A 56,736-nucleotide genomic window follows, 5' to 3' on the forward strand; every position below is an offset into this window, starting at 1 on the left:
GTTGTAGTTTTATATATTATATATGTTTTTTTTTTTGGCAAGAAATATATTATAAATGTTTGAAGTGCTATAACTTAGGGTGTATATAATCATTTTTTATCCAAAAGTTGGGGTGTGCTTCCGTGCCTGTACTCGATCGAGGAGAAATAAATATTAGCTGCAAAGTTGGATAAAAGAAAACCTATGGGTTGACACATAATTGGCAACGGGATACTTTGACTTGGCACTAATGGTGGGTTCATATCTTTTTGAAGGTTTACCACGATTGACTCGATTAGGCAAAGTGTATTTGGTAGGTTCAGACTCTTCATCATGATTAACAATATTAAGAGGGTTAGACACATGTTCAGGATTTACCTCAGAATGATCTTCAAAACCTTGGGAACCTTGGTCGGAGTGGGGTGATGGAGGAAGGGGAGTTGTTGTAGAAACTTCATTCAATTGATTGAAAGGAACGAAAGGAACGCTAGCTCGTTCTTCAGGAACGACAGGAACGCTCGACCGTTCTTCAGGATGTACAGGAATGACTTCAAGAACGAGGGGAACGCAGGAACGACCGACCGTTCTTCATCTTTTTCATCATCTTGGCTTCCACTGACCATCTCTTCAAAATAGCTAAACTTCTCCCCATGAAGAGAAGTGTCAGTGGGAGAAAAATAGCAGGCATCCTCGAAGAAAGTAACATCCATAGTAACATAAAACTTTTTTGTGGGAGGATGAAAACACTTATACCCTTTCTGATGAGTCCCATACCCGACAAAGACACATTTTAAGGCACGAGCCTCCAACTTAGAGCGTTGGTTCTTGGGAACATGAACAAATGCTACACACCCAAAGACTCTAGCAGGTAGGTTATGAAAAGAAGGAATGGAGACATGTGTGGAGAGCACCTCAAATGGGATTTGGCCCTGAAGGACACTAGAAGGCATACGATTGATAAGATGAGAAGCAGTGAGAATAGCTTCTCCCCACAAGTACTTGGGCATATGTGCTAAAGAGGATGGAGCAGGCAACATCCAGGAGATGGCGGTTTTTACGCTCAGACACACCATTTTGCTCAGGTGTTTGTGGGCAAGTCGTTTGGTGGACAATGCCTTGTGCCTGGAGATAATCCTGAAACTCATGACTCATGTACTCCCCCCCCTCCCCCCCCCCCCCCCCCTCCTCATTATCTGAACGAAAGACCTTAATTTGACCATTGTATTGAGTTTGAATCATGGCTTGAAAGGCTTGGAAAGCTGAGAAGACAGCAGATTTAGACTTAAGTAAAACCACCCAGGAAACTCTAGTACAATCATCAATAAATAAAACAAACCAACACATGCCAGTAGGAGTAGGATTATGGGAAGGTCCCCAAACATCTGAATGAATCAACTCAAAAGGGGTAGTACTTTTATTAGAAATACTTAAAGGATAACTGACACGATGGCTCTTGGCCAAGACACAAGTTTCACATCTAAGAGAATAATCATTAATGCCCAAAAACCAAGAAGGCATAGACTTTTTCATGTTACTAAATGAAGGATATCCTAAGCAACGATGCCATAACCACAGCTCACTCAACTGCTCATAACTCGAAATCAAAGCGACTGGGGCCATCTTCTCTGGTTTCTCCCCTGCATACATCTGGTCCAGATGGAACAACCTCCCCCTCAGATCTCCCCGACCAATAGTCTCCCTGGTAAGAAGATCCTGAAACACAACATACATAGGGAAAAAGGTCACAGAGCACTTAGGTTCAGCATTTAATTGTGGTACAGATATCAAGTGGTGAGATAAAGCAGGAACATATAAGACATTATGGAGTTCTAATGTAGGTGTAAGTCTAACTGAACCGGTTCCTAACACAGGGAAGGCTTCACCATTTGCATTGGTAACTTTAGACACAGGTGGTGGTGACAAGTGGGTAAAATATGATTTATCATAAGTCATATGGTCTGATGCCCCAAAATCAATGATCCATGTATCTTCCCCAACAAAATCAGAAATATGTAAAGCAACACCAATCTTACCACGTCCAACCATGGATACGGAAGGATTACCAGCAGCAGTTGTGTGATCTCGCCCCTCTACACCATAGTAATCAGGATTTTGGACTAAATGAGCTGTAGCACGTCCTTGTTAATTAGGTGCTGGTTTTCCCCAAGATGCAGGATATCCATTTAGCTTGTGACATTTAGCTTTAATGTGCCCTAGCTGTTTACAGTAGTTGCAGAAAGGACGATTGCCAGTAGGTGATGTAAAGCTAGATTGAGGACGCAACTGTTGAGTATGTGGTGGCACATATTTAGGTGGTGTAAGAGTAGATTGAACTGTGAGACTAGACAATTCAGAGTGAATTGCCTTAGCACTCTCTAGTTGAGCCTCATCCTTGCGAATATAGGCAAAGGCTCCATCAAGGGAAGGAGGAGTACTAGCAAGCCTCAACAACTCACCTTTTGCACTAGCATGCTTGGAATCAAGTCCATTCAGAAATATGTGCACCCGCAACAAATCTTTCTCCTCATTGTGCAGCTTGATATCATCAGCATTCTTCATCTTATTAGGGCGCCTCTGATCAATCTCCAACCAGATGTTCTTCAAAGCAGCAAAATAAAGGGACACACGTTGTCCATTCTTAGTCATCTTGAATGCCTTGGTGTGGAGTTCATGAATCTGAGCAAAGTCAGAATCATTGAGATACAACTCTTTCAAAGTCTTCCATATCTCAGCAGCTGTCTCGCATCCAATGATTAGTTGAACTACCTCATCGGTCATTGATTTGTAGAGGATGGACATCACAGACCCATTTGAGTTCTCCCACTTTCCGAACCCTAGGTCCGTCTCATCTGGTGCTTCAATTGTGCCATTCACATATCCCATCTTGTCAAGCCCACACAGATGGGCAGTCATCATCTTTCGCCAAGTACGGTAATTGGTGCCATTCAACTTAGCACCACCAAAACCTCCAGAGGAGTCTTGATTCAAAGATACCTCCACCTTTTGAACAGCGACATCATCATCCTTGCCTGACCCTTGTCCTCCCATTGCAGTAATAGAGCACAGCTGAATAAAAAGATGAAATTGAGTAGGCTGAAAGAAAACGAACAGTAGAGGCTGGAAGAAAAAAAAAACCTAAAACCCAAATTCTAGGTTTAAAGGTGTGAATACTCTCAATCACAAGCTAGAACACAGACAAACAAATCCCAATTACTGGGTAGAAGAAAATTTAAGAGAAATTAAATTGAGAGAATTGAGAGCAATGAGAGAACAAGGAGACAAAGTCCAATACGGATCTTTGCTCTGATACCAACTTGAGAATAAGAACGTATTTGAGAGAATAATGAGATGATTTTATTCTTCTCACAAGGAGGTATTTATACACCAAGGTTACATATACTAACTAGGTAAGTGCTAATTACAATTAAAGAGATAATTACATTCCTAATTGCATATAATAAGTACATTCCTAATATAATAAGAATATTCTAAATAGGATACGTTGACTCACGCTAACATTTCTCTTGTACAAGAAGGCTTGGTTTTTCCTACGACCAATTGGATTATAATTGGAGTGCCTATATATAGAGAGTATGGGTAGTAAACCAAGGTATGGTTGATACGATCATTGGAAAGAGACTGTATATCTCTTGGTAAGGGAGCAGAAATGTCAAGAGTGAGTATAGATCTTGGGTGAGGGATTGAGTTCTTAGGAAATTCTATGAGTGAGGGTGTACAAGGGTTTACGAGTTTGGTTATGGTGATTTAGCTCAATTGCATCTTGTATTGTAATTGTTCTCATAATGTGACGCAGTCGGAATGATAAACTAGGTTTACAAGCGATAAACCTAAACAAAGGGTTCTGGAGTCCACCAGAGATAAAAGAGAAAATTCTCTATTTGATTGATAATAAGATGAAAGATAGGTTCTGCAGCCGCTTAAGGCTGCTTATATATAAAAAAGAAACCCTAGGGCGACTAACAATGAAACCCTAAAGCCCATGGGTAAAAACGAAAACAATCCAAAATAAACTAGAAAACCAAAACTATGGAAAAATAGAAAAACACAGTTTTGAGGCCCTAAACGACCCCGAAAGCCCGAAAAAGCCCACACGTCGTGGCATAACGATGAGTTTTGTTCCTGGTGCGATTCCCTTTCCGGAAAGCTATCGCACGTTCCAATCAGACACCGAGCTATGGCGTGGCTACTAGTAACTTTTCGTTTTCCTCCTTTTGCACGATCAAACTGCTCTTCGAATTGGACTGTCATCCGTTCTGCATCATAATGAAGAACATGTATCTCTCGGGATGACGTAGACATGGATTATGTTGAATCTCATTAAATCTCGATGTTTCCTTGTTACTTGTCTTGTGCATGATTTGTTTACTTTTCTATCGGTATACTATGTGAGCCTTGACAAATGACAGGAGGGATCGTAATTCCCCAGGAGGGATTGCATTCCCTAACATCAAGAACTTGGCATATTGATCGCTTACAACCAAATGTTCATCTAGTAATATTTGGTCTTTCTATTTTTAATCCCTTACAACCAAATGTTCATCTAGTAATATTTGGTCTTTCTATTCTTAACCAGCAAGAATCGTCTGCCACTTTTTTCTTTTCAGGTCTACAGAAAGTGATTAAGGTCAGAACTAAAACATTTAGCTGACGAAGATTCACTAAAGTGCACACCCCAGCTAGCTGTCGCCAGTGTGTCCTGGTCTGCGTGACAGTAAAATTTTAGTATAAATTGATAGCCGCCGCACAAACACAAGGCATAAGTACAGTTAAAAGGGTCCAGGTCATATTGCTATACAAATTAGAGCATGTCTTACTATTTCAATAACCAAAGGCACCTAGAAAAATAAATCAAAGCATCTATGGAATTCGGAAACATTATCATTTCAAAATTCATAGTTTCTGCCTCATGCCTAATGGTATCAAAATGTAGGAAGACAGATAACGCAATTCAAAGAGAATGAAGTTTAGGAGTTATGAGATGAAATGCAGTCGAGAACATTGAAGAAGCAAATAGTGCAACCAACATTTCTGATCATATTTCAATTCAAAAGGCATTTAGACTTGCAAACTACTAGCTTTCCATCATTCTTCTGCTCCTCGTTGCCAACTTTATTGCTAGCTGATGCCCCTCTGATGATATCCCAACCTCCAAATATACGAAAGATAAACGTCTGCAATAATAATGTACAGTGAAAATTTCCTAGAACTATCATAACAGGAAGTGATTAACTTCTTTCAGGGTAAGCAGCTTAGCAGTGAGTAAACTCAACAGCTTAACTAGCACTCGATAAATGCACTAACAAATATCAAATAACATATACTTCCATGTAATCGACATGGAGGTTGTTACATTTCACACAAGAAAATGCATGGTAGGGACAATTTTCTTGATGTTATAGTAAATCCATGTAAGCAACTGCTTTAGAAACTGCCTTACAATCTCCAAGGAAATATGAAAAACAATCTTTGTCTCAACTACAATACGTACTGGAGATAGTCCACTCTAGAGCGTTCGGTATATATTAATGAAACCATGTCCATTTGTGACTATATTTTGCTCAACGATAAGTTGTTTGAGAATCTGGTTCAACTAATGAAAACACAAACTAGATCAGCTTACACTACAATCACCAGACATGTCTAACATGTTCTTGCAAAAACCAGGAACATTTCATTCTCAAAATACTGGATGTTTGAGAAATGCTAATACCATGACTCGCATCTAAAATTTGTGGATGAACTTAGTGTTAATAAACATAAAACTGACGAGCTCAGGAATGAGATGACAAAGAATGCTAGATCAATGTAATTTTGTTTCTAGAACTTTTCACTGATAAAATGCAAGAAAATGTAATAAAGAGTTAAGAGAAGCAGATAACTTCAAATGTAGAAACAAATTGAACTGCACTAAAATGATTTCTTGAGGTTTATTAGACTAAAGCCCTTAGCAAGATTATTGATGAACAGCTGAGCTCCAAAAATCGCATCACAATTCTTATTTAACTCACTATAGATCAGGCCCTGCAGCAATATGCCAATCCAATGGGACACCAAGTGTAGGCTCAACAGTTTAAGAGTACCAGTTTTCAATGACAAGTAATTATGTGTATATATTGAGAACCAATCAAGGGAAGTAAAGTTGGTTGAAACTTGAAACAATCCACATTTTATATGACATAAAGAAGAAATGAAGTACACAGTTCTGAAGTTGAAATCCTTGAATTTAGTATACCTAGATACCTAATAGGAGACAACAAATTAACGCTGTCATTAATTAAACAGAGCTATAGGGTTCACTTGCACGTAATAAAACAATATAACCTGCAAATAGGTTGTTTATAGAAAGAGTTTCTGAATCCTAGCACAGAACAGGCTTAAGATGATGCATGGCTCAAGGCGGAGGCTTCTTATGAACCTTGAGATTAATTATTTTCGGAATGCAATTTTGCTGGAAGATGTTGATTACTAAGTGTTTCAATTAGGTTGATTGTTGTTCAAGCCAATTAAGGATGAAACATTTGTGGATCTTAGTCTTAATTTGGTTATGTTCCCTAGTTTAATGTTCTTACCTAGTTTGGCTCATTACGTCTTCTCTATGCATACCAAGGAAGAGAGTAGAGATCTGAAGTGAGATTACTTTTTCCCTTACATACTGTATTTTGTAAAGTATGAAACGATAGTTCCTAGAATTAGGTTATTTTTTGGGATTTAGGCAAACCTTCTTTCTCATGGGAGCAGAACTACGATGTTCCGAACTAGAATGGAATTTTTATTTTTTCAAGTAGTCTAATTTTTTCACATGCACATAATTCCCTTCCACTTAATTTTGCTTAGTCTTTGTCCTGTGAGATCGGGAAGAATATACTATTCTGGACAAGAATATTGTGAACTATGCTTTCGTTGTTCTATATATATATATATATATATATATATATATATATATATATATTTTTTTTTTTTTTTTTTTTTTTTTTGAGGAAATAGATACTTTCATTAATATATCCTTGGCCAGAAGGCACGTACTTCAGATGCTGTCTCATACCAAAATCATAAATGATATGAGCTAACTAACAAAAGACAGGTACCCTCATTAGAAACACATTCGCTCACTTATTGAGCCTAAAAACAAGAAACAAAACCCTCTCTACCAACCTCTCAGGAAGCAGTAATCTAGTCGCCTAGAGACCTCAATTGGTGTACAACTAGAAAACAAAGATGAAAGTAGTAGAAGACCCCATTTCTAGCATTAGGCAAAAAGAAAAACCATGAGATCAAAGTTTTCCTTTGCCCTTAACTCTAGGGCTGGAAGCAGATCCAGTAGGTGGAGGATAGGTGAGCTTCAGAAGACTACCCTTAGTCTTCTGACTAGTGCGCTGAATCGTATTCTTGCTGCCAAGAGGCCTACCAGTCTTCTTCTTCAAAGTTTGCAAAGCAACATCACTGTCATCTTCAATCAATCCCAATGCATCAGCCTGTAGGGTTGGAACTTTTCCACCCAAAATAGTTTTGAATTTCTTGGGGGAAGGGTTACCCACACTGGTTCGATTTCGTTTCTTAGAAGACAAACCAGCTTCTTGAACCATCTGCATACCTGCAGAACCATCCAAATCACAAGTCTCAATGGGAGGTTCTAACGTGGGACTCGGATCCTTCTCCAACTTGTGTTTCAAAGGAGCATCAGTCACAGTAACATCCCCTGCAAGGACCGAAGGAGAAGTAGGGGAAATTGGCCGCTCCAATCGACGAATAACGGGTTTCCTGTTCAAAGGGATGGAAGAAGAGGCAGTGAAAAGATCAGTCTTGTCCTTTGCCGAGAAAGAGAACGAACCTCCAGATGCCTATGGTCCAGGAAAATGCAAAACCCTAGGAGTAGGGTTTGCCTTACACGGTTCCGCACAAGCAATTTCGGCATGAGTGACAAGTCCACACTGAGAGCATCTCCCTTGCAGATGTTCAAATTGAAACTGAAGAATCGGTTCGACACCAACATCCAAATAGACTTTGCGTTCAAGCAAGATCGGCTTGGACACATCATGAGAGAATAAAATCCTATTCGATCCTTTCTTAAACTCCTTCTTACCATAATCCAAAAAACCCCCAAGGAGGTTCCCAATCAGTGTGAGATTCTCAGACTCTTCATAAAGAGGTGGTATTCCAGAAACCCTAGCCCAAACTCGGAGATGCTTGAATTGGACTTCATGCAATGGTTTGACTCCGTAATACTCTGCAAAACACACGGGGGCGTGATCATAACACCAGACTCCTCCCCGTAATACTTTGTTACGATCTCGAACAGATTCGAAAGAGAAGAGGAACAGATCCCCCGCCCTCTACTGGATCCTGAATTCCTTGTCCACCATCCAAGTTCGGTGGAAGTGAGATTTGAAAGCCTTCGGATCAACCTGCTTTCGGGTCAATGGTTTGCCAGGAAGAAAAGATTGGGATGACCTACGCACAGGACCACCACCAATTTTTCCCAGATCAGGGGCGCTACCGCCCTCAACAAGAGCAAGGGAGGCAGCAAAGCTCGCTGTGACTGCATCAATGGAAGCCATGGATTGAGAAAATTTGGAGAGAATGGTAGAAAAGTTGACGATGGAGGCAAGGAGGCCGTAGACTAGCTAGGGTTGAGAGAATGTCTCGCTAGGGTGTTTGTAATACCCGAAAAATTCAAGTTAATTTCCGATGACGTTTTGGAAATGATTTCGTGGTCGTGGACACGAGTACGAAGCTTAGAGGAGTGTGGAATTAGTTCGAACGATTTTATTTTGAAAACTGAACGTTTTAGGGGGGTCAAAGGAGTTGACTTTTTATACATTGGGAAATTGGGAAAACTTCCTTCATGAAAGTTGTAGAGCGCGTCGATACGAGTTCGTGGACATATGGAACGTAATATTCGGAGTTCGTATGAATAAGTTACGAATATTTGAAAATTGGGATTTTCTATAAATATGAAAAAAAATCCGAATATTGCAAATGAGGACAGAATTTCTGGAACTCCAGAAATTTCTCCCCATTTCTCTCCCGAGCCCAGCCGCGACCCCCTCCCTTCGTCACCTTCGTTCTTCCTCATCCGGCCACCGATTGATGTGAAACAAAGTGGGTTTTTCTGGTCTCGACCCCCTTTACGAGTTTGTAGAAGAAATCGAAGTGAAATACGAGCTGTATGAGGCTCTACAAGGTCGAGAAGAGAGCCTCGTCGGAGACGAAATCGCTCTTCCCCACTTTTTCTGGGCTCTACTTTGTCTGGCCATATCTTCCTCTACAGGCCTCCGATCGACCTGATTCCAAAAGCAATTTTTCTCACCGTGAAGTTTTCTACAACTTTCCAGAAGACATCGACTTGAGATAACCATCGTGGTGGCCGCTAGAAGACCGAGAAGCCGCACAGCCGAGCTGGAAATCGTCTTCCTTCGCCACCTTGGTTCTCCCAGCTCCGGCCACTATAGCTCGAGTTCTTTGAGGGCTTTTCTAGCCCAGAGGAAGTAGAAGCTATCCCCAAGAAGGCTTGCAGCGATTTGATCCGGGGTGATCGAATTTTGAAGATTGGGAAACTAGGGTTCTTCGGGTTTCAAAACTTGCGAGGTAAAATTCTACTTTTTGGCTTATAATCTGACTTTGGTGTAGTTATGAAAAGTGAAATTGGAGTTGAGTTGAAGGACTTTGATGTTGGGAGTTTTGTCTAATTTTGACTTTGGATGGGTGGCGGTGCCGCCACTGTGATGGTGGTTTCCGGCGACCTCCGGACACCCCAAGGACAGTTTCTGTCCATTTTTGTGTTCTACGTGTCGATACGATCGTTTGCATATATAATTCATAATTTTTGGATATCGTATGATGAAGTTATGAATTTTTAAGTTTCGATCGATTTCGATCGTTAGATTTGTGATATGTGAAGTTAGGACCGTCAGATGGACTTGTAGTTTTGATACGATGATCTTATGACTGTCCCAGTGGCTTTGTGTGGTCATGGGCGAAGATCCGACCGTTGGATCTTCGTATAAATGCAAAACGGTGATTAGGGAGGCGATTCGTGAGAATCCGTCCGTCGGATTTTTGTATAAATTTGTGAAGATGTTAGTAAGGACGATTCAGGAAGATCTGACCGTTGGATCTTCGTGATGATTTTTGGGGGGTGATCCTAAAGGCGATCCGTGAGGATCCGACCGTTGGATCATCATTTAATTTCGATCCGACCGTTGGATTGTCGTTTGAGTATGTTTTTGAGCTATTGGCTAAGTTAAGGTCATGTGTGATTAGGTGATTGACGGTCTCCCTTGGGTGAACGATTTCGGTGTGTATTGTGTTGAATTGAAGACGCAGCGGGAATATCGAGGTGAGTAAATCGCACATGGTTCATTCACGAACCGAAATTCGGTGATTTTATTTAATTGAGAAATTGTGGAAATTGTTTTACTAAAATAAATATTTGTTTTAAATTATATGGACTTGATCGACTACGGTCCATAGGTAAGTAAAATGTATTTAAACTATAAAAATGAATTTCTAGATTTTATTGCATGTGAACTATAGTTGGTATTAGTGGTCACTCTTGTGTGGGTGACTACGTATATATATATTTACGTGGAATATATATTGGATGGTGTGATTTACTGAGTTATATTTTGAGCATTACCCTTGGAATATGTGATTTATCTTAGATGTTGTGTTGTCTATGATAATGGGTAATTGAGTAAAGTGCGATAGTTGAGTCGTTGTGATGAATTAAATGAAGAGTCGAGTGAATTGAGAAAAGCAGTCATTCGTAAGGTGAACCTTGGCCCAGGTGACACTTTACGATACAGTTAGAGCTCTAGTCTGTCTGCCGTCATACTGCTTGGGGGATAAACGAGTTATCATATGCCCTTGGGTATGACATGACATACTGAATGGGGTGATTAATATAATTAATCATAAGCCTGTAAGTATGATATACTGAATGGGGTGATTAATATAATTAATCATAAGCCTGTAAGTATAATATACTGCATGGGATGATTTATATAAATAAATCATAAGCCTGTGAGTATATATTGAGTAAGAAGTTGTTTATTATTGAGTAGTCATGATGAGATGTGAGTTGATTGATGCTTGAAGTGATGTTGTACACTTCAATTCTTATGCAAAACAAAATTAAAATGTGCTTGAGTTGATTGTGTTACTTTAAATCGTGCAATCCTTTCATTTACTCATACGAGCTTTGCAAAAAGCTTACCGGGTTTGTATTGTTGCAATCCCGGTACACTATTCAAACGGTGTAGCGGGTAATCCTGCAGGTCAGGAGAATCAGGACGGTGATCGTGCGGGTTAGAGAATTTGTTTTAGTTTTACAGCAATTGTAATTGTGAGGTGAGTTATGCTCATTTGAGCCTTACAATATAATTTGGTGAGAGTGTGCTGTAATAAACAAATTTGAGATTTGGTTTATGTAATATCGAGCGATGTGAGGTGTGGTTGTTTTGAGAAAAAAATTCAGGTTGTATTTATGTGAGTTGTATTAATTCATGTTTCGGATTTTTAATTGTATTTAAAATTCGGGGCGTGACAGTTTGGTATCAGAGCGTAAGGTACATATTTGGTGATAATCAGTACTCCCCGAGTGATGGCCCGTCTGCAGCGGATCCCCATCGTATACTCTTCGGTACTGGTATAATCATTGGGTATGTCTTAGTATGGGGTCTAGACAGCGTGTATGTCAGTAGGACGGTAGAGTTGTCTTCTAAGTTCGTATTAGAATAAGTTTAGTTTCCGCAGGTTGTAATCTTTGAGGAATGGAAACCTCCGGATTTAACTCTGATGAGTCAGTGAGGATTGTTTATGGAAATGAGTTTCCTTTTGTATGTAGAAGTGTTTGGTTGAAGGCATGGTGTGGACCTATGCTCGTATCTGATGTGGATACGAGTATTAATTGATAGTAATTTTGCCTTCTTAAGTTGGACATACAGATGCATCTGAATAGATTCTAGACTCATGTGGAGTTGTGAGTAGTGTTGCGGTTAGGGAAGAAATTATTGTGGTTAATTCTTCCATGTGCTTGTAAGTTGTTGAGCAGAGTTTGAGGTGCGAGAACGGAGTTTGATCTCGTGTTTGAGTGATTGAGACGAACGACTATATATTTGAGTTCTCTCCGAGTACCTAAAATCTTAAGGGCTATTTGAAGTGGGACTAGTGGTAGTTTTAGTATTTCTAAATTTAAATCGAGATCCGAGGAACATGTTTTGTATACGTGGTTGATGTTGCGAGCATCATTTTGATTGATATTTTGCGTTTCACAAAGACAACTGGATTGGAAATTCTCCGTTTGGACACCTTGGTCTGTTGACCTGACTATGACTTGTGGACATAGTTTTATTTAAGTGAAGGAAATTGATTTTGTGAACTAGTTTTCTTAAGTTTTGGATCGTAGTATGGAGTTGGACTGAAGTGAATTTGAGGTTGTTTGTGTTTTAAGTTTAAGTAGGCGGGACACTTAAAGTTTTGAAATGGAGTTTGATCTTGGTCGGTAAATAATGGGGAGATTTAGAGTCAACTCTCTGTAAATGTTATTAGATGAGGGTGTGTTTCTGTGGTGATGGATTTTAGGAGAAATGGTTAAGTGCAATTTTGGGTATTGATTGTAGTGACATTGTTGGGTATCCATAGTGGTTCAAGTGAATTACTATGCGATATGGAGTTTGATTCGGTTTCTAAATCGTAAATTCATAGGGTATGAATTGTGGTAAGTTTAATGGAGCAATTAATAGAGGAAATGGTTGAGATTTTATAAGATTTGTAAGAGTAACTCTAAAGACGTGGGTTTTTCCTAGCTAACTCAGGATGTGTTTAGCTTTATAAATCCCTAATCCTATCGATGAAATTGTTTGTGTTTGGTTTGACTCAGAGGATACTAGCTAGACCTCGATGCGACTTAATTGATTGTTGGATTCTTTTTGAGTGATTGTTTTTATTGCATCATTATGAAAGATGTGTGCAGTAGAGTTGTTTATGGTTTTGAAAATAGTATTGGGTGACCAAGGTTCGATCCTTGGTGTTGTTGTTGGTTAAACAAAAAGAAAAGAGAACATGCACACCATCTTATTGATTTAATATTACAAAAAGGAAATTGGAACTACGCTATACTAAGCCTAATCAGTAGCTCCGGATGGGTTGAGGCTGAGCTCAAGAGAAACTGGAGATCCACGGTTGTAACCGCCTGCGCCACCGAAATAGTAATCATATGCGCTACCTTCCTCGGAAGTAGTCTTCGGGTTACCATAGACGTCCTCGCCGTGCACGGGGAACAGAGGAAGAGTTTCAAACTCCTGGCGAACTCCTCCTCGTTGTTCCATGGAAGATTGTCCTCCTGTTGTGCCAAAAGAGTTGTACTGGTATTAGTATTGAAGGGTGAGGAAGATTATGAAACAAAATTTAAGTAAATAAATCCTTCATTACCAGTAGAAGCAGTGGAACCAAAATTGAGATCAATGGATCCACCAGCACCAGTAGAACTAGTGGACCCAAAATTGATGTCAATGGATCCACCAGCTGGCCCAAAATTGATGTCGATGGATCCACCAGCACCAGTAGAACCAGTGGACCCAAAATTGAGATCAATGGATCCACCAGTACCAGGAGAACTAGTTCCCATGGGCACTTGAGCAGCCTGATTGCACCTCTTCATCTGCTTCTCTCGAGCCCTGACATTCTGGAACCAAAAATAAATGTTCTTGCCCTCAACCTGTCCATACTGTTGCAGCTGGAGACAGATCTCGTGAATCTGCTCTGTAGTTGGGGTCTTAACTCCCTTGTCGTAGTAAAGATCCCTGAGGATCCTTATTTGATCTGGAGTAGGAACCCACCTGGCACGGCTTCGCCAGAAATCTGTGTTGGCACTACTCCCGGCTGCTTGGTTGTTTCCTCCATCCTCGATTTGTTGCTGGGTTTGTAGCTCCATCAGTTGCAGAGTTCGTGGTTCCATGGTGATGGGTTGAGGGGATGTGAAGATCGAAGAGTAAAGTTGTCGGGTGTTTGAAGGAGTTGTTGTTAAAGGGATTAAGGATGATGATGGTGGGTTGGAGATCTGAAAGTTCAGAGAAAAGAAGAGATTGAATCTACCAGATGGAAGAGAAGATCGGGAGGAGAAGGATTGAAATTGATGAAGAAAGGATTTGAGTTTCGAGAGGAAGGCTGAAGAGTTTGAGAGAGAATGGCTGGGGAAAATTTCTTTTCTTTGGTGTGAACAGTTTTTCTCCAGAATGCACCTATTTATAGAGCGAGGTGAGCAGATCTCCACCGTTGGATGGACGATTCCTGTGATTCATTCTACGCGTTGGATTAAAGTCGCCCCGAAACCCGGAAAAGCTGTTGGCGCGTGTTGAGCGTGTAAGGGGACAGGCCGAACCTCGAGACGCTGTGGCAGACAGCTTTAGCAGAAAGTGATTTGCTTTCCGTAAATCACGGAAGAGACGTGTCGTGGCACGTGGAGTGTACCGACAGTTTGTTGTTATTCTATCGCTTATGATAGAATAAATGAAAGAAGTTGCATGGATAGTAACGAGAGCAGCTGGTGCTCTAGTGGTTGAAGAGCAAGGCTCTTGTACAAGAGGTCAGAGGTTCGAACCTTGCCTCTCGTTTATTTTTATTATGTTCGCTTACGACATAATAAGTATAACATTTGTACACATTATATTAAGCACAGCTTGTGCTCCAGTGGTTGGGGGACAAAGGTTTCGTGCGGCAGGTTGAGGTTTCGAACCTTGTCTTCCCCGTTATTTTATTTATGTCACTTATGACATAATAAATATAACACGTGAGCATATATTAATGAAGGCAGCTCTTGCTTCAGTGGTTGGGAGCAAAACCTTCGTGTTCGAGGTCGGGAGTTCGAACCTTACCTCTTACAAATATTTTTGGATCTCGTATATGCTTGATATACGGACGTATATACGGTATGTACGGTATACATAAGTATATACGGTCTGTACGGTATGCATAAGTATATACAGTTGTATGGTATGCATACGTATATACGGTCTGTACGGTATGTATACGTATATACGGTATGTACAATTTCATACCGTAGCCGAGCTAAAAAGTTGTGGGCCGATTGGTAGGCCCAAATAGTAAGCCCAATTGTTCGGCCGATTTGTAGGCCCAAATAGTAAGCCCAATTGTTCGGCCGATTGGTAGGCACAAATAGTAAGCCCAATTGTTCGGCCCGAATGGTAGGCCCAAATGTTAAGCCCAATTGTTCGGCCCAAATGGTAGGCCCAAATGTTAAACCCAAATTGGTTCGGGCCGGTTCGAAATGTGGATGGTTCGGTTTCTTCGGCCCAATTGGCCAGCCCTGATGCTTAGCCCAAGGATTGAGCAAGCCCAAGTCATCATCACTGGGTGTCAGATTTTATTGGCATGCTTTTGGGGATGATTTGTTTTGAGTGATGCATCTCTATTGTTGTGTAGAATAGTGCATGCTTAAGTTTTACTATAGAGAATTACCGTGATGCTAATTGAGTAGCGAAACGCTTTGTGAGAATGTTTACTGTGCTTGTATGCCAGTACAGGATGATGATCTATGTGAAGATCTATGTGATGATCTATGAGATGATCTATGTGAAGATCTATGTGAGGATCCATGTGGTGATTTTGTGTGAGTTTACTTTTGTGATGAAAGAATTTGTGGCCTTAGGAATGTATTTTTATACAAAGGGCTGTGGCTTTGTAGATTACTACAGCTTTGGAAAGGATGGAGATTCGATGGTTAGGTTAACCGTAATCGAGAGCAATTAACTTGCGCTTAAATTTCGGGACGAAATTTCTTTAAGGAGGGTGGATTGTAATACCCGAAAAATTCAAGTTAATTTCCGATGACGTTTTGGAAATGATTTCGTGGTCGTGGACACGAGTACGAAGCTTAGAGGAGTGTGGAATTAGTTCGAACGATTTTATTTTGAAAACTGAACGTTTTAGGGGGGTCAAAGGAGTTGACTTTTTATACATTGGGAAATTGGGAAAACTTCCTTCATGAAAGTTGTAGAGCGCGTCGATACGAGTTCGTGGACATATGGAACGTAATATTCGGAGTTCGTATGAATAAGTTACGAATATTTGAAAATTGGGATTTTCTATAAATATGAAAAAAAATCCGAATATTGCAAATGAGGACAGAATTTCTGGAACTCCAGAAATTTCTCCCCATTTCTCTCCCGAGCCCAGCCGCGACCCCCTCCCTTCGTCACCTTCGTTCTTCCTCATCCGGCCACCGATTGATGTGAAACAAAGTGGGTTTTTCTGGTCTCGACCCCCTTTACGAGTTTGTAGAAGAAATCGAAGTGAAATACGAGCTGTATGAGGCTCTACAAGGTCGAGAAGAGAGCCTCGTCGGAGACGAAATCGCTCTTCCCCACTTTTTCTGGGCTCTACTTTGTCTGGCCATATCTTCCTCTACAGGCCTCCGATCGACCTGATTCCAAAAGCAATTTTTCTCACCGTGAAGTTTTCTACAACTTTCCAGAAGACATCGACTTGAGATAACCATCGTGGTGGCCGCTAGAAGACCGAGAAGCCGCACAGCCGAGCTGGAAATCGTCTTCCTTCGCCACCTTGGTTCTCCCAGCTCCGGCCACTATAGCTCGAGTTCTTTGAGGGCTTTTCTAGCCCAGAGGAAGTAGAAGCTATCCCCAAGAAGGCTTGCAGCGATTTGATCCGGGGTGATCGAATTTTGAAGATTGGGAAACTAGGGTTCTTCGGGTTTCAAAACTTGCGAGGTAAAATTCTACTTTTTGGCTTATAATCTGACTTTGGTGTAGTTATGAAAAGTGAAATTGGAGTTGAGTTGAAGGACTTTGATGTTGGGAGTTTTGTCTAATTTTGACTTTGGATGGGTGGCGGTGCCGCCACTGTGATGGTGGTTTCCGGCGACCTCCGGACACCCCAAGGACAGTTTCTGTCCATTTTTGTGTTCTACGTGTCGATACGATCGTTTGCATATATAATTCATAATTTTTGGATATCGTATGATGAAGTTATGAATTTTTAAGTTTCGATCGATTTCGATCGTTAGATTTGTGATATGTGAAGTTAGGACCGTCAGATGGACTTGTAGTTTTGATACGATGATCTTATGACTGTCCCAGTGGCTTTGTGTGGTCATGGGCGAAGATCCGACCGTTGGATCTTCGTATAAATGCAAAACGGTGATTAGGGAGGCGATTCGTGAGAATCCGTCCGTCGGATTTTTGTATAAATTTGTGAAGATGTTAGTAAGGACGATTCAGGAAGATCTGACCGTTGGATCTTCGTGATGATTTTTGGGGGGTGATCCTAAAGGCGATCCGTGAGGATCCGACCGTTGGATCATCATTTAATTTCGATCCGACCGTTGGATTGTCGTTTGAGTATGTTTTTGAGCTATTGGCTAAGTTAAGGTCATGTGTGATTAGGTGATTGACGGTCTCCCTTGGGTGAACGATTTCGGTGTGTATTGTGTTGAATTGAAGACGCAGCGGGAATATCGAGGTGAGTAAATCGCACATGGTTCATTCACGAACCGAAATTCGGTGATTTTATTTAATTGAGAAATTGTGGAAATTGTTTTACTAAAATAAATATTTGTTTTAAATTATATGGACTTGATCGACTACGGTCCATAGGTAAGTAAAATGTATTTAAACTATAAAAATGAATTTCTAGATTTTATTGCATGTGAACTATAGTTGGTATTAGTGGTCACTCTTGTGTGGGTGACTACGTATATATATATTTACGTGGAATATATATTGGATGGTGTGATTTACTGAGTTATATTTTGAGCATTACCCTTGGAATATGTGATTTATCTTAGATGTTGTGTTGTCTATGATAATGGGTAATTGAGTAAAGTGCGATAGTTGAGTCGTTGTGATGAATTAAATGAAGAGTCGAGTGAATTGAGAAAAGCAGTCATTCGTAAGGTGAACCTTGGCCCAGGTGACACTTTACGATACAGTTAGAGCTCTAGTCTGTCTGCCGTCATACTGCTTGGGGGATAAACGAGTTATCATATGCCCTTGGGTATGACATGACATACTGAATGGGGTGATTAATATAATTAATCATAAGCCTGTAAGTATGATATACTGAATGGGGTGATTAATATAATTAATCATAAGCCTGTAAGTATAATATACTGCATGGGATGATTTATATAAATAAATCATAAGCCTGTGAGTATATATTGAGTAAGAAGTTGTTTATTATTGAGTAGTCATGATGAGATGTGAGTTGATTGATGCTTGAAGTGATGTTGTACACTTCAATTCTTATGCAAAACAAAATTAAAATGTGCTTGAGTTGATTGTGTTACTTTAAATCGTGCAATCCTTTCATTTACTCATACGAGCTTTGCAAAAAGCTTACCGGGTTTGTATTGTTGCAATCCCGGTACACTATTCAAACGGTGTAGCGGGTAATCCTGCAGGTCAGGAGAATCAGGACGGTGATCGTGCGGGTTAGAGAATTTGTTTTAGTTTTACAGCAATTGTAATTGTGAGGTGAGTTATGCTCATTTGAGCCTTACAATATAATTTGGTGAGAGTGTGCTGTAATAAACAAATTTGAGATTTGGTTTATGTAATATCGAGCGATGTGAGGTGTGGTTGTTTTGAGAAAAAAATTCAGGTTGTATTTATGTGAGTTGTATTAATTCATGTTTCGGATTTTTAATTGTATTTAAAATTCGGGGCGTGACAGTTTGGTATCAGAGCGTAAGGTACATATTTGGTGATAATCAGTACTCCCCGAGTGATGGCCCGTCTGCAGCGGATCCCCATCGTATACTCTTCGGTACTGGTATAATCATTGGGTATGTCTTAGTATGGGGTCTAGACAGCGTGTATGTCAGTAGGACGGTAGAGTTGTCTTCTAAGTTCGTATTAGAATAAGTTTAGTTTCCGCAGGTTGTAATCTTTGAGGAATGGAAACCTCCGGATTTAACTCTGATGAGTCAGTGAGGATTGTTTATGGAAATGAGTTTCCTTTTGTATGTAGAAGTGTTTGGTTGAAGGCATGGTGTGGACCTATGCTCGTATCTGATGTGGATACGAGTATTAATTGATAGTAATTTTGCCTTCTTAAGTTGGACATACAGATGCATCTGAATAGATTCTAGACTCATGTGGAGTTGTGAGTAGTGTTGCGGTTAGGGAAGAAATTATTGTGGTTAATTCTTCCATGTGCTTGTAAGTTATTGAGCAGAGTTTGAGGTGCGAGAACGGAGTTTGATCTCGTGTTTGAGTGATTGAGACGAACGACTATATATTTGAGTTCTCTCCGAGTACCTAAAATCTTAAGGGCTATTTGAAGTGGGACTAGTGGTAGTTTTAGTATTTCTAAATTTAAATCGAGATCCGAGGAACATGTTTTGTATACGTGGTTGATGTTGCGAGCATCATTTTGATTGATATTTTGCGTTTCACAAAGACAACTGGATTGGAAATTCTCCGTTTGGACACCTTGGTCTGTTGACCTGACTATGACTTGTGGACATAGTTTTATTTAAGTGAAGGAAATTGATTTTGTGAACTAGTTTTCTTAAGTTTTGGATCGTAGTATGGAGTTGGACTGAAGTGAATTTGAGGTTGTTTGTGTTTTAAGTTTAAGTAGGCGGGACACTTAAAGTTTTGAAATGGAGTTTGATCTTGGTCGGTAAATAATGGGGAGATTTAGAGTCAACTCTCTGTAAATGTTATTAGATGAGGGTGTGTTTCTGTGGTGATGGATTTTAGGAGAAATGGTTAAGTGCAATTTTGGGTATTGATTGTAGTGACATTGTTGGGTATCCATAGTGGTTCAAGTGAATTACTATGCGATATGGAGTTTGATTCGGTTTCTAAATCGTAAATTCATAGGGTATGAATTGTGGTAAGTTTAATGGAGCAATTAATAGAGGAAATGGTTGAGATTTTATAAGATTTGTAAGAGTAACTCTAAAGACGTGGGTTTTTCCTAGCTAACTCAGGATGTGTTTAGCTTTATAAATCCCTAATCCTATCGATGAAATTGTTTGTGTTTGGTTTGACTCAGAGGATACTAGCTAGACCTCGATGCGACTTAATTGATTGTTGGATTCTTTTTGAGTGATTGTTTTTATTGCATCATTATGAAAGATGTGTGCAGTAGAGTTGTTTATGGTTTTGAAAATAGTATTGGGTGACCAAGGTTCGATCCTTGGTGTTGTTGTTGGTTAAACAAAAAGAAAAGAGAACATGCACACCATCTTATTGATTTAATATTACAAAAAGGAAATTGGAACTACGCTATACTAAGCCTAATCAGTAGCTCCGGATGGGTTGAGGCTGAGCTCAAGAGAAACTGGAGATCCACGGTTGTAACCGCCTGCGCCACCGAAATAGTAATCATATGCGCTACCTTCCTCGGAAGTAGTCTTCGGGTTACCATAGACGTCCTCGCCGTGCACGGGGAACAGAGGAAGAGTTTCAAACTCCTGGCGAACTCCTCCTCGTTGTTCCATGGAAGATTGTCCTCCTGTTGTGCCAAAAGAGTTGTACTGGTATTAGTATTGAAGGGTGAGGAAGATTATGAAACAAAATTTAAGTAAATAAATCCTTCATTACCAGTAGAAGCAGTGGAACCAAAATTGAGATCAATGGATCCACCAGCACCAGTAGAACTAGTGGACCCAAAATTGATGTCAATGGATCCACCAGCTGGCCCAAAATTGATGTCGATGGATCCACCAGCACCAGTAGAACCAGTGGACCCAAAATTGAGATCAATGGATCCACCAGTACCAGGAGAACTAGTTCCCATGGGCACTTGAGCAGCCTGATTGCACCTCTTCATCTGCTTCTCTCGAGCCCTGACATTCTGGAACCAAAAATAAATGTTCTTGCCCTCAACCTGTCCATACTGTTGCAGCTGGAGACAGATCTCGTGAATCTGCTCTGTAGTTGGGGTCTTAACTCCCTTGTCGTAGTAAAGATCCCTGAGGATCCTTATTTGATCTGGAGTAGGAACCCACCTGGCACGGCTTCGCCAGAAATCTGTGTTGGCACTACTCCCGGCTGCTTGGTTGTTTCCTCCATCCTCGATTTGTTGCTGGGTTTGTAGCTCCATCAGTTGCAGAGTTCGTGGTTCCATGGTGATGGGTTGAGGGGATGTGAAGATCGAAGAGTAAAGTTGTCGGGTGTTTGAAGGAGTTGTTGTTAAAGGGATTAAGGATGATGATGGTGGGTTGGAGATCTGAAAGTTCAGAGAAAAGAAGAGATTGAATCTACCAGATGGAAGAGAAGATCGGGAGGAGAAGGATTGAAATTGATGAAGAAAGGATTTGAGTTTCGAGAGGAAGGCTGAAGAGTTTGAGAGAGAATGGCTGGGGAAAATTTCTTTTCTTTGGTGTGAACAGTTTTTCTCCAGAATGCACCTATTTATAGAGCGAGGTGAGCAGATCTCCACCGTTGGATGGACGATTCCTGTGATTCATTCTACGCGTTGGATTAAAGTCGCCCCGAAACCCGGAAAAGCTGTTGGCGCGTGTTGAGCGTGTAAGGGGACAGGCCGAACCTCGAGACGCTGTGGCAGACAGCTTTAGCAGAAAGTGATTTGCTTTCCGTAAATCACGGAAGAGACGTGTCGTGGCACGTGGAGTGTACCGACAGTTTGTTGTTATTCTATCGCTTATGATAGAATAAATGAAAGAAGTTGCATGGATAGTAACGAGAGCAGCTGGTGCTCTAGTGGTTGAAGAGCAAGGCTCTTGTACAAGAGGTCAGAGGTTCGAACCTTGCCTCTCGTTTATTTTTATTATGTTCGCTTACGACATAATAAGTATAACATTTGTACACATTATATTAAGCACAGCTTGTGCTCCAGTGGTTGGGGGACAAAGGTTTCGTGCGGCAGGTTGAGGTTTCGAACCTTGTCTTCCCCGTTATTTTATTTATGTCACTTATGACATAATAAATATAACACGTGAGCATATATTAATGAAGGCAGCTCTTGCTTCAGTGGTTGGGAGCAAAACCTTCGTGTTCGAGGTCGGGAGTTCGAACCTTACCTCTTACAAATATTTTTGGATCTCGTATATGCTTGATATACGGACGTATATACGGTATGTACGGTATACATAAGTATATACGGTCTGTACGGTATGCATAAGTATATACAGTTGTATGGTATGCATACGTATATACGGTCTGTACGGTATGTATACGTATATACGGTATGTACAATTTCATACCGTAGCCGAGCTAAAAAGTTGTGGGCCGATTGGTAGGCCCAAATAGTAAGCCCAATTGTTCGGCCGATTTGTAGGCCCAAATAGTAAGCCCAATTGTTCGGCCGATTGGTAGGCACAAATAGTAAGCCCAATTGTTCGGCCCGAATGGTAGGCCCAAATGTTAAGCCCAATTGTTCGGCCCAAATGGTAGGCCCAAATGTTAAACCCAAATTGGTTCGGGCCGGTTCGAAATGTGGATGGTTCGGTTTCTTCGGCCCAATTGGCCAGCCCTGATGCTTAGCCCAAGGATTGAGCAAGCCCAAGTCATCATCACTGGGTGTCAGATTTTATTGGCATGCTTTTGGGGATGATTTGTTTTGAGTGATGCATCTCTATTGTTGTGTAGAATAGTGCATGCTTAAGTTTTACTATAGAGAATTACCGTGATGCTAATTGAGTAGCGAAACGCTTTGTGAGAATGTTTACTGTGCTTGTATGCCAGTACAGGATGATGATCTATGTGAAGATCTATGTGATGATCTATGAGATGATCTATGTGAAGATCTATGTGAGGATCCATGTGGTGATTTTGTGTGAGTTTACTTTTGTGATGAAAGAATTTGTGGCCTTAGGAATGTATTTTTATACAAAGGGCTGTGGCTTTGTAGATTACTACAGCTTTGGAAAGGATGGAGATTCGATGGTTAGGTTAACCGTAATCGAGAGCAATTAACTTGCGCTTAAATTTCGGGACGAAATTTCTTTAAGGAGGGTGGATTGTAATACCCGAAAAATTCAAGTTAATTTCCGATGACGTTTTGGAAATGATTTCGTGGTCGTGGACACGAGTACGAAGCTTAGAGGAGTGTGGAATTAGTTCGAACGATTTTATTTTGAAAACTGAACGTTTTAGGGGGGTCAAAGGAGTTGACTTTTTATACATTGGGAAATTGGGAAAACTTCCTTCATGAAAGTTGTAGAGCGCGTCGATACGAGTTCGTGGACATATGGAACGTAATATTCGGAGTTCGTATGAATAAGTTACGAATATTTGAAAATTGGGATTTTCTATAAATATGAAAAAAAATCCGAATATTGCAAATGAGGACAGAATTTCTGGAACTCCAGAAATTTCTCCCCATTTCTCTCCCGAGCCCAGCCGCGACCCCCTCCCTTCGTCACCTTCGTTCTTCCTCATCCGGCCACCGATTGATGTGAAACAAAGTGGGTTTTTCTGGTCTCGACCCCCTTTACGAGTTTGTAGAAGAAATCGAAGTGAAATACGAGCTGTATGAGGCTCTACAAGGTCGAGAAGAGAGCCTCGTCGGAGACGAAATCGCTCTTCCCCACTTTTTCTGGGCTCTACTTTGTCTGGCCATATCTTCCTCTACAGGCCTCCGATCGACCTGATTCCAAAAGCAATTTTTCTCACCGTGAAGTTTTCTACAACTTTCCAGAAGACATCGACTTGAGATAACCATCGTGGTGGCCGCTAGAAGACCGAGAAGCCGCACAGCCGAGCTGGAAATCGTCTTCCTTCGCCACCTTGGTTCTCCCAGCTCCGGCCACTATAGCTCGAGTTCTTTGAGGGCTTTTCTAGCCCAGAGGAAGTAGAAGCTATCCCCAAGAAGGCTTGCAGCGATTTGATCCGGGGTGATCGAATTTTGAAGATTGGGAAACTAGGGTTCTTCGGGTTTCAAAACTTGCGAGGTAAAATTCTACTTTTTGGCTTATAATCTGACTTTGGTGTAGTTATGAAAAGTGAAATTGGAGTTGAGTTGAAGGACTTTGATGTTGGGAGTTTTGTCTAATTTTGACTTTGGATGGGTGGCGGTGCCGCCACTGTGATGGTGGTTTCCGGCGACCTCCGGACACCCCAAGGACAGTTTCTGTCCATTTTTGTGTTCTACGTGTCGATACGATCGTTTGCATATATAATTCATAATTTTTGGATATCGTATGATGAAGTTATGAATTTTTAAGTTTCGATCGATTTCGATCGTTAGATTTGTGATATGTGAAGTTAGGACCGTCAGATGGACTTGTAGTTTTGATACGATGATCTTATGACTGTCCCAGTGGCTTTGTGTGGTCATGGGCGAAGATCCGACCGTTGGATCTTCGTATAAATGCAAAACGGTGATTAGGGAGGCGATTCGTGAGAATCCGTCCGTCGGATTTTTGTATAAATTTGTGAAGATGTTAGTAAGGACGATTCAGGAAGATCTGACCGTTGGATCTTCGTGATGATTTTTGGGGGGTGATCCTAAAGGCGATCCGTGAGGATCCGACCGTTGGATCATCATTTAATTTCGATCCGACCGTTGGATTGTCGTTTGAGTATGTTTTTGAGCTATTGGCTAAGTTAAGGTCATGTGTGATTAGGTGATTGACGGTCTCCCTTGGGTGAACGATTTCGGTGTGTATTGTGTTGAATTGAAGACGCAGCGGGAATATCGAGGTGAGTAAATCGCACATGGTTCATTCACGAACCGAAATTCGGTGATTTTATTTAATTGAGAAATTGTGGAAATTGTTTTACTAAAATAAATATTTGTTTTAAATTATATGGACTTGATCGACTACGGTCCATAGGTAAGTAAAATGTATTTAAACTATAAAAATGAATTTCTAGATTTTATTGCATGTGAACTATAGTTGGTATTAGTGGTCACTCTTGTGTGGGTGACTACGTATATATATATTTACGTGGAATATATATTGGATGGTGTGATTTACTGAGTTATATTTTGAGCATTACCCTTGGAATATGTGATTTATCTTAGATGTTGTGTTGTCTATGATAATGGGTAATTGAGTAAAGTGCGATAGTTGAGTCGTTGTGATGAATTAAATGAAGAGTCGAGTGAATTGAGAAAAGCAGTCATTCGTAAGGTGAACCTTGGCCCAGGTGACACTTTACGATACAGTTAGAGCTCTAGTCTGTCTGCCGTCATACTGCTTGGGGGATAAACGAGTTATCATATGCCCTTGGGTATGACATGACATACTGAATGGGGTGATTAATATAATTAATCATAAGCCTGTAAGTATGATATACTGAATGGGGTGATTAATATAATTAATCATAAGCCTGTAAGTATAATATACTGCATGGGATGATTTATATAAATAAATCATAAGCCTGTGAGTATATATTGAGTAAGAAGTTGTTTATTATTGAGTAGTCATGATGAGATGTGAGTTGATTGATGCTTGAAGTGATGTTGTACACTTCAATTCTTATGCAAAACAAAATTAAAATGTGCTTGAGTTGATTGTGTTACTTTAAATCGTGCAATCCTTTCATTTACTCATACGAGCTTTGCAAAAAGCTTACCGGGTTTGTATTGTTGCAATCCCGGTACACTATTCAAACGGTGTAGCGGGTAATCCTGCAGGTCAGGAGAATCAGGACGGTGATCGTGCGGGTTAGAGAATTTGTTTTAGTTTTACAGCAATTGTAATTGTGAGGTGAGTTATGCTCATTTGAGCCTTACAATATAATTTGGTGAGAGTGTGCTGTAATAAACAAATTTGAGATTTGGTTTATGTAATATCGAGCGATGTGAGGTGTGGTTGTTTTGAGAAAAAAATTCAGGTTGTATTTATGTGAGTTGTATTAATTCATGTTTCGGATTTTTAATTGTATTTAAAATTCGGGGCGTGACAGTGTTTTTAGAGAACTTTTTTTTCGTTGTTCTATATATAGTTGGTGAAACTGTGAATATACTCTATCTTGGAGCTTTGACTTCTCTCACCCTAGCAAACCCTAGGCCGGTGACGGCTTCCATTCTGATTCCAGATCCTCATGCAGGCTTTTAAGATTATAGTGTGGATTGTCAAGGCCTGAATAACACGGAGACACTACAACAAAAATGCTAATTTGCGAGGAACAAATTTGTCACTGAAAACTGAGATTTCCTCGCCGTAGTGTTTTCGCGAGGAAAATATTTTGGTCACCAGTTCCTCGCGGTAGGGTGGTCAAGAAAAGTTTCCGCGAGAAAAATACTATTTCCTCGCCAATCCCTTTTCGCGATGAATATATTTTTTTCTCGCCGTTATTCTTTAGCTACAATTTTTTTCCTCGCCTAAACTCATACTTTTTTCTCACTAAAAAATTTGGAAGACCAAAAAATAGTCGTTAAATATATTTCCCGATAAAATAAATTTCATCGCTAAAGTATTATTTCCTCGCTAATGATATGTAAATAATTTAGAAATTATAAATAATAAAAAAATTGAAAAAACATTTTCGTCGTTGTAGGTATCTTTTGGCAAGGAAGTCTTTCCTCACTATAAGCAATCTTTAATGAGGAAATTTATTTTCTTCCTTATATGTATCTTGTACAAGAGAAAACTATTCCTCGCCAAAGGTACTCAATGACGAGGAAATTTACATTTGTTGATGTAGGTTATTTGGTGTATTCCTCGCCAAAGGTACTCAATGACGAAGAACTTTACATTTGTCGATATAGGTTATAAGGTTTATAGCGAGGAAATTTACTTTCATCGCGATAGATACTATATTCTATAGTGAGGAAATTTATTTTTTGTCGTTGTAAGTTGTATAACCTATAGCGATGAAATTTACTTTCATCGTTGTACATATTATAATCTTTAACGAGGAAATTTATTTTTGTCGTCATAAGTTGTGTATTGTATAGTGATGAAATTTATTTTCGTCGTTATACATTCTATAGCCTATAGCGAGGAATTGAGTCCATCTTCTACAGAATTTTCGCATGGCTGATCAGTAGTTTGCACACAAGAGCGTTTACTCATTGCACTACCTGTTATTACACACACATGTTAAATTAATCAATATGAGTCAAATAAATAAGTTAAATCCAACTTTCTGTAAATATTGTTGTAGCAAAACAAAAATTGAAGTTTCAGACCAAAAAAAAAAAACAAAAATTGAAGAATTACCTGAAGTAGAACGGGATCCATTTGGGCATGGCTGATCAGTAGTTTGCACACGAGAGCGTTTACTCGGTGCATTACCTGTTGTTATACACCGAAGCCTTCTCTCTGTCCAACCAAAAAATATCAGAGAACAGAACATAAAGTTGGAAAAAAAAAAATTATAGCCTAACTCTCTTGTTCTGTGAGTGGAAATTTCAATTCAGTTAAGTAATTAACGTACTACTTTGTTATACTTGACTCTTATTATATCTTTTACTTTAACTGGGTTACTTGGCAATTAGATTTAGCCTAAGATTGTAGTGGAGGCAAGCACTTTGTTTTCGTTGGTTTTTGTAACCTATATTTTGAATGAAGTTCTATTTTTTATTTCAATCAGAATTTAAATCAAACAGTTGGTATGCATAGCTTACTAACCCAGAAAATGAAACAAGACCACAGAAGACCAAATTAATTCCCAGAGAAGAGTCTACAATTTTTCAGAACATAACTAACATTTAGATATCAGCTAAATGACTTACAAGGACATAAAATAATCACAAAGGAAGGCTCACAACCAAAAGAACCATACAAACTAGATTTAGATCACAACACCCTTCTTACTGCACATTAATTCTAGATTTTCAATGATGACCGCCCAAGAACAAACAATTGACATCATCATATCTCATCCAACATTAAAATTATTCAATCCCTGCAACTCTACCTTCATTCGATTATAAAGTTCGATATATCAGTCGTGTGTTAAGAGTCAATTTCAACCCAATTATTATACCCTCTGTGTTGAACTTGGGATTACAGAATCCACCACGAAAAGAATCAAATCAACTAATTATGAAACTAACCCAAAGACACCTCAATCCAAGGAACCAAGTATAAGCAATTCACTCGAAACACTTACAAATAACTAGCAATCGACCCGTTATGTAATTGATTTGTTATTGCACAGAAGCAAGTGAGCCACAGATTCCAGTATATGCAAGTTAAAGTGAATTTGGGGAATTCGAAACAGAAACGGATAGAAGAAGAAGAAGAAGAAGAAGAAGAAGAATGGCTTACAAATTTGGCAGCACAAACCCAATTAACTTCCCAATTCCATTCGATCCCAATTCGATCGAACTTTTGTTCTGTTTTTGAAAATAGGACATTCGTTAATCAAACTATACAATAATTGTGTACAAGGAGGAAGAAAGATGAATCTAGTCTTACCTATAGAGATGAGAGCTTCAATTCAAAGATGGGAGATGCAGAGAGGGAGGCTGCACCGTGAGAGATAGAGAAGGAAAACTCTTTTTTTTTTTTGGTCAATAAGAAATTTCATTAAGCCACCAGGGCAAACACCACAAGAACTACAACAAAGGAAAACAGAAAGAAGAAAAGCCAGAAGCGAACTGAACTAAACAAAAGAAGGACAGCCAAGAGAGGCAATGCCCTGAGCTAATGGCTGGTTGGGGGCCCTGGGAGGCCATCATTCCTTAAAACAGAAAGAAGAGAAGATGGAGGCCTACTGGCCCACTGTTGTGAGCACGACCTCAGTTTAGCAAGCTTCGCCGCAGCGTCAGCTACGCGGTTAGCTTCTCGGGGGATCCAGTTCCATTTGATCCCGGAGAAAAGGGGCTTGAGATGAGACACCAAGCTAATTGATGGAGAGATCCTCCAGTTTGGGGTGAGGGAAGGGTTTTCCAAAGCTGCAATAATATCCTGACAGTCACTTTCAAGGATAATATTCTGGAGCTTCAAATGGGCTGCAAACTGTAAGCCCTTAACTACAGCTGCTGCCTCCACTTCAATGGCAGAATTATGAGTACCATGAATACTGGCCCCTGCTACAGAATCGCCTCTGTGGTTTCTGACAATGATACCTATTCCACTCCTCAGGTTACTTGCCTCCCACGCGCCATCCACATTGATCTTAACTGTATGGGGATCCGGTGGGTACCATAGAGCGTCCTGTTCAACTCTATTGCTGCCCAGACTGGGCCCGTCCTTCGAGTCAACGGCGAGCCTCCATTCGCCGAAGTTTCTTCGGATTTTTTCAATCGTGACCATAGGATTTGGGCTGCCATGATTCATTACGGTCTCACACCTATGCTTCCAGATTTCCCAGAGCTGGCAGAAGATAAGGTGGAGCAAATGGGGCAGATCCTCAGACAGGGAAGACGATCTATTCTTAATTTCCAGAAACCAGTCCTCCAAAGTAGTAATACTCTGTTTATTTGGACTGTATCCCGTAGGGCTGCCAAACCATACAGCAGTCGTCCAGGGACAAAGAAGAAGGCAGTGCTCTATCGTTTCCGGGAACTCTCCACAGATACTGCATAAAGGGCTTGGAAGAATCTTCCTTTTGTAAAGGTTCGAGGCCGTTGGGAGAGCATTAGAGAGAGCTTTCCACAAGAAGTTCGAGATTTTTGGCATCGAATTTGATTTCCAAACCAACTTCCAAATATTATGATTAATTTGGTGAGAAGTAGATGGCTTGTCCTTGAGCTGCTGCCTTTTAACTGAGTGAATCTTATGGTAGCCACTTTTCACTGTATAGCAGCCATTTTTGGAGTGGGGCCAGACCAGAACATCATCTTCACTAGCTTCCCCGATTGGGATAGCCTTTATTGCATGAATGTCAGACTCCTCCAAGAACGGAACAAGGTGATCAATGCACCAATTTCTGTTCTCATCAATTACATCAGCCACAGCAAGAGGGGTAAATCTATTCGAGGTAATTTATAACCACAGCACCGAAAACTCTTTACTTCTCCCGCGTTTTTTTTTTTTTTTTTTCAATATGTCAATATGTCATTTATAAAAATAAAAATGTGTTTATAAAAATAAAAATGGGTTTAGGGTATCTTTATTCCAATTATCTTAACGGTTTTCATTGTGGATAGCTCCGTGATATTTTGATCATACTTTAGCATAAACATAAACAATGCTTAAGCATATGAACAATGATTGAGTTTATGTAAAATAATGTAGTTTTTGGTTATCTTTTTTACGTGTTTTGCTATATTCTCAATAAGAAGATTTCTTGTTTAGAGGAGATATCCTGTTAAGATGGAGATATCTAGTTAAGGCAGAAATATTTAATCGAGGTGGAAATATTCGCTTGAGGCTGAAAAATCTGGTCGAGGTGGAAATATCTAGTTGAGGTGGGAATATCTGATCAAGGTGGAAATATCTAGTTGAGGTGGGAATATCTGATCAAGGTAGAAATATTCGGTCAAGGCGTGAATATCTAATCGAGGAGGAAACAACTTGTAGAGGAGGACCTCGATAGGATGAAACTCTTTAAGGAGGATTTGAGTGACGAGAGATTTGCTCAAGGAAAAATCCGAATGAGGTACAATCTCTTTGAGATACAATCTATTCGAGGCATAATGCCTTCAACCAATAATTCTCTCGAGTGGATTGGAATGAGGCAGAATCAGTCAGCGAATTATTAGCTATCTTGATTCGAAACCCTTATATATGTGTGTGTATACATACATATATATACACACACACACACAAGGCCCTTCTAGTGTAAATCGAATGATCCAAGCCTGTCCATATAAAGCGGGCCTTGCGGGCTTTTTCGGAACAGGCCTTGTGGGCATTATTTATAATAAATATTTAAAGACACTAATTTTTTTATAAATCTATATTTATATATCATACATTTCAAAGAGCAACCTCTATCAATTCAAAGAAAATGGGAAAACCGACTGTTGGATGTGATTATTACAATAAATTATGCGTGTGGTTAAAAATTTAGTCAATTTCACCATAGTTTCGAACCCGATCGGATTGGTCAACCGTAGTCATTTGTATGTTTTCTTGGTTGACCGAGGGAGTGACGACCGCGAAACGTGCTTATTTTTTTACATCACGTTTGTAAATATTTCATCGATGGATGTGCGTGGACATAAGATAAAAATTTCAATTTTAATTACAAATACGTTGGTCTAGACCAATTTTCCTCCTAAAGTTGTATAACTTATACATTGCATTTTAATTGTTGAGGTTCATTCTAAAGCAAATATGAAGTGGAAAATGAATTTGGAGAAACCAACCGCTCGATGGAGAGATTGTAATGTTTTATGGTGGTTATAAAAATTTCAGCCAATTTGGTTCTAGTTTCGAATTCGATCAACTAGGTCAAACTTAGTTACTCTTATAAAACTATATTTATATCATATACACTCTAAAGAGCAACCTCTATCAATTCAAAGAAAATGGAAAAACCAACAGTTGGATATGGTTATTACAATAAATTATGAGTGTGGTAAAAAATTTAGCCAATTTCACCTTATTTTAGAATCCGATCGAATTGGTCAACCGTTGTTCAAAGTAATTCAGCGAAGTTAGGTGTTCTGCACAACAGTTTCTGTGTTGCAGATTCTCATTCAAGGTGAACTGCCTTCACTTACATTGTCATAACTCCTTCTAGAAAAGTCGGAATCGCAAACCGTAAAATTCCTTAGAAACTAGACACATGAGGCTTTCCGTGAATATAGGGTACAACTCCTAATTCCATCCGAGAAGTTCCCAGTAATTCATCGAAGTTAGGTGTTCTGCACAACAGTTTCTGTGTTATTTATATAATATTTTTTGTTTGCGGGCTTTTACGGGCCGGATTTCAAACCCCTAAACCAAGCTCGGCCCTCTACCCACCGGGCCGGGCCTATGGCGGGCTTTTTTTACTGGCTGGGCCGGGCTTTTGGCCCTCCGGGCCAGCGGGCCTCCATCGGCCCACTTGATCCGCGGGCTGTTTGATGAGGCCTAATTTTGGCATGCTCCGTTCAGTTCTTCAGATCTTACAATCTCATCTTCATGGAAGAAAAAGGAAACAATAGGATGTAAGATGTTTACCCACAGAGGTCAGAGGAGAGTTCTAGAGAGAGCTGCTATGAGAGAAACCTTATGTTAGGGTTTGGTCGTCATCTATTTATAATATTGGTATTGGTTTTTGTTTTATGTTTTATGTTTTATTTTTTTATTTTATTTTTTTTTCCTGTGCCAAGCCAAAAGAGAATATGGTTGGCTTTTTTTTAGTACCGCCAATTCCCCCCTTAATTATAATTTTTTTCCCACCAAAATCTACAACGACGAAATCGTTATTTCCTTGATAATTGCTTCTTTTTTACGAGGAAATAGTTCTCGTAAAAGATGGACTTTTAGCGAGGAAATCATACTTTTGTCGCCATTGAATTTGACAGGTTTTACATGATTTTCCGCCAAACAAATAACGACGAAATCATTATTTCCTTCCTAATGATTTCTTTTGTCGAGGAAATAGTTCCTCATAAAAGATGGACTTTAGCGAGGAAACCATACTTTTTGTGGCCATTGAATTTGGCGGGTTGTACACAATTTTCCGCCAAAATCATTGTTTGGACCCAAAATGAGCATTTTTGCCTGACAAGGCACGTCTTGGAGAAATTGAGCCAAAGTCAGTGGCTCAAGCTATATATTGTCGACAAGTTCGAAATATATATTTAGAGGCTAAATAAAGCCTACTATGGAAGCATGAAAAGTCAACTTTAGCACATTTTCCTACTTCGGCTAGGAGAAACCGAGATAAACAAGGAAGGAGGGGTGGCAGACTGATCAAATGAACTCGAAATGAGCTGAAACTCTGCAGATCCATTCTAGACAGCTCAAGAATCATTTCTTATGAAGAGTTCCAGAGCTAGTTTTGAGTGGAAGACCTTCAAATAATCAGTCCAATTTTCTGTAGAAGCAAAACTGGAAAACTGGACCTGTAAGAGGTCCAGCAGCGTTTCCGGCCCAACCACATGGAAGAAAGCTCTAAAAATTTGCCACAATGATCTACACTCATTGTGGATCATTTGATGTGAAGAGGTCGAAGGCCCATTTTGAGTTATTGGTGGAGATATAGCTGCAGCAAAATTGGAGCAGTAAGTGCTTAAACCTAACATTCCATTAGTGTTTAAGTGCTTAAACCTAACATTCCATTAGTGTTTTAAGTGCTTAAACCTAACATTCCATTAATGTTTAAGTGCTAAAACCTAACCCATTATGAGTTGTTTAAGGCCAAATAGTTTTGCTTGGTAGCCTATATATAGAGGTTACAACAAGTATTAAAACAACAACAACACAAATCAAAACATCTCTAAGATGATCTAAGTTCTCTCTAGAGCAACCTCTCTAAGAGCAACTCCTCTCCTTCTCTTTCTCTTATCGGTGATCACACTCCTAGTCCTAGTCTTCTCAGAAGCCGACTTTCAGTGCCACCAAACCCTCTGTCAACGTACTTCGGTCCTAGTCTCCTCAGGAGCCGACGGTAGTGCCGCGACCAAAAACAGAAACAACAACACAATTCAACAACATCTCTAAGATGATCTAAGTTCTCTCTAGAGCAACCTCTCTAAGAGCAACTCCTCTCCTTCTCTTTCTCTTATCGGTGATCACACTCCTAGTCCTAGTCTTCTCAGAAGCCGACTTTCAGTGCCACCAAACCCTCTGTCAACGTGCTTCGGTCCTAGTCTCCTCGGGAGCCGACGGTAGTGCCGCGACCACAACGGTTACAGAACCAGCCAAGCAAGGGTAACGCCCTAGCAACCCAGCCAAGCTAAAGTCACGCTTTAGCAAGTTCTCTCTACTTCCCAATGGTTCTCGCTCTGCTCGATCTACAACATCGAGTATCGATTGTGATTTTCAAGAAGCTCAGCAAAAGTCCTCGCCACGAGGCATAAAGAATCCCACGACGAGGTTGGTGCTCTCCTCGTCTACAATCGCTTGATAGAAGTCAGGTCAAGGGACACCCCCGACGACCGCACCCGAACGGTGTTGGCACGCCCGCGCATAAAAGAGACTGTTGACCAGTTGCAACAAAATTGGAGCCAAACAATCATAACGATGAAATTGTTATTTCCTCCCTAATTGCTTCTTTTGACGAGGAAATAGTTCCTCGTAAAAGACAGACTTTTAGCGAGGAAACTATACTTTTGTTGCCATTGAATTTGAAGGGTTTTACATAATTTTCCGCCAAACAAATAACGACGAAATCGTTATTTCCTCCCTAATTGCTTCTTTTGACGAGGAAATAGTTCCTCGTAAAAGACGGACTTTTAGCGAGGAAACCATACTTTTGTCGCCCTTGAATTTGGCGGGTTTTACATAATTTTCCGCCAAACAAATAACGACGAAATTCTTATTTCCTCCCTAATTGCTTCTTTTGACGAGGAAATAGTTCCTCGTAAAAGACGGACTTTTAGCGAGGAAACCATACTTTTGTCGCCCTTGAATTTGGCGGGTTTTAGATAATTTTTCGCCAAATAAATAACGACGAAATCGTTATTTCCTCCCTAATTGCTTCTTTTGACTAGGAAATAGTTCCTCGTAAAACACGTACTTTTAGCGAGGAAACCATAGTTTTGTCACCATTGAATCTGGCGGGTTTTACATAATTTTCCGCCAAAGTAATAACGACGAAATCATTATTTCCTCATTGAATATTGTTTTCGCGATGAAAACATTCCTCACCCAAGTTTCATATTTCCTCGCTAATAACATGATGATTTAGAAGACCAAATTATGGTCACCTTTAGTGATGAACTAAAATATTCATCGTAGAAAGTGGTGTATAGTGAGGAAAATATGTTTCTCACAGAAAACCTAATGACATTTAGTGAGGAATCGAAATATTCCTCGTAAAAAGTGACATTTACTGAGGAAAATAAATTCCTCGCAAAAAACTTAGTCGCTAAAAAGCCTTTCTGTTGTAGTGAGACTCAGGATGCCCTCGTTAGCATTGTTCGTCAACAAAACCCTAGCCTTGTTTTTCTTTCAAAAACCCTAGCTTCACCGGATCTATTGACCTCTGTTCGACGATGGATGGGATTCGATGGTGTTGTCTGTGCACCAAAAGAAGATGACTGTCGTGGTTTGGCGCTCTTCTGGCGTAATGAGGTTCCTATCCGACTCAGACACTACTCTGCTAATCATATTGATGCAGAGGTTGGGGTTGTAGGATCGGCTGGAGTTTTTCGATTCACTGGAATCTATGGCGTTGCCACAACAGCCAACCACATTACTACGTGGAATCTTTTGCGTACTCTGGCGACACAGCGTCGTCTGCCATGGCTTGTTTCCGGTGACTTCAATGAGATCCTTAGCCAGGCTGACAAGTCTGGTGGTCCTCCGCGTTGTATAGCACAGATGGCTCGTTTTCATCAAGCTCTTGTGGATTGCGAGTTACTGGATACGGGTTTTGTAAGCCCCCGATTCACGTGCACTACTAGAAATCTGTTCATTTACATCAGTCCAGAACCGATGTAAAACTAAATTCTGACCGATCTCTTAGTGGCTGATGTAAAAGATGCAGACATCAGTATAAGCGCGTTTTTAACCGATGTCCCAGACAACGACCAACATCGATTCTAAACCACAAATCGATGTATAATCGTTATAATCATCATAATCTTATATGTTAACTATATTTAATTCTTCATATTTTCACATTTTATGCTTAATAAAGTATATCTCAAACAATACCTAAGTGAACATTTAAATCGATTACAATTTTAGAAATGATGTCTAATACTCTCGTAGACATCAGTCTCTAAAAAATTTTGTTTGTTCGTGTCCATTTTTACGTGCATCTTGCCGCCTTATTCTCCTGAGAACGATGTATGTGCCTTTAGGCAACATCAGTTAATCTATTAAGAATGATGTTTTATGTTACTAGGAACATCGCTTTTTGTTAGTTGAAACGATGTCTAGTAGTTTTGTAGACATCATTTCTATTTTTCAAAACTGATGTCCTGTATTTCATGGTAAATCAGTTTACTTTATAACAACTGATTTGTACGTTGACAGCAGATAACGGTTTGGTGTTTACATATCGATGTGCATTGGTTTTATGTACATCGATTTTTGGATGACATTTCGATATGTTCATAATCATGAGACATCAGTCCAGTTTTAGGTACTGATTTGGAATCTCTGAATTGACATCGTTTTCTTTGACATTAGTGTTTTGTTTCCCATTTATATACATCAGTTCATATATATAAGAATGATGTGCAAATAATCATCTAGCTGCTGGAAAAAGAAATATATTTCTCATCACCCAAAAATTGGGGCTTTCCATTAATTTTCTTTCCAAATTCATGATTCAACATAATTCACAAAATAAAACCCAAAACCTACAAAGGCTAGCCTAGAAACATATTAGCAACCAACTACAAAAGTACGTTCTACACCAAACTTTGCTTCAAGCAAAAACTAGCCTTACTCAAAATCATGGAAGCCAAAAGTCTTACACCAAACTCTATATATAATCAGCCACTTCAATGCACACCTCGTCAATATCATTTTGGCTATATGATTTGCGCGCCTTTACTGCCCACTAGAAATGTATAAAACAACATATAAGTCACAATCATTGAGTAAAATCCCACAGTTCACTCAAAGTAGGATAAAGTCTTACCTCTTTCCTTAAAACATGTGTTATCAATAAGGGACCCTATAAGTAATGTAACAAAATTCTTCAACCAGGGGTGCACAGATTTCCTCATATTTTCTGGAAATATAAAGTATTTTGTCAAAATCATGTGCCAAGTGTAAAAGAGAACAAAATATAAGATGAACAATCAATACATAAGTAATTTTAACACACTGCAAACAAAGAAGGATGTAAGTTCTTACGACCTTGTGATTAATTGTTTTCTTTGTTCTTTTTTCTTTCTCAGCCTTGTGCTTATACCAAACCCAAAGTCCAATCAACATCCCTTACTTCAATGGAATAGTCAACTACACTTCAGGTGAAATCAGGTGTTGGTCATCAATGGAATAGACATCATCTTCTGCTGAGGGAAAGCTTCTGGAATTCTGAAGTTGTCTGCAAGATGGGCAGAAAGATACGAAGTTTATGAAGCAGAGAATGAAATGACAATATCATGAACTTACATGAACCACATTCACCCCAACACCATGACTCCAGTTTAGATTAAGGGTTAAATTTTGTCTTACTTGAGCGTTTTTAATCCCATGTAAAATTCATTGTTGGCTCTCCAAAAAATATGGTAATAAATATCATATTTTAATTCCTCTTTAAGTGTTATATTATATTCTTCTATGCAATTCCCCACATAGTTATATTTAGTTATTTACTTTACCTAATTCACGTTTGTGTCTTTGGTCATCAAGATCCCTGGCAAATTCATGTCCATTTCAACTCATATGTTCTAAAAACATTCATAATGCTAGTAGTTCGAGCATCTCAAACTAGTAATTTAGGTCGGCACTTCATATAAACATCACAATGTTTTTCTACGAAGATATATACTATAAAGATAAAACTTGTCATATATTACTTCTGTTATATTAGCTACAATAACTATGAGATCATTGTACAAAACTGTTGATATTTGAAAACTAACTGAGAGACAAAAATAAACAAGGAAACTGTCTCATGTAGTATTCACCTTTTACATTTTGACAATCCACAGAAAAACGTATATCCTGATGAGGAAAAGAAGGATTATCAGGTCTACAAATATCATTGCTATGTAATTGACAAGACATACTAGACATAACAAGCTAGCTGGTCCCCATTTCTTAAGTGGAAGACTTAACTAATGCCATTTTTTTTCCCGATCTGAAGACAGAACCATGTGATCCTCAAATGCTCATGTCTCCCTTGTTTGTATTCATACTCAAAACAACTATGATTTTCAATACATATTGGAAGATTTCCTAGCAATTTATTTCTTTCTTTCTCTCTCTTTTTTACGTTTTTCTGCTGGTCATTTTCATTTCTACTATTTCCTACAGGAAGACTTATGCGGGTTTACAGTTTCCAATCTTCTTAGGCAGTAGAGGTTTCTCAATGGAAAACATAAATATTGAGATCGATCAATCAAATCATGAACTCATAGGGTAAATTAAAAGAACTTAGAGCCCATGTAACACTGCAGGAATGTTCTCCCCGAGAAGCAAAACAATTGCAACAGAGGAATCATAGTGAGATCTCCCAAGGAAAATACAATATTTAGACATCGACTATTCTCTAGATTGGCTTTTGTTCACACTATAAATTGGCTCTTGTCTAGCTGATTTCATATTAGTTTATTCTCTAAAGCATATGTGATTTGTAACTAGGGAATGACATGCACTTACACTTGGTGCTCTGTTCGTAGTCGACTGACATTCTTGAGCTTGGGAATAGGCAGAGAAACAGCTTCTGGATTCAACGCAACTAAAGCCTTGGACATGTTACCTTCTTGGAGATCCATGTTCTTTTGCATATAGTTTTATAATGTGTCTGTGAACTGTTCCATGCTGACATTGATGGTAGGAATCTCATCAGGATCCTCCTCATATTCCTCATTGAACAAGTCTTCAATGTCACTTTGTGATAGGTTAGTGAATTCTTGCTCTGACGTCGCTGGTTCTTCTATGATTGGTTCACTTCTATAAGTACTTGACACATCCTAAGCCACTGCATCAGAACAAGAAAGCTGCTAAAAATATGGCATCAGTCTGCAAACACAAGAACAAATTGGTTAACACAATTACTCACTGGTAACAAAACTGAACCATCAAACATATGGCATTTGAAAGGCTGTACATATACGTCAAGTTGAAGTCCTGAGCGATTTCACAAACAAGCCTCTGGAATATGGCAACTTCCTGATCAGGAGCTCGGTACGTGGCAACAAAACTTGAGAAACGACATAGATTGTTTGAAAAATTACCTCTCCTCTGCGATGATATCCCATTCTCCTTGGTGATAACAGAATGAAACAAAGGGCTTAGTAGACAACAACAAAACAAAACTTTCAAAATGATAACCAAGAAACTTTGAAAAGCACCTGTTACATTTCCAAAATACTTGATTAGCAAAACTTGTCCCGGTTCACAGACCTATCAAATTATACTACTCTTGCCAAAAAAGAAGAAGAAGCATGAATAGAGAAATACTATCCACGTTTCGAGCTAACCAGCTTTAACAACTGAACAAAGAAGTACTTTCTGTCCTACATCTCAAAAGCATAATAATTGCCAATAAACCAAAAGAGAAGATAGAAAAACACCATTACTCTTTCTGCCATTGTTACAGTGTCTACTTGGTTGAATTAAAATTCTACATTCCAAATGAAAAAATTGAAAAGTAGAAAACTGGATTGAAGCAACAATAAATATAAAACAAATCCAAATTCAAAATTCAAATAGGAATGAGGCAAATTGACTCACACTGGCTTTTGGGAGGAGGAGCAATGATGGACTTCTTCGTTTGGGTAACCTGGAAAGTCGGAAACAAAGTTAGAAAAGAGAGATTTGCCAATCGGAAAGAAATTACCAAATCACAGGAAGAGTTGAATAGGGTTTCGGGCGGAAGCAAAATCAACTCTAATTCCTCAAGTAGAAGAAATCAAATTCGAAACCGGGCCTGTTTAACAGTGGGCTCACCGGAGCAGTATCATATTAGAAGAGAGAGAAAATCAGTATTGGTGGTGGAGAGAAGAGAGAGAGAACCTACGCTGGTGGTGGTCGGAGAAAAAGCTCGAGGTGGCTCAGGTCGGAGAATGAGCTCGAGGTCAGGACGGAGAACGAGCTCCAGGCTCTGAGCTGAGGTCGGGGCCCCGGGTCAGGTCGGAGAAGGAGCTGTGGTTGTTGGATCATAATTCATATACATATTTGTCCCCTAAAACATGGAAATTACTTGTTCTAAAGTCCAAATTTAATGTTGACTAATCCAATTTCATTATTTCCCTAATCTTGTACTTTTGCTTAACCTTGTGTTTATTTATATATATTTATTATATTTTCCTTATCATGCTAGAAAATGATGGAGAAAAATGGAAATGCACTAAAAATGTCAACTTTACACATTTTCCTACTCCGGCTAGGAGAAACCAAGCCAAGCAAGGAAGAAGGAGCGACCACCTGACCAAATGAACTTCAAATGAGCTGAAACCTTCCAGATCCATTCTAGACATCCTAAGAAACATTTCTTATGAAGAGTACAAGAGCAAAAAAGAAGTATAAGGCCTTCAAACATTCAGCCCAATTTTCTGCAGAAGCAAAACTGGAAAACTGGACCTGTAAGGAGTCCAGCAGCATTTCCGGCCCAAAGGCATGGAGATAAATTCTGAAAATTTTACAGTATGATCTACACTCATGGTGGATCATTTCATATGAAGAAGTCACGGGCAAAATCTGAAGTCTTAGTGGAGAATTAATTGAAGGAAAAATGAGTAGAAAGTGACTCAAACCTAACAAATTCCATTAGTGTTTAAATATTCAAACCTAACAAATTCCATCAATGTTTAAATGCTCAAACCTAACCCATCATCATTTATTTAAAGCCAAATAGTTTTCCTTGGTAGCCTATAAATAGAGGCTACAACAAAGAAGAAAAGGACCAATTCCTTCATCCATTACATCTTCTTTCTCTCTTCATCTCCTTCATAAAACCTCACTTACCACCACCACAACCTGCATCATCTTTTTCATCTACCCATTCCATTTCATAAACAAAAAGCTTCACTACTCCACCATTTCACCACTAGATCATCTCTACATCTCATATTCCATCATCAACCTTTGAAGAAGAAGGAGAGGAGTCTAGCATCACTTGAGGAATCATCATCACCATCACCATTTTTACCATGTCAATGCCTTCATGAGTTCATCTACACCATCCTCAACTTGATTATCACTAGTCCCTTCTCTATCCCTACTTTTTAGTTTGATGTTCATAAACATGTTGAAGCTTATGTATTTGATTATGAGTGAGTAGTTAGTTTGTTGGGGCTAGGGTTGAAAGCCCTAGCCAAACTTGTAATGAATTGATGTTTGAATCTTATTTGAAGCATTTTCCATAATCATCTTCACATGCTAATTCAAGAAGTGAATGCTTGTATTTGAATCTAGCTAATTTGAATACTTTGCATTTGTCATTACATGAACAATGTTTAGAGAATAGCTAGCTTTAGACATTGAAAGCATGATAGCACACTAGGTGTGTATGTGAGGGTAGTGAGTTAAAATCACCTAGATCTAGGATTGGTTTGCTTGCTTGATTATCTAAACTCAAATCTTTATGCATCTAGGAGCAAGGAATTGATACTTATCCGGTAATATAACTTGTTCTTGGGTAGTTAGTTTCGCACTTATCCGGTGGAAATTGATAAAATAAAAGGAGTTTAGGCCTTAGTAGTCTTATCCGGATGCTAAGAGGGTAATTGGATATTTGGGATTGCATTACTTATAGTTTGAACATCAATGCATACAAGGGAGGCTATGGTGAACAACCTAAAGCTCTAACTTCCATCCATTTTATCACATCTAATTTAACATAGCCTAATTTACATTTCAAGTTTCATTTTGTGTTAATTTGATTCGAAACCATTTTCAAAGCCAAAAAAGTCAAACCACTACACCATCTTGCATATATTCACCATGAACTTTGGTTCACTTGTGAGCTCTTGTTTATGACTTGTACATTTGCTAGAGTGGATTTTCCAATCCCTTGGGTACGATATCCCCTACTCATAATCCCTACACTATAACTTGACCCTTATACTTGAGGGTGGCTATTTGGCTAACAGTGGTCGGGGGCGCCGGTCAGGTTAATTGGAGAAGGAGCTGAGGTCGGGGACGCGAAGGAGGCAGTGAGAGTTTATCAATTAGGGTTCGAAAGTTTCAAACAAAATGACCAAGTGTTGGGGGAATTAAAATTTTGGACCCCGCGTTTCTCAAACTTTTTAATTTAGTCCTTCCGTGTTTTTTTCAAATTTTTTGAACGAAAGCTTACACATCGGTTAATTTAACGACCGATGTTTATAACCACAATAGAAATCGATATTTCATAAGCCGATGTTTATACGTTTTTTTTACATCGCGTGCAATTCCGACCGATTTAATAGTGGTGATGTAAATGAACAGATTTCTAGTAGTGGTGGTCTAATCATTTTACGAAGGAGTGTCTTGATAGAGCTTTCCAGATGATGCAATGGCGAGAGTTATACCCTTTCTCTCGTTGTATCACGCTCCAGCTTAGCAGGTCGGACCATTGCCCTCTTCTCATCGAAGTTCGCCCTGAACCAGTGGCTGGAAATCGAACTCCAAACAATTTCGTTTTGAGGAAATGTGGCTTCATCACTCGGATTGTGTGAATGTTTTTCAGTAGGGATGGATGCTCCCAACCATTGGGGAACCAATGGCTCAGGTTGGGAGGAAAATCAAATAGACAGGTCACTTGCTCATGCACTGGCATTGTGGTGTCTTCCAGCAATGACAGATTGAGATGAAGTTGATTCAGAGTAAGTTAGATACACTGATGAAACAGAGTTTTGAACCTAATCACTTTGAAGTGCAGAAAGCCCTACAGTTTCGACTAAATGAATTGCTCTCTGCTAATGAGACTTATTGGAGGCAGCAATCAAGGATTCAGTGGTTAAAAGATGGTGATTGTAACACGGCTTTTTTCCATAGACATGCTTCTAATCGGAGGTGTAGGAATCGTGTCAAAGGCTTACTTAATGATGCAAGGCAGTGCATTTCCAATTCGGCAGAGGTGAATGACCAGATCATTAGGTATTATGATTCTATTTTTAGAGCTGGTAGTACTGATTCGGTGGCTCTCGAGTAGGTTATAACTTACTTGTAGCCCAAGGTTTCTGTTGCAATGAATGCAGAACTCACTGCACCCTATTCTGACGATGAGATTAACAAAGCCCTGTTTCAAATGCACCTATCCAAATCCCTGGGTCCAGATGGAATGTCTCGTTATTTTTTTCAGAAATTTTGGAGCGTTTTGGAGAAGGATGTATGCATGGCTGTCAAGGAGATTCTTTGTACAGGGCAGATTTCTCAAGAGTCTAACTTCACTCATCTCACGTTGATCCCGAAGATTAAAGAGCCTAAACTTGTCTCTAATTTGAGACCAATTGCGTTATGTAATGTTGTCTACAGAATTGCTTCAAAGGTCTTGGCAAACAGGTTGAAGTCGATTCTTCCTCAAATCATCTCACCTCTACAGAATGCCTCTGTCCCTGGAAGGCTGATCTCACACAACACTTTGGTGGCAACTGAAATAGCTCATTTTATGAAGAAGCTCGGTAGATAGGTAGACGGTTTTTTCTCCCTAAAACTTTATATTTCTAAAGCATACGATCGCTTGGAATGATAGTATTTGGAAGCAGTCCTGTTGAGGTTGGGATTTTGTCTGGATTGGGTTGGATTGTGATGGCTACAGTGAAGTCAATTAGCTACTCTATTCTAATTAATGGGACTCCCACAGGGTTTATCTTGCCTACTAGGGGCATTCAACAGAGGGATCCGCTCACCCCATATCTTTTTATTCTATGTGCAGAGGGTCTCTCAGCTTTAATTTCTTCTTCAGTCCAGCAGGAGTTGATCAAAGGCCTGAAAATGTCTCTTACTGCACCGACTATTCATCATCTGCAAATACAGTTTTTTTATTTGGAGAGGCCTCAATGGCAGAATGTCTAGCTTTCAAGCACATCTTAGCTGTGTATGCAAAAGCCTCGGGCCAACACATCAATCTACAGAAGTCAAGTGTGGTTTTCAGTGGTAATGTCAGTCTCCACAAGAGAAATCAATTGGCGGCAATCTTAGGTGTTGATGTGTTAAGGAACATGGGTTGTACCTGGAGCTCCCTATACATGTAGGGCATAACAAGACGGCCATCTTTGCTTATTTGAAGGATAGACTCACAAAAAAGCTCATTAGCTGGCGAGCTAAGATTCTTAGTGTTGGAAGTAAGGAGCTGCTCATCAAGGTAGTTGCTCAAACTTTACCAAACTATGTTATGAACTGTTATGCTTTACCTAGGTCTCTCTGTGATGATCTCCAGCAACTCTGCTGTCAATTCTTTTGGGGCAGTACTGATGATAAGCGTAAGATCCATTGGAGGTCTTGGGAGAGAATGTGTCTTCCCAAAGCGCAAGGAGGCATGGGTTTTAAACATCTCCACGCCCATAATCTTGCCATGTTAGCTAAACAAGGATGGTGATTACTTACTCATCCTAGTTCCCTTGTGGCCCAAGTTTTCAAGGCGGTATATTATCCGCATGGAACGTTTCTCACAGCTAACATGGGTGAGAGACCATCTTACTCTTGGAGGAGTATTATGGAGGCTAAGCCAGTCTTGCAAGCTGGATTATCTTGGAGGATTGGTAATGGTGCTTCTGTTGGCATTTGGGACTTGGATTGGATATCTTCTGTTTCTCATCATGCTTTAATCTGGCCTCCGGATACTGTTTTCGAGAGAGTTGCGGATTTGATTAATTTGGATACTTGGTCGTGGGATGAAGCTGCTGTTCACTTATGTTTTGATCCATAGTTGGAAACTCAGGTCCTATATATCCCTCTTAGTAGACATCATGGTCAGGACAGAGTGGCTTGGAAACTAGATAAGAGAGGTTTCTTCTCGGTGAAGTCTGCTTATACCGTAGCTCGGGATCTTGTCATGGGCAATTAGTTTGCCTCATCTTCTGTTAGGGATCCGTATGGTCTAGTTTGGAGGGCCTTGTGGAAGCCAAAATTCCCAGCAAGGTGGCCATATTTGGGTGGAGAGCAGTACATAATCTCCTCCGTACTCGTGCAGCTCTGTCAACCAAAGGTTACTCAGGTGATCTACACTGTGTTATTTGCTCCAATGCTATAGAAACTGTGAAACACTTGTCCTGTCAGTGTAACTTGACCACAGAAATCTTAGGTTCTCCTCCTTTCTCCATTTAGCCTTCAACCTTGTCCTGGAAGGATTGGTTCCTGGAGAAAGCCACTTCTATGACAGTTGAGTGTTTTGATAAGCTACTGGTTTTGATGTGGAGCATTTGGAGGAATAGGAATGATAAGTTGTGGAGGGATCGATCTCAAACAGGGCCTGGAATTGTGGCGTCTGCTATGGCCTGATTTGAGGAGTGCTCCCGAGTTCATCCGGATTTTGATGGTATAAATCGAAATAATCCTCCTCACCGGAAGACATGGGCTGCATAGCTAGAAGATGCCCTCAAATTGAACGTCGATGGGGCTTTCCTCCCCTCTTTTCAGTATGGAGGTACAGGTGGTGTTATAAGGAATGCTTCTGGACATTTCATTGCTGCCTTTTTTTACAGATCAGATTATGTAACCTCTTCGTTGCATACTGAATTGTTGGCTGTAAAGTATGGATTGGAGTTCCTGCCTGCCTTGAATGTTACAAAGGCTGTGATTGAGAGCGATTGCCTACATGTAGTTCAAGCCATCAACTCTTTGGCTGGGGATCTGTCTGAATTAGTAGCTTTGATTTCAGAAATCAAAGGCCTAGTGAATGCTTTAGGGGAGGTTATAGTCTGTTTCGCTCCTCGACAAGCAAACATGGTTGCTCATCGCCTAGCTAGTCATAGTTTTGATTCAAATTTTAAATGTTCATCTTGAATGGTTTACTAATGCTCCAAAGATTATACTAGATGCCCTCATGTACGATTGTTATCGTATCTAGTTAATAAAGTCTGCTTCTCTTTCGGAAAAAAAAAAATACTCTATCTTGGATTAGTCAGTTTTTAGATACTAAAGAATGTGGAAGTTTCCATATACATGAAAAAGAAAATAATGTATAGAAATTAGAAGCTGGTAAATCAGAGATGACTATTAATAATCCTCGGGGCAGAACAGAATACAAGTATACAACCATAGATTGAAAATATGACTAAATGAAGAATAACAATCCGGCCAACAGGCTAGGTATATATAGTAACAAGCACTGATGTAATACTGGTAGCTAGGTACATGATTAAACATATATATGCCAATAGTATAGGTTCTGCCGACTGCCGAGACATCATGAGGAACTGTGCATGCACATCAAGGAAGGACGGTTTTGTCTTTCGGGAGGGTGGGGATGGTGGGCAATCCGGTCTTAGGGAGCTCGGGGAGATGAGGCAGTGGTGGTAAAGTTGGCAATTCAGGCTTAGGTAGTGTTGGTAACTCAGGCTTTGGCAAACTTGGGAAATTCGGAAGTGATGGGAGTTCGGGCTTCGGCAATGATGGCAGCTCCTCCTGCTTTGGCAATGGTGGAAGCTCAGGCAATGTTGGGAGATGGGGTTGTTCAGCCAACTTGAGGCCTTCAGGCTTTGGCAAAGTTGGTACATGGGGCAATGGTGGCAACTCGGGCTTAGGCAATGATGGCAGCTCTGGCTTTGGCAGTTGTGGAAGCTCCGGCTTTGGCAATGGTGGCAGCTCGGGCTTCGGCAGCTGTGGCAGTTCAGGCTTTGGCAAGGTTGGAAGACTAGGAAGATGGGGCAATTCAGGCTTTGGAAGCTCAGGCACCTCAGGCAAGTGAGTCTCGAGAAGACAGCGAGCTCCTTGGACCAGTGTTTTGGAGCTCATAAGCGAGAAGGTGAAAAGCAAGAGTGAGAAGACACAGGCTGGGAAGCGATGAGAGGCCATGTTCGGAGCTAAAGGTGAGTAAAGGATAAATGAAGGATGAATGAAAGTTGATTTTGCTTGGGAATCAAAACCAAGTATATATAGATGGAGGAATTACGGTACGTGAAAAACTTTTGAGGTCTTAAAGTTGGGTCAACCAATCTTTTCAAAAAAAAAGTTGGGTCAGCCAATACGAAAATTGGTGTTGTTAGTTCAACTTCTGCAACTATAGTACTGTACATGTACGTACTTAATTTTCAAGTTATCCTAGCAGCTGTGAAAATAGCATTGGAAAATGTATAAGAGAAGAAATCTATCAAGTAACTTTTAGAGATGTAATTGATGAGGGCCATAAGCATTCTTGATGATAGGAAGGCATCCCCCCCCCCCCCCCCCCAAAAAAAAAAAAAACAAATACCCTCTCGTGCAATGGAGGTCAGGCCACCAACCTACTCCATAAGCATCTTATCTCTTTTCTTCTCTTCTTATCAAAAAAACCTAAGCCATAAGCATTCTTGATCACCCATTGGAATTCGTCCAGATAAGTTTGTTCAATGACTTCACCATCTTTACCTACATACACTTCTACACACACCAGCCCCCTTTCAAAAACAAAAACATACACTTCTACTCACATTCATAATCGAAATTTTTTTTATGCACCGGCACTGCAAGTGATCCAACACCTATTAGATGATCTCAACCCTTTATATTTGTAGTCAACTTTTTTTAATAACTAGAAAATACACTTGATGTTATCCAACCATCCATTCCTGTTTATTTTTTATAATTTTCTGATGCGGTAATCATTTTAGTAAAATATTTTTTTTTTTTTGAATTATTTAGTAAAATATTTTACATACTAAGTATTTGTATTATTGACAAACTAAAAGCCATACACATGACATCATTTCAAACTATATAAAATTATGAACAACATAAATTGATGATAAAATTCAATGATAACTTTTTTTTGAATGATATTGAAGAGATTACAACTCAATTAGGACAAAAGATTTGAACTTTATTTCACAACTAATATGACTAATGCTTTGTTCACATCCAAAAAACTCGTTCAAATATATTGCATATATATATTTTTTTTGTAGAAACGTCAATAAACTAATAATATTACAACTAAAAATGTAAAATATATAGGTATTTTATGAGTCAATTATAAAGTAAGCACTAATAACACTTAGACCAAATGATACTACCGATGAATAATTCATTTATTAAAGAAGAAATCACTCTTTTCAACACTAAGGATAATCTTCTATAATAATGAGTTTGTAATCAATAGTCACACTTCAATAATCGTATGGCAGAAACCCATATATGCCATATACAAATATTATCTTTAGCTAAATTCAATTTACTATGTAGAACGAAAATCATTTTTTAAATTCACCAAAGACACCTTTATACTCTTCAATTTAATCAATGTAATTCAAATCGTCAATTTTCATTGTTAAGTGACATGATTCATTTTGTTAAGAATAATCTTTTGAGTTTTGACTAATGATGTAAGAAATGTGGAATTGAGAATTATTTTTTTGTTCAAGTGTTAAAAGTTAGGGGAATAATATTCACACTCTATTGTTTCTTTTTTTAATATCTTAACATCATTTTACAATCCTTCTTAACATCATTTTACAACTATATTTCATTTTTTTGATATCTTAAAAAAAATAAAGTATAAATACTAAAGAAAACTATAGATTGTGGAATTTTTTTTTTTTTTGTCAACATATAGATTGTGGATTGAGAATTGTCAATTAAAGAGTAAATTTCACAATTCAAAATAGCAGAAAAAATATGGATTTACTGTTAATATTGTACGAGAAACAAATATAATTACGGTTTTGAACTAAAAAAGTTTAGACAAAGAATTGTAGGGCTTTACTCCGTAGGGAGCCCTTCCAGAAATTCTCGAGGGCTTTAGGGAGTGGTGGCCATGACTCAATCAAGGCCTTTTTTCTTTTGGTCTGAGGCTCAATCGAGGTCTAAGTTTAGCATCTTTGACAACGAAGCACACTACCAGAAAAATAGGGCATGTTTAATCAGGGCCGTACACTCTCCTGCCTGCTTCATATTGTAACTGCAAGATTAACCGACTAGCTAGCTATTTTTTCAATCCAAGATATGTTGGACTCATAGTTTTAGTTGAAGGCTCAAACTAATCTCACAGTATATACATCCCTCACTTAACAATTCACTTCCCATCAGAATTAGGATTGAAAGAGGATCAGCACAAATTGTATTATTGTCCACACAAAAACTACAAAGAGAAACCAGCAAGTACAACTTGAACAATACAATACATGAAATTCAGGACTTCAAACCCCACAAGTTTTCAAACATTATGGAAAAGCCTGGATAACAGATTGGACAGCATTAATAGGTGTGACCGTGTGTCGGCTAAAGCCAGCTTCCCCAAGAACATATCCCCATTCCTTCAAGGTCCTCTCTTTGCCAGTGCTAGTATGGGCCATCATCACCATGTCTAGCATCAATCTCACATCGGTTAGCTCGTCTTTGATCTCATCTTCTTCAATAACAGCTTCCAGAATTATCACCTTCCCTTTGTCCTCAGGAATTGCTTCCTTACATTTCTTCAGTATACGGATGCACTCCTCATCTCCCCAATCATGAAGAACCCACTAAATACACATGAGAAAAATCAAAACTTACACAAATAATGCTAGTGCCTAGAGGAACGATATTTTCTAAACCGCATTAGCATATCATACAGATGATGTAGCTAGCTTAGGCATTTATGTTATTAGCAGCGTAAGTATCTTTAATTTAAGGAATCACACAAGGGGTAAGTTAATGATGGATGAAAAAAGAAGTTACAAACATATATAAGAGAAGGTAGCTTGATTACTAAGCAAGATCGAGGACAGTATATATAGTTATATACTAACCTTGATAATTGCAGCATCGGCCTTTGGAATACAATCAAACATGTCACCTCCAACATTCTCCACTCGATCATTCTCCTCAGCAACAGATACAACATGAGGAAGATCAAAATTGATCCCTCGAACAATCCAAGGACAGGCCTTAACCAACAAGCCTAAAGTAGTTCCATTACCACCACCCACATCTACTATGGTCTCAATCCCATTGAAAACCTCTAAACAACTCTCAAACAGTGCAGGCAGTGCCAAGCTTGCATCACAAGCCATTGCTTCATTGATAAGCTCGCTGTGACCGGGATTAGCCGCTGCAAAGCTCCATACATCCTCACCATGTACTGCCTCAAATGCGGGTGTACTGGTGCCATTTCCTAGAATACGGGCACTAAGGCCATGCCATGGTGCTAGCATTACGGGACTACTCTCCAGCAAAATAAATGCAGCCATGCTATTTTGACTGGATTTTAGTAGGCAGCGGGACAAAGGTGTTTGTGCATAACTTTTGGGGCCTAATGGGATTTTGGGTTGGACTTCTTTGAATATCTGGTTGTGAACTAGGAACCTCATGATGCGGTAAAGGGAAGAAGGATCACACTTAAGAGTTGTGGATAGCTCTAAGAGTGTCATGGGGCTTCCATGGCTTTCAATAGCATCAGCTATTCCAAGCTCAATGGCACACTTCACCACTGCGATTTTTGAAAACCCTAACACATATTTCCACACTTCCACCTTGGCTTGTTCCTCTTCTTTCTGTTCCAATGTTAGCGCCCTTTGTCTATATTCCATCTTTTTCTTGGCATGTCCCAAGCTCCTAGCATGTGATATATACAATTGGAGTGAACATTTTGGGTAATCCATCATTTTCAATGGGATTTAATTTATCCAACTGCTCATTTCTTTAGGAATTGTTTCCAATCATGGATGCGTCCAACTGGTCATTTTGTAATCTTTTCTTTTTTTTGACAATTGTCCTCATTACAGTCTTGGCGCAATATGTTGGAAGGATGCTACTTCTTTGCTAAAAGTATCTTACGACAGAAGATGCACTTTCCACATGTTATTTTTATAAGATATGGAAATGATTAACAAAAGATAATATTTTATATCTAAATGAGCATCAAAAAATTGTTAGAGCAAGCTCACTCATTTGATCATTTTATACTTGCAATTTTCGAAAACCCAAGCACATATTTCAACACTTCCACTTTGGCACGTTCCTCCTCACTCTCTTCCAAGTTAGCTCTGTGTGTATTTTCCATCTTTTTTGTTGTGTGTTCGTGTGTGCTTGTTCTATGCTCTTGGCAAAGTTATAAATACACAATTTTTGTATACAGTCTGAGTAATCCATCATTTTCATAGGGATTTTACAAGATCGTATTACTCATTGTTTAAGAATTATTTCCAATTAAAGGTATGTGATACATTCTGACTAAACTGATACATCTTTATAGCACAAAACAATTCCAAAATTTGAGCACATTTTTATCACGCATAACACAGGCCCCCTTTTTTTAATTAGGCACAGCAGACAAACCCCATCGCATCTTGGATTGAAGATCTGAAATAACTAGTACTACATGCATGCACCTGGCTTGGAACCTCACCAGCTGCATCCTTGCCCCAAGTGCAATGGTGATCTCATTTAAGCTTTGATTCAAGGCCAAAGAATTTTGTGCCGCAATGGATTGTTTCATCTTTGCTTGAAGCAGTCCGTATTTATTTTGAACTCTCAGAATTTTCAAATGCTTGGCATCTGCATACATATGTTCTCCTGTTTTGTGGTTAAGACAAGGATTAGAACAAACAACGTAGACTATGATATACCACCATTCAAGGATTGCTTCAGTAATGACGTGGGAAATATGAACAATAATATCAGCTAACAGTACTTGGCAGAATGGCCTACAATTAATAATAATAATACAATAAACGGTTTATCGAACTAAAATCGAAGCAAAAACAAAGCATCATCTGATGTGGATCGCACTTGTTTGAATACTACCCTACAAATCTAGCATGGGAAGAAGTAATTAGTTGTTGTCTAAAATGTACTATAAATTATATTTACCAAGATTTGAATCGGATTTGACAAGGTGCAAATTGTGATGTAAATTCGAACCAGATTTGGTTTGGTAGAGCATGCCTAGTGCGCAAAAACATAACTCGACTAGGCGTAAGCTATCGCAGATCTAATATCACATTATTTGAGGAAAGCTATCCATAGACGCTGGTGAGAGAGTTTTTAACCCAAACAGTATGAAAGGGAATAATATTATGATTTTTTGAGTAAAAATGTTTAGACTAGAAATTGTAGGGCTTTACCCCGAAGGGAGCCCTTCCAGAAATTCTCGAGGGCACTGGGCTGAACCCAGGCCCAGGAGGGGGTTTGGAAATAGTTTTCAACCAGCAATAGACGCGCCTCGGTTAGAACCTCATTAGCTGCGTCATTGCCCCAAGCGCAAAGATGCTTCAAATCGTGTCGTAGCTCCTCTTTTATTTGTTCTAGGGGACTTGGATCTGGTGCGTTTACCGATGTGGGAGTGGCATAGGAACGGAGCCACACATGTCTGTTCAGCTAATGCCAGCCTCCCTAAAAACGTAACCCCGTTCCTTTATCGAGGTCCTCCCATTCCTGGGCTAGAATGAGCCATCGACTTTCACCATGCTAGCATCAATTTCGCATATGTTAGCTCCTTTTCAATCTTTGGTGTCATCTTCTTCAATAACAGCTTCTGCGCGTAATGTCATTGCTTTCACTTTGTCCTCAGGAATAGCTTCCCTACAATTCTAAAGAGTACGTGATGCACTCATCAATCGTTTCCCCAGTCATGAATCACCTACCTTTTAGTATTTACTTGATTTAAAACGTATTCCAAGATTGTATATAATGTGCTATGTTAGCTAGAGAGATACATGGCAGTTGATGTGTTAATTAACAGGTGGTTATAAGAAAAGCGCACATTAACATACTATGCGATCAATTGATGAGGTTCCTCAACATTATTCATGATTATGATCTGAAATTCCTTGACTACTCTGAAAAAGAACGATAACAACTTGTTGGCATTGCAGCAACAGCCTTTGAAGCAGAATCAAGATGTAGCCTTTGGATCACAGTACACTACTTGGCTGCACTAGAGTCTGATGAGGATGAAGTTGATGCCTCTAATACTACAAGGACAGGGCTTAACCACAAAGCTTTAAGTAGCTAGTTCTGTCACCACCACCGACATCAACAATGGGATTATGATGGTCACTTACCTGAGAGAAATGCTTTCTACATTAGGTGATGGCCACTAGAGGGGCTACTCAACTATACAACTTCCTTTACCATAGTTCCCTCCCTTAACTCCTCCACTTACAAATCACAGGCCTGTTGGTATAGGAGGAGACCAGCCGCACAAAATATGAATAAACCTTCCATAAGCTATAAATTAAAGGTACGTAAGTTAACAGTCAGCTGTGTCTTTGATTTAACTTGAACAATAACAGCTTTGATGCATGATTTGATCTGCTTCTTCAATAACAGCGTCTACAATTATTGCATTACCTTTGTTCATGGTAATAGCTTCCCTCCAATTATCTAGAAAGCAGTTGAGCAGCAAGTAAGAGGTAGAGTTGGAGGGATCACACTAGCTAGCATAGTGAAATAATAGTTGAGTAAATAAGTACACTTCGATCAAGCGATGAGGTTATCAAACATTAATCAATAACTATACATATATGACATAAATTTCTTGATTAATATTTAAAATAAAAGGGCCATAAATTAAAACATATACCAGTCCACCATCCACCTCAACTATTGTCTCAGCGTCACACTAAAGCTCACCTCTAAACAACATTCAATCACTGCAATCCTTGTATCATAGGTTGCCGCTTCATTAGTTGGTAAGCATTCTGTGTGAAGAATTAGCCCAAAATACCCGAACATGAACCAAACGAAGCATTAACCATGCATAAATCAAGGTTTATCGTATTGCGGTGTTTATTGTTCTCCTCCATCACTTTTCAGCGGTTCTTATCCTTCAATTATTTGTATTGAAGATTGCTCGGTTCAGGCCAAACAATATTATCCTAAGGGATCCCATCAGAGGCAGCCATGACTGAAACGAGGCCTAAGAGGGGGTTTAGAAATAGTATCCCTTCTTTGGTTGCAGTTCTATGTAAGAGAGTTTAATTTCTTCACTTAGATTACATTTGTTTCTTAATTTCAGATGTCGTTAGGACGATTTGTATGCAATTGTAGTGCGGCTAGCTAGATCAAACATTGCACTGACCATTGTAAGGGCACCACAGAGGTGCACCTTTCTGAAAAAATTGGCGTATGCCACTTAAAGCACCGCGCACACGGTATTCTTTAGTAAAAGGCGAAAGAATAGTTCGCTATGTGCTCAACGCATGGCTCCGTGCTTTTTCCCCTACCTGCCTGCTTCATTTTATAGATGTGACTCTCTGATACTTGCAAGCTAACCGTCAGCTTTTAAATGTGGGATTGGTCATGTGTACCATTTAACTTACTAACCTCATAAGCTATGATTCTTGTGCAATTTTCTCCCTGCTTAATTCACTTCCAGTCAGGACTGGGTAAGAAAGAGATCAGCACAGCTATCCTTGTTGTTAACCATACGAAAAAAAAAAAAAACACAGAAAGACCAGTAAGTTTTTTTTTTTTTTTTGGCATAAACCAGTAGGTAACTTGAACAATTGAGACAAACCACAAGTTTTAACTTCAAGTTTTCATACATTATGGAAAACCCTGAATAACAGATTGGACAGCATCAACAGGTTTGACAGTGTCGCCAGCTTCCCAAGAACATGTGGCCATTCCTTCAATCTCCTTTCTCTGCGAGTTAGTATGGGCCATCAACCTCACATCTATTAGCTAGCTTGTTTAGTTTGATCTCATCGTCATCAATAATAGCATCCACAATTATCAGCTTCACTTTGTCCCCAGGAATTACTTCCCTGAAATGTTTCAGTATACGAATGCACTCCTCGTCTCTCCAATGATGCAGAACCCACTACAATTCACAAAAATCAAACACTACCCTTTACTATACACGAGCGTTACATGTCCGTTTGAGCATCAAGAAAAAAACTACGTACAAGCCTGGGGGAACATATTTTCTGGACTTACAAGCAGCAAGTGAAACTATAAAATTGCGTGTACGGTGATCATATCTAAGCCAAACTATAAACTTGATCATTATTATCGCATCATCAGCCCCCAACATTCTCAACCCGATCATTCAACCTAGCAACAGACACATCAGGAGGGCGATCAAAGTATGTTCCTCAAATAGAACGCTACCATAAACAAAAACTGGAAGAGACAAAGCGTTGAACTGGATTTGGTAGGGTGCGCCAACCCTTGCTATAGTGCAAAGCTAGGATGAGACGCGTGAGCCCCTGTAGCAAGCTACAGTGATGAACCCACCCCTTTAAAAAATTAATTTAATATCGTGTGGACCATTGGTCCACGTATCAGATATTAAACTGATAAGAACAGATACTACACTTGATCTTAGCCAAAAGGCCGAGAAAGGTATGCTTATTTTATTTGTGGGCTTTGTCTTTTATACTCTCATTCACCTCCTTGAGTTTCACTTCTATGATGTGGGACTCAACAGCTACTAACACAGAATAGCTGGCTAACCATTAACTAATGTATATCTCATTTATATTTGATTTGTTTTAGTTAACTTCTCAATACTGGGTATTACAGTTAACACTTCCGGCATTAAAAACTAGGGCCAAGAATGACAAAACAACTAACTATCTAAGTTCTTATCCCACATATTAGCCTTTTGGTAATCAAGAGAAAATCCATGGCTTTAACCATCTTCTTTCATCTGCAAATAATCAAACCGAAGGAAGGAACAGCTGAGCAACTGTGTTTACCTGTTTAGATTTTAGATTTATTTCAACGGTAAGAATGTCAACTTTCTCCGAGCTATGCTTGTGTTATAGTATATAATCTATTTTCCTGCATATAGTCATCAAGACAGTCAACTACAATAGTCATGAGGGCAAAGTTCAATGTCCCTTAGAGATAGTACGGAATTGAAGCTGGACAAATTTAGGTGCCTTGTTCATATATTTGCAAAAGCAGCACACACATGACAAGCCGTACGTTTTTTGTTTCTTAGTTCCTATATAGAGCAGAGGAATCTTTTTATGCAGTTCTGTTTTAGGTGCTCAACTGTTCATTGAGGAATAGTTAATTCTGTGGTGCTCCAATTTTGTTACAGCAGCTGCACGTTCCTATGAAAGTGAGAGCCTGCTAGCTACTGCACATACATTTTATTTTCTTGTGACTTGAAGCAGTTAATAACTCCATCTACATATTGATCCTTGAATAACCGTGGCCTCATCTAGAATTATTTGGTCTTTCTATTCTGACCAGCAAAAGTCGTACGCACTCCATTCTTTTCTCTTTACAGACCTATGAAAAGTGATCGATAGAAAAACTATATGAGCTAGCTGAGCCAGAATGACAAACTGGTCTCAGCTTGTTTAGATTTTAGAACTCTTACACGTCCATGTAAAAATGGAAAGAGGGGAACCAAAACTGCATGACAGTAAAATTTTGATACAGAATGGAAAGGGGATTCCTAAATGCACTCATAAGTACAGACGTACAGTTAAAAGGGTACTCTATCGTGACGTTTCTGATAGGTTGAGATAGTAAAGCATATTTTGAGGTTTCTGGAAGCTAGATATGGAACAGCTACAATCTCTTGAGCTGACTCGCTTTCAGTGTTTGAATCAACCTAGTTATATAGGATAAAATTATACTTAAGATGACGAGCTCCCAAATTAGATGCCAAATAATGCTAGATCAATATGCTTCAGTTTCTAAATGAATGTTTGGCATTAAGAGTATCCCTATTCCCAGGTATGCTTCAGTTGCTAGGATGCAATTTGATGTCCCTTTGTCCAGATATGCATCAGTCGAATATAGTTAGTTATCTAGGTGGACAACGGCTCAGACGCAGTGGAATAGCAATTTCATGCAAATGTTGAAGTGTATAACTATTAATTAGGTGTTTCACTTAATAGCTCCTTAACCTTAGAAAAGAACTACCTTAAAACTTTGCCAGGATCTGTATGAACACTTGAGCTCCAAAACTCGTAGCACAGCTCTTGTTTTAGGACTCACTAGAGATGGCATGCTTAGTTAAGCTTGTAGCCTGCTTGCGGAACTGAATTCCAATCCAATAACAGTGTTGCCATTAGAAGCCTCAACAAGAACAAGTTTAGTGCAATAATTATGCAAATCAAGAACCAAAGTAGTTGCTC

The 56,736-nt window shown here is 39.4% G+C and overlaps 4 protein-coding genes, 4 long non-coding RNA genes and 3 other non-coding genes across 13 annotated transcripts; 3 read left to right on the plus strand and 8 right to left on the minus strand.

Annotated features, from left to right (window-relative positions):
* The first annotated feature begins 8,669 nt into the window (after nucleotides 1–8,669).
* LOC133738147 (uncharacterized) lies at nucleotides 8,670–10,621 on the plus strand. The gene is made up of 2 exons (XR_009859970.1): nucleotides 8,670–9,585; nucleotides 10,261–10,621. It is a non-coding gene; the product is annotated as an uncharacterized LOC133738147 (long non-coding RNA).
* A 644-nt stretch (nucleotides 10,622–11,265) lies between these two features.
* LOC133738139 (protein WUSCHEL-like) lies at nucleotides 11,266–14,579 on the minus strand. Its single transcript, XM_062165592.1, has 2 exons — nucleotides 13,432–14,579; nucleotides 11,266–13,342 (listed from the first exon to the last, which is right to left on the minus strand). Exons 1-2 carry the CDS (start codon nucleotides 13,955–13,957, stop codon nucleotides 13,125–13,127), a joined length of 744 nt encoding a protein of 247 aa, XP_062021576.1. The 5' UTR covers nucleotides 13,958–14,579; the 3' UTR covers nucleotides 11,266–13,124.
* Nucleotides 14,580–14,810: 231 nt separating this feature from the next.
* LOC133738145 (uncharacterized) lies at nucleotides 14,811–17,781 on the plus strand. The gene is made up of 2 exons (XR_009859968.1): nucleotides 14,811–16,745; nucleotides 17,421–17,781. It is a non-coding gene; the product is annotated as an uncharacterized LOC133738145 (long non-coding RNA).
* A 1,478-nt stretch (nucleotides 17,782–19,259) lies between these two features.
* On the minus strand, nucleotides 19,260–21,739 carry LOC133738140 (protein WUSCHEL-like). Its single transcript, XM_062165593.1, has 2 exons — nucleotides 20,592–21,739; nucleotides 19,260–20,502 (listed from the first exon to the last, which is right to left on the minus strand). Exons 1-2 carry the CDS (start codon nucleotides 21,115–21,117, stop codon nucleotides 20,285–20,287), a joined length of 744 nt encoding a protein of 247 aa, XP_062021577.1. The 5' UTR covers nucleotides 21,118–21,739; the 3' UTR covers nucleotides 19,260–20,284.
* A 231-nt stretch (nucleotides 21,740–21,970) lies between these two features.
* LOC133738146 (uncharacterized) lies at nucleotides 21,971–24,941 on the plus strand. The gene is made up of 2 exons (XR_009859969.1): nucleotides 21,971–23,905; nucleotides 24,581–24,941. It is a non-coding gene; the product is annotated as an uncharacterized LOC133738146 (long non-coding RNA).
* An 11,260-nt stretch (nucleotides 24,942–36,201) lies between these two features.
* LOC133738144 (uncharacterized) lies at nucleotides 36,202–39,740 on the minus strand. 3 transcript variants are annotated; one of them, XR_009859967.1, is made up of 8 exons: nucleotides 39,609–39,740; nucleotides 39,323–39,371; nucleotides 38,703–38,940; nucleotides 38,246–38,608; nucleotides 37,552–37,588; nucleotides 36,776–36,965; nucleotides 36,555–36,647; nucleotides 36,202–36,473 (listed from the first exon to the last, which is right to left on the minus strand). It is a non-coding gene; the product is annotated as an uncharacterized LOC133738144 (long non-coding RNA). The 3 variants fall into 3 exon arrangements; XR_009859965.1 differs by having other exon boundaries at nucleotides 38,703–39,371; XR_009859966.1 differs by lacking the exon at nucleotides 37,552–37,588 and having other exon boundaries at nucleotides 38,703–39,371.
* Nucleotides 39,741–45,702: 5,962 nt separating this feature from the next.
* Nucleotides 45,703–46,571, minus strand: LOC133738143 (protein PELPK1-like). Its single transcript, XM_062165595.1, has one exon. The coding sequence runs from the start codon at nucleotides 46,526–46,528 to the stop codon at nucleotides 45,944–45,946; it is 585 nt and encodes a 194-aa protein (XP_062021579.1). The 5' UTR covers nucleotides 46,529–46,571; the 3' UTR covers nucleotides 45,703–45,943.
* A 2,150-nt stretch (nucleotides 46,572–48,721) lies between these two features.
* On the minus strand, nucleotides 48,722–50,220 carry LOC133735512 (acetylserotonin O-methyltransferase-like). The gene is made up of 2 exons (XM_062162918.1): nucleotides 49,438–50,220; nucleotides 48,722–49,170 (listed from the first exon to the last, which is right to left on the minus strand). Exons 1-2 carry the CDS (start codon nucleotides 50,215–50,217, stop codon nucleotides 48,871–48,873), a joined length of 1,080 nt encoding a protein of 359 aa, XP_062018902.1. The 5' UTR covers nucleotides 50,218–50,220; the 3' UTR covers nucleotides 48,722–48,870.
* A 1,525-nt stretch (nucleotides 50,221–51,745) lies between these two features.
* LOC133741607 (U4 spliceosomal RNA) lies at nucleotides 51,746–51,897 on the minus strand. The gene has a single exon (XR_009862050.1). It is a non-coding gene; the product is annotated as a U4 spliceosomal RNA (small nuclear RNA).
* Nucleotides 51,898–53,718: 1,821 nt separating this feature from the next.
* LOC133741614 (U5 spliceosomal RNA) lies at nucleotides 53,719–53,838 on the minus strand. The gene has a single exon (XR_009862056.1). It is a non-coding gene; the product is annotated as a U5 spliceosomal RNA (small nuclear RNA).
* Nucleotides 53,839–54,788: 950 nt separating this feature from the next.
* Nucleotides 54,789–54,983, minus strand: LOC133741603 (U2 spliceosomal RNA). Its single transcript, XR_009862046.1, has one exon. It is a non-coding gene; the product is annotated as a U2 spliceosomal RNA (small nuclear RNA).
* Between the last annotated feature and the right edge of the window lie 1,753 nt (nucleotides 54,984–56,736).

Source organism: Rosa rugosa, chromosome 3 (assembly GCF_958449725.1).
Source record: "Rosa rugosa chromosome 3, drRosRugo1.1, whole genome shotgun sequence".
Lineage (NCBI taxonomy): Eukaryota > Viridiplantae > Streptophyta > Magnoliopsida > Rosales > Rosaceae > Rosa > Rosa rugosa.

What these genes read in the sequence shown, in the direction of transcription:
- LOC133738139 (XM_062165592.1), bottom strand. Translation starts at nt 13,957, where the DNA reads ATGGAACCACGAACTCTGCAACTGATGGAGCTACAAACCCAGCAACAA. An exon ending in TGGTTCCACTGCTTCTACTG is followed by an intron (nt 13,343 to 13,431) that starts GTAATGAAGGAT and finishes TTGGCACAACAG; the next exon opens with GAGGACAATCTTCCATGGAA.
- LOC133738140 (XM_062165593.1), bottom strand. Translation starts at nt 21,117, where the DNA reads ATGGAACCACGAACTCTGCAACTGATGGAGCTACAAACCCAGCAACAA. An exon ending in TGGTTCCACTGCTTCTACTG is followed by an intron (nt 20,503 to 20,591) that starts GTAATGAAGGAT and finishes TTGGCACAACAG; the next exon opens with GAGGACAATCTTCCATGGAA.
- LOC133738143 (XM_062165595.1), bottom strand. Translation starts at nt 46,528, where the DNA reads ATGGCCTCTCATCGCTTCCCAGCCTGTGTCTTCTCACTCTTGCTTTTC.
- LOC133735512 (XM_062162918.1), bottom strand. Translation starts at nt 50,217, where the DNA reads ATGGAATATAGACAAAGGGCGCTAACATTGGAACAGAAAGAAGAGGAA. An exon ending in CCGATGCTGCAATTATCAAG is followed by an intron (nt 49,171 to 49,437) that starts GTTAGTATATAA and finishes ATGTGTATTTAG; the next exon opens with TGGGTTCTTCATGATTGGGG.